The 72,089-nt window shown below is 48.3% G+C and overlaps 3 protein-coding genes across 3 annotated transcripts in view; 2 read left to right on the top strand and 1 right to left on the bottom strand.

Moving 5' to 3' along the window:
• LOC107194586 (nephrin-like) overlaps window positions 1–12,536 on the bottom strand; it is a 157,403-nt gene extending 144,867 nt beyond the window's left edge. The window contains exons 1-2 of the mRNA XM_015584228.1: window positions 12,464–12,536; window positions 8,564–8,693 (exon numbers count right to left, since the gene is read on the bottom strand). Coding sequence (XP_015439714.1) covers window positions 8,564–8,693; window positions 12,464–12,536 — 203 coding nt within the window. The remainder of the gene's footprint in view (window positions 1–8,563; window positions 8,694–12,463) is intronic.
• A 24,472-nt stretch (window positions 12,537–37,008) lies between these two features.
• On the top strand, window positions 37,009–46,504 carry LOC107194808 (glucose dehydrogenase [FAD, quinone]-like). The gene is made up of 9 exons (XM_015584511.1): window positions 37,009–37,216; window positions 43,724–43,856; window positions 44,050–44,242; window positions 44,471–44,830; window positions 45,136–45,283; window positions 45,374–45,691; window positions 45,784–46,154; window positions 46,237–46,331; window positions 46,423–46,504. Exons 1-9 carry the CDS (start codon window positions 37,009–37,011, stop codon window positions 46,502–46,504), a joined length of 1,908 nt encoding a protein of 635 aa, XP_015439997.1.
• Window positions 46,505–47,439: 935 nt separating this feature from the next.
• On the top strand, window positions 47,440–50,698 carry LOC107194585 (glucose dehydrogenase [FAD, quinone]-like). The gene is made up of 9 exons (XM_015584226.1): window positions 47,440–47,451; window positions 48,015–48,231; window positions 48,311–48,439; window positions 48,518–48,717; window positions 48,810–48,904; window positions 48,983–49,247; window positions 49,324–49,792; window positions 49,873–50,243; window positions 50,365–50,698. The coding sequence occupies exons 1-9, from the start codon at window positions 47,440–47,442 to the stop codon at window positions 50,452–50,454; spliced, it is 1,848 nt and encodes a 615-aa protein (XP_015439712.1). The 3' UTR covers window positions 50,455–50,698.
• The last annotated feature ends 21,391 nt before the right edge of the window (window positions 50,699–72,089 follow it).

The following is a 72,089-nucleotide window of genomic DNA, read 5'->3' as shown; positions in this document are numbered from 1 at the left end:
TGAAACGGTAACCGTCTAGCCTTGTTAAAATTTATGAATAGGGTAGCGGAGTAATGTAGTTTCTTGGTAGCTCGTCGAGAGCACGATCGCCATTGTCTTCCAGAAATTTCGGAGGAAATACGACCATCCCAAACGTTGGAAACTGGTAAGGCGATGCAATCGCGTACTCGGGGGTGATTGCGAGCATCGCGACGGAGACGACGCTCGAGGATAAATGGGTCGCGAGAACGTTGACGGAGAATCCGAAGCGATGAACCGTTTCTTTCTTCGACGATTAAGACGAACACCGATTATACGATATCGGCCAGCTGGTTGGAACGGTAAATCAGACGGTGTGTCGATGAGCCTGGCCAGACTTCCGATTTGTCGATAAAACGACACCGACGGTAAAATAAACGCGCTCGACACCGGTATACGATGCAACAAAGGGAAAATAATGCTTGGGGGCTTTGTCGAGAAACGGGCCAGAACAGTCCGGTTTACACAGTGTCAACGATCTTTCCCGTTGTTTCGCGGTTCCCGGGAAACAAGGAGCGCAGTAAAACGTTTTACGAGCGGCCCATACAAACTGCCCGACCACGTTAAAACAATCCACCGCGTTACAATTACAGGCACGACGGAATCGCTGTACCACGAAATCCACGGACACGCGGCTATTGTTGCATAGCTCGCTCGCTGGGCGACGCCGCGCCACGGATATCGCCGATTTGCGTCATTCCGACGATACGCGGCTGACGGTGGTCTGGCCCGGTTAAATTACGACCCGGCGACCGAACGCGTATTTCTGCGACGATGCCACGAATCCACGGAACTCTTCGCATCGATCGTTGGACGGCACGAGAAGAGAAGATCAGATTACGGGGGAAGATTTAAGGTCGGAGCTGGGTGAATTAAAGACCGGTCGTTGGTTTACGACCTTACCATTATTTCGCGCGATCGTCGGTCGACGTTATATTACATAAGTTGGCAATCTCGACGAAAATCTGGTGAACGGGGAAGAAAATCGGATGGCTAGGGGGTCGATCGCTTCGAGAGATACTGGGACGTATGATGTGGGGGTTCCCGGGGAGAGGTTTGCTTCTCGTGCCACAACGGGGCACGCGTGACGCGAAGGGGTGGGGATCGATTTCGAGAGAGCTTTCGCGGGCATTATGTGATTCGAATCTCGGTATTATTCTATAATCTATTCCGCGGGATGATAGTGTCGGCAACGACGGTTAAGGTAGGTTGCATGCGGACCGTAGCCTGGTTCGACTTGCACGCCACCACCCACCAATAAGCACCCTCCGGTATCGGGTTCGCGCAACCCTCTCCACTCGTATCGGGCCGGCACGGCGCGGCAGCGACTCAGCGCGCAGACAACGGCGCGTGAGCCGATACTCGCACGGTTTCTAACGTTCTTGATTACGGCTGCACGCGTTGTCGTTGATGCTGAGAGGCGGAGGAGTGTGCCTCCCTCCCTCCCTCCCTCCCTCACTCCTCCTCGTTAACGCTTATTTGCTTGCCGACGGAAACGGTGTCTTGGAAAAGAGGGTGGTTGGGAGGGAGATACTGGCGTGGCCCCGGGGTATCGCTGGTAGGAGGATAAGCGGCTAAGAGCAAAGGGAAGAGAAATAGACCACGGGGATGAACGACGACACGGCGCACCTGATTTATGGGGTTCGTAATATAGAGATGGGAAGCCTCGAGGAGATATTCGCGGCACCAACCGACGGGACACGACATTCGCGATTTGCGGCTGGCCGTCTCGCGTTACTTTCTCGATATCCACGGGTGAATCCAAAAACGGAAGGAAAACTAATTTTTTGCCCGTTAAATCAATGTTTCGATCGAACGAACTGAAATTTTTACAGCAACGAGATTCGGGTTAACCCCTTGCCTTATGATTTTCTTGATGTCTGCAGTCTTCAGAATTACCTTATCATCAATAATTCCCCAGACACAAAAGGAATTCGTGTATTTCTTGCAGTTGAATATTTGCTCTAGAAGTTAAACATTAGTACCAGCAAACTCGTATTTCACTTTGACTCAAAGGAAACGAATGATAATTTTGTTCGTTGAATCCATTTTGATATCGTCACCACGAGTCTGACTCGATGTTATATAAGGCAAGGGGTTAAATCGTGGGGTGTGAAAAATAGAAGAAGGAATTTTTTATTCGTTGATAATCTTGGTCGAATCGAGCGCAACATTGTGCCTCCGAGGCGACGTTCATTTTTCCACCGGGCCGCAGTCCCGAGGCAGTATTCGCGTTCTGTAACGCACGCGAGTGATTTATATGCGCATGAACCACGGAACACCGATAATTACAGTGATTACAATTAATCAGATTTATGCCTGTTAACTATAAATCTGATTAGATCTGGGTACATAGGTATAATAATGGTTAAATCTCTGTAAACGCGCTAACCCCGATTCTGGTCGAGTACAAATTATTGTGCGAACGCAGCGCAAACCTGCATTCCCCATTGTTGATCGAATTCAACCCGGATAACGTTTGTTACCGCGAGGACATTGAAATTTCCTGCTGTACGATCGCGAAAATGTTAGCGATCGTTATAAAATCTTTGCTTCGTCGCGTCTTTCGGCTATTTCCGCGAAGTCTGTTCTTATCGTTTCGACAGCTTGGACCAGACGACCGACGCGACGAAATAAAATTATGAACCACGATAACTCGACCTCGACCCTCGACCAACGGAGAACAGAACCCCGACACAGCCGGCGACGTCGCTCGGTCGTCGTAAAATTTTAAAAGGGGTCACTCTCGGGGATCTTCGCTCATGTCGGATATGAATATATTTACAACCAGCTACCAACTTCACAGGCTTCCACGCTTGTTCGTGATACTCGATTTAACGTGAATCGCGAGCAAAGAAATTTCGTGAGATAGGACAATCGTCGTTCGGACGGGCATTAAACGGAATACTGAAACCACAAGAAGTTGCGGGGAAAATGAAAAGGGATAACGGAGGAATGAAGTTTATGCCAGGTTTCGAGGTCGTTTCGCGCGACGTCGGATTCTCCTAGGTCCCGATCGAGATTTTGAAATGGTGTGCTCGGCGAAGCAATAGGTTCCGACCTAGGAATCCGGGGCCAAGACCGAGGCCAGAGATCCCTGGCCAGTTTCGACCCGGCACGTAATCCAGGACGAATCCTCAAGATCAACGGTCTGGTTTCACCGGAAGCTCTCCGTCGACCGTTCGACCTTTTCGAACTGATCCGTAGCCGTGGCTTGCCCTCTTCCCAGAACGATTCCGCCGCGCGGCGCCATCTCGAAATTTCACTCTGTTTGTCGTTTAACGATCGCGTCACGAAAATCGCGTGTGGTGTGACCAGCCTTCCTTGTTCCCGGTTACCTCTTTGTCCCCGAAGGAAAAACTTTTCCCTTTTCAACTTTTTTTGTTTCTCTCGATCCTTCTTGGACGACGGAAATCCCCCTCCCATCGAACCCGCAAATTTGTTATCCTTGCTATTCCACGGCCGATCGATATCGTGTCGTAGATCCGCGTCTGGTCGAGCGGCGAGGCGCAATTAGGGCAAATTTTATCGCGCGGAATCGAAGCGGTTCCCTTAAGGCTGATACACGAGCGGAAAAGACGATCGACCGACCGACCGACCGACCGTTTGGATTAACCTCGGAGATCGGTGGCTTCTCTGGAGTCTATACTTCAACGGGATCGAGAGTATGGTTAAACGCTTGGAGCAAACGGGGCCAGGAAGGTGTTACCGGGTCAAGATGTGGATTAGGATCTCGAGGGGTCACCTTGCGAAACCCGACCTAGGTCTATGTACCTACCCCATAAATTATGTCCGCCTAAACACATAGTTTCCCTACGATGTAGCTATTCCTACATCGATTAAAGTCACGGAAATACGAGGGAAAGCACTCGAGCTCGGTTGGGGAAGCGTTCAAAGATCGATCTGTGTTGCGAATACTGCGATTAAAAAGAAATTAAAAGACGGAAAGTCGACGATCGCTCGTAATACAGCTCGATGGAACGCTAATTAATCAAATACCAGCTACACGAGAGACTAATTGGTATACACATACCACTATTTACACGAATATACGGTGGTTTGAATTTTCTTTGGAACGAGTACTCTTCTCCAGTCTAAGTGGAAGCCATTCACCAAACTTAATTCACGTTAGGATCGTCGTCTCCTCACGTTCGCCGGGTTCCTTTTACAAACGCTAGACACCTTCGTGCCAGAGATCGGCCATAGAATACGTACGTGTATTGTTACTACGCGAAGTAACGAACGTTTTGTCGCTTGAACAAAACCTCCCTTGGGGAGAGCGGAAAGTAATCTAATATCGTGACGATAGGAAACGCATCCGACGTGGAATTTCATCGCCTCATGGATGTCGTTCGGAGAAATTATGGCGGATAAGCTACACCTCGAAATTTACGGTATCGTTCGATTACGCGCGACGCGTCCACGCTATTCGCTGCAGGTAATAACCGGTGTCGCTTTTATGGGACGCGTTGTCGATTCTTACCGCCATATTCTCCTCCGTCGGATGTGTCTCTTTTATAAATTCCACAGGTGAATGTGGATTAACGCGATCCCGTAAAACAACGCGCGTATGCGTTCTCCCATGTCGCGGGAACAATTCGTTTTTCATTTCTTCTTATTTCTTCGATCGATTTGGTGCACGTCACGATGCGACCATTGACGAAATCACGGAAAGATAACCGAACGGTTTACGGGTTCGTTGGAATCGATTGTTACACGATAGTGGCAACTATCCGCGCAACAACTGTTTCGTTCACGTCGCAGTTTACCGTCAGCGCTTTATTGCGGCCGGGGCATCAGGTTTCGGCACGTAAACCGACTCCTAAAGTGGTGGAGTAATCGTTGAACTATTTCGAGGGTCCCGTTACATTTATTCGGACAAAGGACCCCCGCGTTGTTGGCTAAGAGGGTACGCATAAATGTTTGATAACAAGACGCGATAGAGTGCTGCACACGGTGGTTGATGCGTGTGTCGTTTACCGAGACCTGGTTGCCAAGAGGGCAGGGTGTGTGTTTAGCAGCGCGCATAGTTCGCATACCGACCCTTCCTAGCATGGTATGTTATAATTAGTGCTTCAGCGAGCGCACGCAACATTGATATGTCCACGAGCTTCCGAATACTTCCTTAATGAGATGGCTTTGCAAACACCGGGTCAAGTGTTCCCGTGCACCTTCAATCCCCGGACTTTCTATCCCTGTACTTTACGTATCTTTGAGGCTCACGGAAAGCAGGCAGATATTTACCGACACCGACACGACCGTTCTCGTTAAAACTTCATTCGGAAGTTTTAGTCCGGCCGCGTACCGATCGGACCGACGCTGGGGAAATAAAGCGCGCAGAGTCGCGTTCGGGAAATTGTTCCGTTTGAAACAGACCGGTTAATATTCCGCAGGAAATTGCTTGTCCAGCTACCTCGCGACGGTTCGGGAGGTCCTTTGATCTCCCGCCGCATCGTAAGAAACGCGCGACGATGCAATTTGCATTTAGAAATCCGATTATTACGAGGCGATTCAAATTTTCATAAATAGACAATTAACGCGGGGGAAATGGAAACGGCACCACTTCCACCGGAGTACGGTTCACCTGTCCGCTTTTGAATTCAAATCCTGCGCGAGGACTATTAATTATGGTGTGGTTGACAAACCTGGCTCGAACTCTGCAACCCCTGCCGTCACAATATCAAATCGCAACTCCACCCGTCCCTCCGCTTCAACTGTCGCACTGGCACTGTTTTGCTCCCGTTTCTCGCGGCTAACGTCGATAATCCAACAACACAAGCAGCTGTGATACGCGGTGCAACGAAGGTGAGAACGACGATAATCTCACGGAAAGCACCGGGGGTTGAATAAAGAGCGAATTCGAGCGTCTACAGTTTGCCCAAGGGAGGTAGCAGTTTCTTTTAAGTATGCTTCTTCGATAATAATCGTTACTTCGTATCGTCCGCGAAGTGGTCACACGAGGAGGATGCTGTTCGACGTTTTTTCAACTATAAAACTTCTCTGCTAACGAGTTGTTTGTCGGAATATTTCGTTTTTAATGTACCAGGTAGACGTATCGAATTGGCAACAAATTAACGCCATTTGGTGGCTCTTTAGTTTTTCGATCGGAGTTAACCGGAGGAGTCAAGAAGGCAGATATTATCAATTAATCACGTGTCCTGTGGATACGCAGCGAGCTCGGTCGGATCGTCTGACGGTGCAGTTACGTCGCGTCGATGCCACGACAACGTGGTGGTACCGTCGCGTCGCGACGGTTATCAATTATTCGCCGATAAAGCTGCCATCCAGAACCTCGGAAGCAAGCGACACTCGCTCCCCGCCCTCCTACTCATCACGGTATCCCTTCAGCCGCCAATTGAAATTTATCGACACGCTATAATTACATGCCACGAACTCGATTATGCATTGCCGCGATCCTCATTAGGGGTGTACGCCTAACTGCTTTGGAGGAGAGCGTGACGGACACGGTGATCAAGTCGTCCCCGCTGACTTTCGGTGACAATGAACGCGTCACGACTGTCACGAGTACCGTACACTGCATGGACGGAACAAGGATAGTCGGAAACCAGGAAAAGGGTGCGAAGGTCAGTGGCGAGAGATTGATTGGAAAAACTTGCAAACGACTGTATCTTTTTTTCTTCTGCCGCAACGTTATTCACGCTCGGCTGCTTTGAACGCAACCACAACCTTCGAAATCGTAAAAATACTAAAACTGTGAGGGCAAGCTTTCGAGCGGACAGAGAGGAAAATGGAGTTTGCAAGATAAGAAAACGACAGGCACTACGACGTATTAATCGTTGCGGGTTCGGCGGCGCTGGCCCCTTGAAAAATGATTCGGCAAACGAGGCTGCGGCACCGAACTCTGGAACTGACTGCGCCGGCTAGTTCGCGAAGAACCGAACACCGGCGTAACCGTGCTAGTTTAATTGCGAAACTTCACGGGACTATCGCAGATTACGGAAAATATCGAAAAACGCCGGCAATATCGCGGTTGTCCTATTTTTATCCGTATTTCTGCTGTTTGTTCGACGAGCTACACTCGCGGAAAGGAAGGAGCGCGCAACGAAAAAGCACGGGAACAGGCCGGGGGAATAGCGAAGTGGTAAAGAGGTATCGGTACGAGTGAGTGGATGCGGGTGGGGGGGGGATAAGGGTTCTCAAGTTTTATTTGCGCTCCGTCGGGGAACGCAGTGTTTGTTTTCCGCGCACGGAACTCGTTGAAAGGGTTCGGATATCGAAGGGATTCGCAATAGGGATTAATCGTTGGTTACGTGGCAGGCTTATTTACCGATACGTTGCCTGTGACGGGAATGGAAATGGGGAAACGTTCTCGCGACGTCACGCGACCGACCGCGTCCGTTCGGGTTTTATTTTATCGGAGGGACCGTCGCGCTGCGCCGGAAAAGTCACGCGACACCGTTCCACAGCGACACGAGCTTTCATTCGTTTGCCGCTCGATCCAGAATTTGTATGGTGCTTCGAGCCTCGAGAGCCTCTCGAAAGACAGCGAGTTTTAATTGCACCGGCCGGAGAGAAATTATCGCGGGAAAGCCACCGAGTCCAATTTAAATCGAATGCGGCGACCTCTGAAGTTCCTCGAGAAAAATCATAACGAGTAATCGGCCGAGATAATTGTCAATTAAGAGGACTCTCGTTCCGTCGCGTTTCATTGTACTTTGGGAGAGAGAGGGAGAAGAAAGTTTTCAGCATTCGCTCTATCTTATTGCGCGATCCACAGTCATTGTTTCATCGTCTTGTCGATCGAAAAATTACTTCGAACGATGTAACAGCGTTTAAATTGAGACGGCCGATTTTCAGGCTCATTAAAGGAAATTATAGGGACGCGATCGGGCGAAATAATTGTCAATTGAAACCGTTTCGAGCCTCATCGAGCCCTGTCTGTCTGAAAGAAGCGTCACGGCGTGCCCTCGATTAATAATCGTTCCGATTGAGAGGCGTCGACGGTTGCCCACCTATTCACTGGCAGAAACGTTCATTCAGGAGAAAGACAAAAAAAAAAAAAAGGACGAATCTCTGCTCGGAGAATGCCTTTATGAGGGCCTTCCGCGCTGTTATTGCGGCCAACTCGGAAACAGAACATCGCGGGCCGCGTCCGCGTAACGGAATGCAGAAAGGAATTTGGAGTTCGAGTGGCAAGGGGCAACCGTGCAACGAACAGTGACGTACGTTTAATAACGCGAACCGTATCCTGAGCCATGTTGCGTCAGGAGGGGTCGACGATGTAACGGCGAAAGGGAGCGCGATGCAGTGGCCACGGTTCGCTGCATATTAGCCGTGGTAGCTACGGATTCTTGAAACGCCAGAGATCTTTTTTTTTTCGCCAAACCTAGGAATCAAACTGAACGAATACAACTGGTGAGACACGGCACGAATTCCTATGACGAATCCTTGATAATTAAATCGCGAACGCATTCCTCGCATTAATATACATAAATTAGCCGCTCGTAGCGAGAACGCAGTCGTCTAAATTGTCGAATCGAAGGAGACCACCTCGTAACTAAAAGAAAGACAACTTTTTACTCACGTGTACAGGGGTACTCCGGCCTCGTCCTTGAACCAAAAAACCATATGCAGGGTGTCCTCTCCAGGTGGACTGATGTCGCATGGTAATTCGGCTGGCTTTCCTTCCACAACGCTGATGTTTACCAACGGTACTGCAATCGAAACATCGGTCACGTCGTTACAAGAAGCCTTAAAGTTACAAAAACAAGGCGAATCGTGTTTACAATTAGGCAACTCGTTTCTTCGATAAGAATTTAAATAAAATGCGACGAACGTTTGTTTACCAATAAATTAGAGACCGTTTCGATCAGCTTTTTCAGCACCGAGGTTTTCTATTAAAATACTCGAAGGAACAATGGGCCTTGGCAAGAGTTTGGCTCGGTCCCCGTATGTCTACAGTCTGCACTGCTGAGATTCTACCAAAATCTACCAGGCAGAATCTCGGTCACTTGGATCGCTCGGGTCCCTCGCCCGGAAAATAACTGAAAATTTAAGGACGTACTTGCTCTTCTATACCTATTTGCGGGCTCCCCCCACTCCGTTGGTTTTTCTTATTCGATGGATTCTCGGTATATACCTGCGCCGGTCGTCCCTTCGTCTCGGTACACTCGCGAGTACAGAGGTGATATTTATTTATTTTTTTTCATGTTACAAGAGAATATTTTACCGGATCGGTATAAGGTATAGCTGGGGGTAAAGATAGGGTCGAATTCGCCGGAATATCTGGGCAACGTTCTTCGAAGGCGGAAATCCAGATATTCCGATGCGGACACAGTCGAACTAGGATGATCCTGGGTAGCGATATGTAAAGCGCAGTCGGTCCCGGATTAAGAGATCCGCTTATGAAATTCGGTTCCGGGAGGCTGCCGTAAACCAGCCGCAGCGTCCTACTTGCGGAAGACGATCCCTCGAGCAGGTAAGTGGGAAGCTCGAGGGTTTGATATCGCACGGAAAGGGCAATTGGGAATTTCCGTTAGGCTATTTCGAAGAAACGAGTTTCCATTCGATTCGGTCCGCTGCTTTCGTTTTCTCCACGGTGGACGACCGAAACAAGAATCGAGGCTTCGAGTACCAAGCGGCACGGTCCGCCTCGCCTCGTCTAGCCAAGACTATTTTTGCCGTCGACCAATCGAAACCGAACGGAACACAGGGATCGCCGTGCCGGGTCCCTGCATCGTCGAATCTGATTTGTCGCAGACGTGTAATCTTCTCATTCCTCTCCGTTGTTTATCGAGCGTGTCACGGGCGCGAGAATCCCGGAAAATATACCACGTTTATGAACCACGAATCCCCGGGCGTAGTCTACAAGATTCGCAGCGCGTAGTCGTTGGAAATCCGGCCAGCCATTCGAGCGGCGACCAAGCGACAAGCGGAAGGATTAGCATACGCTTCGTATTTATTTCGCGGTTGAGCCGTCCGCGTCGGATATAAATATCGCTTAAGGGGGACTCTTTATCATATAAACGCCCCGTGGTAACGGGGCTCATTTGAATTCGTGCTTTTTCCATGTCGTAACCGGGCTCGCGCGACGCGCAACAAGCAGTTACTTCCCGTTGGGCTGCTGCCACGGCTGTTGGACGCTTGTACGGCAACGGGTTCTTACTTTCCGCGGCGGAAAGCAGGAACCATCCCCTGGCTAGGTTTTTCCTAGATTCGTTATAATTTCATGCCGGTATTTTGTGGGCTATGCCGGCGATTTAATGTTTGCTTTTTGCCCGGGGACTAGCGCGCTCGATCCCGCCGCCTGGAATTTTTCATAACCGTCACGCTTCTTCCCTTGGAACTCGCGTAATCGGATTAGTCCCGCGCTGTTACCGCCGAGGCCGCCGCGTCCGCCATTTCCGTTTCCACGAAATTAACTGAAAAACAGCTCGGTAGTAGCCAAACGACCACGAAATTAATGGCGACCACGGGCTACCAGTAGGATCTCCGACGGCGGACAATGGGATTGCGTTAACGATTTTACAACTACAGAACATTTCGACGCTGCGCGAAGCGATATCGCGGCGAATCGGGACGGGAGCAATGGAGATCCGATTTATTCTGTCGATTTTACTTATTTACGCGGCGTTTCTACGTCGCTGGACACGAAAGCGAACGTTCCACGACCATCGATCAGCCGCGAATAGGGCGCGCGTGTCCGCGTGTAGTTTAAATACCAGAGAAGCCTTGAAAGCCGTTTCGATTAATGGAATTCCGCAACACGTCCGCAATTAACCCTCAAAGACCGGAGGCGCTGGTCGAACCGTCCAGCGGCGTGCTAATAGCGGACCGGGTCTCGTGTCGCATATTGGAAACGCATTTAATGTATTCGTTATCGACCTGAATCGACGCTCGAACTCGGCTCCGCGTCACCGATTTCTAAACGAAGACGACTCGCCGCTGTAAACCCTGGATTTACGTTCACGGGATTTTCGAGAGTCCTCGGTGCATCCGAGACACAGTGACCACTCGAAAATCGGTGGAAAATCGTCATGCGTACTTCGCCTCGTTCCGTTAAACGAGTTAATTAAGTATAGACGGAAATTCTGTGGCTTCTCGAAGGCTTTGAATGTTCGTCGACAGCCAACAAATTGTCCGATTGTCTTCTTCTCGTATGTATGTAAAAGAATCGCGGAAATCGCGAATCGAGCGCGTGGAGAACAAGGAGCCGTCGCGTCAGGGTCTTCTTTTCCATTAGGCTCGAGCAGCACACGTGGCACGAAGAAGATTGAACAAAAGTTTCCAAAGCCACGAAAAAGAAAAAAGAAAAAGCGGCGGTGGACGTCGAACTCCGTCGAGTTTCCCGTCGAACTTCCTAGCTGAACTCATCCGAAACTTACAGCTCTGTGTCGTGTCGTTGATCACCGCGACACGACAGCGTAACCAAGTATTTTCATAAATCTTCCACGATGACGCAGATCGATTGTCCGACGTTGCGTGGGATCGACGACACGTAACGATAACGTTTTAATCGTTGGCAAATGAACGGCCGATCGTTGCGTATCAATTTGTATTTGAACGTGCTGTACTTATCGATGCAAATTTCATTTCGAGCCTCCTAAGCGGTTGGACCCGAGCAAAATTACTTCGACCGATTTTTACGGCATGAAATCGACGACGCAACCGCAACTTTGCCTCGGAACCGTTTTTACGATATTTTCATCCTCGATGGGTAACGTCTGGCTTAACGGTAGCGATCGTCGCTGGCGAGCATAACCGTAGCGAAGATGAAGTTTCGAAAATGACCGTTTCGATTTTAATCAAATGAAATTGTAACTTTCGACTCGAGGAACGCAGCACATTTCCCAGACTTGACGCGTCCACGTAATAATATTCCTTCAATGCGCACGAAGATGAAAAGGAACGATCGAAAAGTTTCTCGAATTACTCGGTCTATATCGAGGTTGCTCCGAGGCAAAGGGAAGTTTGCAAGAAGCTGAAAAGGAAGGAGAAGTAATGGGAAGTTTACGAGAAACATTCGTCGTGAGCATTAACGGATGCGATGGATCGCGCCGCGCAAGATCGATGATTTCAACGCGACCCGAGCTCACCCGAGGACCATTCATCCTGCGATGTTTTCACGGGGGCGCGGGTGAGTCGAGTCGAGATGAGACGAGACAAGAGGCGCGAACGCAAGTAGGGGCGTCTCGACACGGCGGGGATAATGGGGTTCGTTGTAACAAAGCAAACGTCGCGATCGTCAAAGCCCGACGAGCTGCATTGCCGGGAAATTAACTCGAGCAGGAAGATCGGTTGTTAGTCGACATTATGGCGGCAATTCGCACGCTCGGATGAATCCGCGACAGAATGTGCGAACGGAGAGAGAGAGAGAGAGAGAGCCGGAAAAGAGGCGAGGATAAGATAGCGGAGTACGGTGAATCTGTTATTTACCGAGAGTTAAGTGTGCTCAGTGCCCCTCTGCCCGGTTCTGCTAACTTGCCAGGGTTGAGTATCTCCGAGTTGTCCGCTGGTGCTCGTACCGCGCGCGCTAAGCAGCGTATCAGCAGTGCCATTGTCTATGCTCATTGTCGCCCTCCTCCCTTTCTCGTTTACTCGGTGTAACGTTAACTCGAGGGGCATCGCCAGCGGACGCAGCAAATTAGAAGTCGCGTTAATCGGTTCCTTAGCTTCTTGCGCTCGCAGTTCTACGTAACACGAAATACGTAGACGGAACAGGGCTGGCGCAGCAAGATCGAATGTCTCGGAGGATACGTAAGGGAGTTTCGGAGTTTTATTTCACGAAGAGATTCGTTTTCCTCGACGATTCAACTTTACTTCTGGCGCAACGCAAGGAACGAGCGCGATTCGAATTTTTCCAAGCATAATTCCGTCGTACACTTGAGGGGGTAGGTACTCTACCATCGCAGCGGGTTCGATCGATTCGCTTCGTTGTGAAAACGGGACGAAGGAGAAGATGGGTGGAGCAACGTGTTCATAAACTGCGCCAGCGAGACGGTCTTTGTCGTCGATTTCGTGGGAGATTCAGCGGAATCAGACACGAAACAGGTCGGTCCGCGTGGAAAATTTCACGTTGTTCCGGGAGTCGGGCGCCGGGCGGCGCGAATCTTCGGGAGAGAGGAAGATTTCATGGCGGAGGCTCGGAAGGGAGGACAGGACCGACGTAGGCAGGCACCGAGGGCTTACGCTTTATTGCGTATTTACATATTTTCGCCGAATCCCCTCGACGTTTCATAAAATTCAACGTCTTTACAAGGGTCGGCGCGATGGCGCTCCCAGGACGCTTCGTCGACACTTTATGCCTTTGAATTTCCGCGACAAAGATTTCTCCCCTTTGCTGGCAGTTCGTCTCGTGAACGCGAGTCGTTCGCGTTCCCCTTATTTTTCGTGCGGATCGTTTGAACAGAGCGACGAAGCTGTTGGTACTTGAAAAAAGACAGGGTCTCTCCGAGATTTCGGTGAATTTCATTTCCTCTCTCATTAGCGTAAATCACGTTCCGTAATTGTAATTACACGTATGTAGTGTTTTCTGGCCGTTGTCGCTGACTCCACCAATCGTTTTCGAAAATTTCATCGGGCGTTCAAATATGACTCGTTCCTTTCTCATAATCGAATAGGATTTCCAGAATTGAAGAAGCACGAGGAGAAGGGGGCGAAAACAAAGCCGAACAAAAGCGGAGAGAACTCGTCGGCTCGAATCGTGCTTTGTCCCGATCGAACGGGACGAACCGGAGCATTTCTCGCGGCGGAAACGCCACGAGCAGAAGTTTTCGCGGGTTTCGCACCGCAGGGATTAAACTCGGAGCGATTCGAAAGATCCTAGAGCGAGGAACGAATCGGGATCGTAGAGAAGCTGCCGGCGAGAACTAGAAACGGAGTCTCGCGTGCCGTACCACCGTAAAGCCGAACCGCGTAAAATTAATTAGGACGTTTACGAGCGTTTCGATTCGAACCACCCGCCTCACTCCGTCGTGGCTGGATCCTCGTAAAGTTCGACGAAAGGCTAGATTAACTGGCCCCGTCTGCAATCGTCTCGAGTTCTCTCTCGCGGAGCGTGAGAAAAAATAAAAGGATAATAAGCACTTGCAGCTGGTGTCGCCGAATGAAACGTTAATCTGTTTCCGGAGGAATTTTCGAAGGACAGTAAAAAATTTATTTCTCGGATGGGGGCCGCCGGCGTTCGAATTCTCTCGTAATCGTTCGACAAAACGATCGCAGCTGCGATCGCAAATTCCACGTTGCCCGCGTAATCGTAGGAGTAATCGTAGTTGCAGGCAAGCAGGCTAATTGAGAGCTTGGTCCCTGGAGAGTAAAACGAATCGCTTAACTTACCCCACTTCCGTTTCCTCTCCTCTCCTCTCGAGATTCCCCCTCGGGCAACAGTGGCGCGCTTAAAGCGTAACGACGTCGCCTCGAAATTATTAATAGCGCCTTATCCCTCGGGAACTCCATTGTTGTCCGAGGTCTAGTCCCTCTCCGGCCCGTCTAGTGGGTGACGACCCGACGACTACCTGCGTCAATAGCGCGAAACTCTGCCGATGCCTGGATGATTTCCAAGGGGAAAACACGGGGAACGCGTATATGGGGGTAACGAACCCTCACGGGGGATACCCACGATTGCGTTCGCTCGCGCACACTCGTCAGCGAAATTACCATCTTTGGTTGAAAATATATCTTTTCGTTGCTAACCGTAGATCGAGAGAATCACCACGGAAATTTCGCGATAGGGTTGTACGGCAAGGACGTAAAAGCGTACACTTCAACGCCATCGCGTTCTCACGATGTCACGAAGTCCAACGTTAAACCGAAGCCTCTGTAATCGCGATGTAAACAAGTACGTCGTCGTCCACAGTCTGATATCGAGTCATTGTTTGAGCAGCGGATAAAGGTTCGAGTAAATTTCAAACTAAATTTCGCGAGCACTGTGCCTCCGAGGTTTCTTGGCTTGTTTGTGTTTCGTGGAAGCTTCCAGCAAGGGTCGTGCATAACGCGTCATTACGGGGCTCGCATCGTTTAACTTCGAGCACACATTTATTATCCTGTCTAGAGTTTCGAACGATCGATGCTCCGACTCGAAAGTTCTTCGCAGAGACTATTCTTGAAAATCGATCAACCAACGCACGTACGATTCGATGAATTTTGACTTAACTCTTTTATCTTACCGCAAGTCGCGAACCAAGAAGCTCGTCGATGTATCCACAACTGAGATCTTGGCCGGACTTTCTGGGTATTCCGTCGTCAGGACGTACAGCCTGTCTCGCCGCGACGCAACGCAAGGGGACTCAACGCGAGGCGACGTAACGTTACGTCGCGCTGTGCCGCAGCGTGGATGTCCGACGTCGGTGTTACAGCCTGTGCATTTGCCGTTGCATTGTGCAAAGCCGGCACCCGGCCGCGAGACACTGAGTTACGAGCCACGGAAGGGAGGTCGCGACCACTTCCGGTTGTAATGCAGTTTGCGCAACAATGGGAGCCACAATAGGCCAAGGGAACCGAGGTAACGCCGTTCTCCCCTCGGAGACGTTGCCCTTTGACCGAGGATCAAAGCGTTGCTCCCTCTCGACTCTGTATTATCCTTTAAAGGATGAATCTGATCGACCGGATTTCGCGTGTTACGAAATCTGTTATCGCCCGGAAAATTGTCCTCGATCGCTTCGCGTTCACCGTTGCCCGGCCGCCGAACCGACCCGAATCGCAGGTTTTACGGCGGTTTGAACATCCACCGAGATCTCCCTCGAATTCGGGGATTTTAACAGTATTTTTCGTTACCGTTTGGTATAGTTTACCTTTCCACCGAACCGTAACCGAGCCACGAGATCTCGCAAATGCCGCGAATGATTGCATTAAAACGGATACTGGCGAACGGTGTGTAACTAGGAGTAATATCGCTGCAGTATTCGTATCGCATCTGAACGCGATACGATCGATTCGCTGGCGTTGCCAGAACCTTATCAATGCCGCGTAAATCTGCCTGCAATTATGACGAGACCGTTCGACTAATATTTGGAAATGTTCGTTCCACTAATCAGAGTCGCTTTTAGGAAGAGGCGTCGTTGAATAAAAAAATAGACCGAACGACAGACTGCTGAACTTCGAGCGAACGATCCGTATACAGCAGGTAGGTATGCCTAATCTATGTACGAAAGTTTCGAGGAAAGTTCGATCGTTGCTGGTTAACGAACGCAGGAATGAGCTTTTTTACAGGCGCAGTTGTTTCGCTTATCGACAGGGATAGAGAAATTGTCATCGAATCGGTTCTACTCTTTTCTTCCGCGGGGAAAGGTGAACCGGAAGTAGACGGTGGATGGTAAGTTGGTTCATCGAAGCGCGCGACGAAAAAAGTCAATTCCAACAGACGGAATTCTCGAGCAGCTCGGGGCTGCGCATTCGTACTTTGTTTGCGACGCTCGCGTAAGTTCCAAGCGGAATCAATGGCGAAATAAACGTGGACGACGGACGACAGCGTGAAATTGAATTAATCCTGAATTAAGAAATGGCGCGCGGACCGGGGGGTAAGAGCGAAAGAACCGGGGACGAGGAAGAATTCCGGACGGAAGGCGAATCGCGAGGACGGGACGCGCGAACGAACGAATAGACTTCTTGCGAATGTTCTTCGAAAACTTTAAATATCGTTTGTAAACTCCGACGAAAGTAATTCGCCGGGAAAATAGATGGATTCGGGATTCGTGGTGAGCGGAGAATCGAGTTCTCAGACAGTGAAATAATACCGTATTTTCGCGGACGATTAACACGGGTCCAAAGTTATTCAACCGTTTGATTCGTCATTGGTAGCATTAGGAACGACGATTACCAGAGCGATAATACTCGTCTGGCAAAAGCAGCGACATCAGGGCGAAGAGTAGGCTTTGCAAGCACGTTGCTACGTTACGGACCGACGTTCATAAATTACAAGTTTGTTTCGAAAAGTTTCGACTCTTCTTGCGTCGATAAATAACGCGACGCTGTTAATTAACGACTTCTAATGAAAAACGCTGATCCGTCTTGTCGCCGGAATGGAGGGCGGTTAAGTACTTTGCGCGAACAAGCCGGATGTTAATTAACTTGTTAGCCCGTTAAATTGTATTTTAATTAATAAAGCCTGAAATGTTCCGCGATACAATTCACCGCAACGCAGTCGATCCACCCCTTCGTACTACGCGAACTTCGGTTCGCGTCCGAACGAAAGCAATTACCCGATCCACTCTCGATTAGTGGACGTACGTACGCCGGCCGACGACATATTGATATTTGCTTGTTGCACGCGTCAATACTGTCACTTAACAAGCAAATACCGAAGCTGAGGCGTGCTAGATAGGGGACCGAATCTGCCATCAATGGACGGACCACCACCACGAGCAAACCTTCCGCCTGACACTGCCGACAGCCGTGCTCGTGCGAATCCTATCTGTGGAATGTCTGCTTGTTCCCCAGTGACAACAAGGGCAACCGATTTAACGAACCGTATACAATTTCGGGCGATGTAAAGTTATTAGGGAATCGGCTCGAATCGAGCGAGTACGATAATACGAGGATGCCTATCGAATTAAATACTTACCAATTGCAAAAAGTTTCCGTGAATATTGCGTACATCCCGATATCAATTTATTCACTTACAGAAACTACGAATGGCCGATCGGTTGAGAAAAACGTGACCCATAATCAGCAATGCGAAAAATCTATTTCCAGATCGATCCAGAACAAAGACCGTTTCCGTGCGCGACACTATCGGACCCAGCACGGTTTCAACCTTTACCTCTCTCGTGCGAGCTTTTTCGCGGAGAAAAACGTCGAGCTCGAATCCGCGCCGTGGCGATCGTTGATCTCGCGTACGTTGAACGCTTCAGCGGAAATATCGCGTTCGGTTGCGACGTCAGCCACTTTTTTTTTTGGCCCCCGCGTGTTCGCGTACACGCACACAAGGACCGTTTCGCGCAGCTGCCGTTATCGTCCAGTTCTCGACGGAAGTCGCAGCGAAGCGAACACGCGGCTCGAATTTTTCCGCGCTAACGAAACGACGCGATCGAGGTTAAACGGAAAATAAGCGCAGGGGACGTGGAAACTCCATTTAAACGCGAGGAGCGCCGATTTCCGATGTCGATCGGGAGGAACGTTCCGCGATGTGACATTGTAGCGTTCTTGGAAACTGCATCGTTCGATCGGCCGACAGCGCAGTTCCGTTAGGCGCTGTGCTAATTAAAACCGTGAATAATTGACCGTTCGCGCTTTCCAATAATTAATTCCATCGCCGGTGATAACGTCACGATCCATTCTACGTAGGCATAACGCGAATGATCGGACAGGCTCGCACGGCGCGTCTATGTAGGCGGAAAACCGCGCGCGCATTCAACGACGCGACAGAATACGATCCCGCCCGCTTTAACCGCGCTCCGATATTCCTGACACGGCGTGACGTTGTACGCCGTTCGTACCGCGCGATTTCCCTACGTATCGACTCAGCTCCACGATTGTTATTTCCATAAACTAATACCGACGTTTAACGGTCTGTCAATCGGCATCCGGTTGCCACGCGGAAAATTGCCCGACGAGATCATTCGTACGTTGTCCCGATTTTATACGCGAAACTAGACGCCCATAAAATTGTTTCTTCCGCAACGTTTCCACGTCTGATCGTTCACGGAGTTTCATTCGAGACGAGTATTCGACCTCCCTCGTACTCGCTTCTCTCGATGCTGGTCGTTAATCCCGAATTCATTAGGGCTAATAAGGAAGAGTTGAGTATTGCATTTTCCGCGTTGGACTGATTTTCCGCGTCCAAAGCCATCGCACGGAAATAATGTCGCGAACGAGCCCGAGCAAAATGATAATGAATTTTGTATGAACGTGAAAGCCGCGTCGGTACGTTTATATGGAAATAGTTTTTCCCAGTGACACAATGTAATTGAAATACATTGTACATTTCGTGAGAACCCAGCCAGTCGTGTCTCTTGTATAAGTCATTGTACAGCGGATAGATGTCAATTTTAAATGACACAACGTACTTGCATAATACTCGTTACGTCAAGCATATGTCATGTCCCTCTGTCGTTCCATTCGAGACCGGCTGTCGTTCGCGAGCTTTTGCATGCGCGGTCGTTTCGCGAGTCTCAGTGTTCACGACATTCACGGTTCAATCCGACCAACCATGATATCGTATCTCGATCGAGTTTTTTTACGCAACGATGAGCTGAACGGACGAAAGTCAGACATGCGTCTGGTTCGCTGATGTAGAATCAGCGTCTAATAATGGCTAAATACTTATACAATCGAATCGTAAATTCGATGGTGCGTTAATGTAAAAATGTTTCGAGTGTTGGCACAAGTGCATCGACAGAACATACATAAAGAGATAATGAAAGTGAAATTTCATTATCTCTTCTATTGCATATGTAGGAAAAAACGTTCAATACAGACCGAGGATTTTTATGCAAGATGACATTTTTAAAAATAATTTTTGAAGACAACATCAAAGATAGGAATTTCAAAATAAACTAGAAAACACTTTACATCCGACGAAAGTTCTTTCTCTATTTTATTACACAAAGCCCTATTGGCTATAAATGCATAAAAAACGCAGTCTAGTAATAATTTATCTATGTTGTTAAACCCTAAAACAGAATGCAGCGTAGGGCCTTAAGTGCCGTTGTTCGATGCTTTCATTAACGACCTCGCTACAGTGACCGCTACTATACGTACACGTTTGCGGTTGCTTCCGCGGGAGGGGAGAGCAAAGAACGGGGGCGACTCGATAGAGTGGCAAACGCGGAGAGAAATAGAGCAACCAACAGTGGCGTCGATCGAGATAGCCGGCAGGTGAAAGGGAATGCGCACAGAAGAGGATAGCACAGATTGGTAGGCGCGGGCGTGCGTGGAGCCGCGAAGAGCAGAAATCGAATGACCGGGACACGTGGATACGATGCAGATAGAGAAGAGGAATGAAAAACGATGAGAATCCACTCTACCTAGGATCGACGAGGGAGAGAGGGGGGGGGGGATTAATAAATAAAAGGTTAAATGTACTATAAGGAATTATAATGAAAATATAGGTCTGGGGATTATGATCTCCAAGTACATTGTGTTTATTTCTATTTTCGTCGTTGCACTTCTCTATTGATTCTGTAAAGACTGACACCTTGTCCATAGGGTTCCATCCCTTGCACGGAATGACGTTGACAAAAATACTAAACGAAATCATGTAAAATTTAAGTCTTGAGAACCTCCGTGGGACTTTTGGGACGGACGTTTCTAGAACATCCGAAATTTAAGTCTTACGAACGTCCTAGGGATGTCCAAAATGGACATAGTACATTCGGATATAAACTGGACATGAAACGGACGTCCTTAGGATGTACGGTGCTATCTCGGGAACGTCTGTTGCGCATCGTTGAGAGGGCAGTTTGTCATTACATGAGATAACGTAAATTATCGTGCAACGTAATTACGTTCGTAACTAACTGTTCCCCGAGCAATCGCGACCCATCTTTCAGGTTTCGCGATTACGCACCGAGACGTTCCGATCGATTCCCAATGAGACGCGACAGACTCTAACCGCGCGTGGATACTTTATCGTTCGAGGACACGAGGCAACGTTGGAACGAAGACGCATATACATATACCTGTTTGAATTTGGTCGAGCACCGCCGAGCGGGAACCAGTCGCGACTCAAGTTAATATTCCATTGCGGTTAACCGGAACGTTATACATAGTTTGATCAACGGGAAGCTTAAGATGTTTGTAAAACCGCGTAGCTTGTTCCAAATACGGAACGCTCGGGACGTGCGGGGTAACAGGCGAAACAGTCTCTTCGAGTCTAACCGAAGTAGGAAACCATAAGGAAATGGGGTTTACGGGAATCGACTAGGCTCGCGTACTAACTCGTGAAATTCAGATAAATAAAGACGAATCACGGTGTACGCGACAACGTAGACGTACTTACTCAGCGGTTGGAACATCGTCGCGTCGTTTGAGTATTCGCTAGGCGTTTATAATTGAGTCGTGTAGAAAGCATCTTGGAGATATAATTTTATTCCAAACGCGATATTATCGGAATCGTTGGCGGTGGGAAAAACGTCGGGAATTCTGAGCCAGCTCGGGTATGGTTGCGATTGTTAGTCGACTTGAATCGTTGGGAATATTAGACGAATCATTGTAATTAAAAGTAAATACAGCCGTTGCCGCGCGCCGGAGAAAGAGGGAGAGAGAGAGAAGACGGTGGAAAAGGGACGAGCGGATCGGTTGAAACTCGGATAATAATTGCGAAACTCAACAGCGGAGGTATAATAGAATTCTAGACGCACCGAGAGGACGCGAGATCACCCGGGACGATTTCGTGGGGCAACGGAGCTCGGCAATTCCGGTAAAATGTTTAACGTAATTACGTACGTCCGCGAGAGATCGTTCGACGCGTCTCTGTAATTCGGTTAAAGCACGGGCGAAACTGCCACGCTCTTCGACTGTTCTTACGGGATGATTAAAAACTGCCGGGCCGTTTCGCGCTGGCAACGTTACGAGACGACGAATGGGTTCCCGTCCGGAGTTAACCCTCTTACGTTCGGAGAGAGCTAATCTCAAAAATGGATTCGGTATTTTCATTTGAAGATGAACAAAGGATCGTTTTCCTTGAACCTTCTTACGACAAACGTCTCGTGGAAAAAAAGAGAAAGAAAAAAAGAAACGAATTACTCGGATAATTTCGCAAAGTCCCTTCCGGCGACGAGCCAACAGTTTCGATCCGAAACAGCAACGTGAATTCGAAAGAGAATATAAACGGGCGAGTGTGGCTGCCCGTCACTCGACGGAAAGTACTAGTTCACCGCGCGTAATTGCGTCTTACGTAAGGTCTGCTTCGGTGACAAAATAGTTAATTTCATTTTCTCATTGAGTTAGCCGAGGAGAGCTGCTCACGGCGGATCGGATCTGATCGGCTTGGCTCGGCACGGCATGATTCGGCGCGAGCGAGTTGGCTCCGTGGCCAGAGTGGGAAGCACTTTACGATTAAATGGAAAGTACTTTCGCGCAGGAAAGCGATCTTTCACGCTTTCCAGGCTTCCCGGGCCAGTCGGCGAGGCTTCTATCGTTCCACGCCAGGCGATCCGCCTTGTCATAATCTACCTCACCGTCAGTGACGAGCTGTAACGTCCGGTCTTTATTTCCGACTCGTTCCTTCCGGTATCTTCCTCGTTACCTCAGCGTCCTGACGATGTTACGTTGGCAGAGCGCGTGCAACCCCGCATCGTGCTGCGTTTATCGAACCAGTTTCGGTCGTTAATAACCTTGTCGAGGAATACCGGTTGTAACCTTTGAATGTTTATACACTACTTAACATGCAACCACCACCACGCTGTTTGTCATTTCGTATCGCAGACACTGTCTTACGAACGACATTGCGTTCCGTTCGACTCGTCTACGATTACCAGACGAAACGAAGAAACATTCAAACGCGAATGTATGCATACATCCAGTGGAATTATCGATAACAGCGTTAACGACGGTATTGACGATGATCTCTTGAAGTCGGGTCGCGATCCATCTTCGGTGGTTTGCAGCCACGTAATGAGTTGGCTGGTGGTTCGATGGTTCGGCAGTTCGGCGAATCATCGATTTCGGCTTGGCGGTAAGCGGTTCCTCGGCGTTGCCGTTATTAGAAGGGTCGGGCCGTATAGCCCGTAGGGCGGGACCGAGGCAAAACCGTTCAAATCGTGCATCGGTTAAGCCGAGAATGATTGCCTCTAATTTCTCTCGGGCAAGCCAGCAAGAAACTTCCTAATGCTTTCAACATGTTCGCCGCTAGTCGGTATCAGAGCAGCTCGCGGCGCGGCGGACGCTTTTTGCGGGCGAGTAGCTAACGCGGGTGTCGGTTGTTCGCGTCGAATCTTCATCGGCGCGAAAACGGAACGGTCGGTCTCATTTTCCATATTAGAGCTCGCCGAATTCAAAAGCCACCGCTACGGGAGGGTTGCGACGATCCGAGCTTCATTACCGGCGACTTCAATGCAGGAGCACTGCGACCGGGATGTTTTGCCGGCGGAATCCGCGACGTTCGTACGGGAAGTTATCCTTTCCAAATTAACAACTCGACCCCGGCATATACCTCGATGCGCGCGGTACGAATTTCGATTCAGCGACTCAGACTTCGAGCGGACGTATTAGCGTTCGTTGTTAAGTACCTATATGTATAATGTTCGTCCGTGCTCCGTTCTCACGGCAAGGAATCGCGGGCCAACTACCGGAGGCTTCAAACTTCGTCCCAACAATACCCCGAGCAAAATAATAATACCGGGCTTGAAAGAAATTTATTTTTCGTTTAAACTTGCCCTCGTAACCTGCCCCGTTTTCCGCGTGCAACGGCGGCTTTATCGCCGCCTCGAAATTTCCTACAAGAACGGAGTCATATCCGACGCGCGATACGCCTCCGCGACTGCCGGTTCCTCCCTTCCGCGTGAGCCCGATTATTTACATAAAATATCAATGATAAAATCAACTCGCTCAAAGCGACGGATGCAAATACGGAGGAAGGCAATTTCGCGAGATAATCGTGAGCTCCCGCTTCTCCCCCACCCCCCGTGTCTTCCTCGTTTCCGAGTTATTCGTATTTAGAGATCCCCGCCGCGCCGTCTGATTGGATCGAATAACAGAGATCTTCCCTGGTTCGAAGAAAGTGTACGTTGGCGACTGTAAGCACGCGCACGTTTTGAACGTCGTCGATACAGGTGGTTCGCGTGTAGGACAACACGGAGTGAAATTATATGCGAGAGAATGCCATCTCGCGAGGCAATCACGTGTCGCGTCGCACAGAGTTTCCTTTCTGGGACAAGCTTCCGGACCGGCTAACAGTTTCGCGAGAATCAATTTCGAGGGCAAAATGCTGCTGCGGTGGCTTTTGTCTACGATCACGTGGCTGTGTGATTCGCGCCTCGTCATCGACGCGCACCAGATATGTGTATAGATACTCGTCGGACCGTGGGGAATGCCGTAACACGGCGGGGAGGGAGCGTTAAGGGACGAAAGGGCCCGAGAAATAGGGACACCGTTGCGAAGGAGCAAGAGTTGGAAATGGAACGGCGGGGGAGACGGCACGGAAGGGAACCCAGCCGGATACCAGTGCGCGACAAACTTCGAACAAGTCGAGCAATCTGGAATCGAATGGAGTTTCGGAGACTTAGCCGAGTGAAAAATTGCAGGAGCAACTTTCGCGATGCTCTCAGACCCATTAAGCGGCTCAACAAGTACGATTCCCGTAACCGTTTTGCCCGTGGACTTTGAATGGAACTACGGAGCAAGAGAGAGAGAGAGTGGCTACGCGTTCGTTCGTCGACGTTAGAGAGGGAAAGAACAACGAGGGTGGAGACAGGGTGGCATAGTCGGAGGGAAAATTGTTTGTCGGAATCGTGCAGTGGGACTCCCAAGGGGTGGGGGCCTGGGAGAAAACACGAACCAGGAAACACGCCGGTAAAGGAGCCAAATGCAGCGACATCGTCCAAGCCTTTTAACTGGTTCTCCGCGTCGCGTACTGCTTCGACCCATTCGCCGCCGTTCGCTTCGAAACTCGAACTCCGTTCTTCCTTTGAGTGGGGCTGGCTTAATGGAATGCGGACCAGCCGACCCTCTTTTGGTTGAATCTGCGTATCGACGAAGCGACTCCGACTCGTACGACAGTCGGTGAGGGTTAATTACTTTTCAGGATAAACTGCCAAACGTGTTTACGCCGCTGAGATACCGCTTTTTTATCGATCCAGGGAACTAGCCGTACACCTGTAACGGATCGATGCGTTCTTTCGCAGCAAAGCGATCGGTCGGATATGGTGAAAAGTTAAAGAGCACGCGTGACTTTTCTCGTTTGATATTCTTCCAATCCGTGTATTAATGGGATGGAAAAACCGTACAAGGAATTCGTTAACGGGTCTCTTCGTTTCTGTTCCGCGTTTCTTTTCGATCTTCCCTCCATTAGAAGTGCCAGTCAATTAACGCTCGTCTCGATTATTTTCCCTCCTCGTTTTCCTCTCCAACTTTTTCCGAGTACCATATTATTGTAGAAGTCTGGGAATTTTGCCCAGTCGTACCTTAACAACCGTAGTCTCCTTTCCCTACCCCTGTTCCCTGTCTCCTTAATAGGTTACCGAGTCCCGATCGCTGAACGGTTTTAATAGCTTTTCTCGAGCCGACTTTTTTCATCCTTTTTCTGCTCCGATGTACGAAGACTGAAAATCCCACTAATTTATATGTCGTCTGGTCGTACCGCTGCTAAGCACCGAGGTAAATAGGATTCATTTAATTGGCGATGTGCCCCTGCTCGGAAACGCAACTGAACGGAAGTGCCTGCACGGTGCTTGTATAGGGAAAGGCAAGGATGCAGAAGGAAGGCGACCTGGAGGGCTCGGGGAAAAAGCAGAGTCCTGTGAATGGATCAAAGAGTGAATGGAGACCCACGGGCAGCTGTGGAGCGACTTCCTACGGTAACGGAAACGTTCTAATTATAAGGGCCCAGAGTCTGCGTTCCGAATGCCGCGTTTCACCGTTAAAACATATTTTCTGCGAGATTGTTCGAGCTTCCTAGAGAGTCGAACGAGGCCAGTAACGAGCGAACCTCGAGTATAAACGAGGTTAGGCAGGAAGGGAAAAGACCGAGAAAAAGGTTGCGAAGTTTCCGTCGCAGACGGTAACCCACGGCTAGACTTTTTAATCAGAGAGCAATTTGAATGGGAAGACGAAGAATCTTTTGTGGGCGAGAAGCATGCTTATTCGTCAAACTCGAACGAAAGGAACCTCGGTCGTCTGTAATTTTTTCGTTGACCTCGTCCGTTCGGTTCTAGTAGTCTAATTCGGTTTGGCTCTTCCCCCTTTCCGCCGGACACTCTTTTTCCTTGGGCTTTCTTCGGGGGAAAAACTTTCGAGAGGTCTACTTTGCGAGGACGTGCCAGAAAGCTCCCGCATTATTTCGTTTCTTATAGAAGAAAGCCGAGCACTCGGGCCTCTTCGCTCCTCCAACTTCAATCTCGTCGAGTTTCTCTCCTTCGACGAGTGGCCCGTTTGAAACGGCGCCTTCGTGAACGTGTGCTCGCACAGACACACGCGCCATTCCTCCCTCCTCTTCAACCGTTCTTTGCGTACGTTTAATGGGAACAGCATTTTTCGGAGTTCCGGAAGCGCACGGATTAAGGAACGGATTTCCCATCGGCTGACTTTATCTCTGCTTTCCCTTCAATTCTCCTCCTCCCCCACTTTGTTTCACCCATCGTTCTTTCTTCATTCGAGATCCCGATCGAGCGACGTAGAGTGTTTTCCACGTTTCACGCTCTAATTGGTTCATTTTTGAACTTTTTTTTTCTTTCTCCTGCTCGCGTTCTCGTGCGAGTATTACCGCAGAGCCGAGAAATTTCGTAATAAACGCGTTGGCCCGGTTAGAGGGCGCACAGTCCAAGGTGCCGTAAATTTTCGACAGCTTTAAAGGCGAATATGCGGGGGCTAAAAGCAGACGTAGCCAAGCAAGCGCAAAGTGCACGCCGCGCTTTTCAGTCATCAACACTTTCGTGTTTCGTTGCTGGGGCGCGGCTACGAAGGGCGCAGAAACGACGTACTTTGGCCGGTCGCAGTCCAAGTTCCCTACGTAACAACGCCGTGCAGGAGACTATTCCCGCTTTATGGAAAGAGAGGGAAAGGTTGGGCCAGGTCGAAATGTTCTTGTCTCTAAGGATACTCGTCGCTCGTAAAGCTTCGCGTATCTTCTGGATGGAGGTCGCATCGATTTAAACGCGTGCCCGGCTTCGTTTACACTGGCCCGAATTTGACGGCGAACGGAGGAACAGAATTTGGAAAATAAGATACGTACATGCTGAAACCGATGCTCGTGTCAGAGAAATACGTGTCATTCGTAGAAATTAATTGATCTTTAGCTCGAAAAGGGCTCGGGCTGGTCGCGTCAACTTATTTTAATTAATATCCAACGTGATTGGAAATATAGATTAAATGCTTGCCGTGGGAACTGCCGAACAAGACGAAATTCCCCGCGAAAAGGGGCTAGGGTAAAATCAACGATTAGTTCCTCTCGTTCAATCTCGACATTCCTGAGAAAACGTTCAAGGCACGCGGGAGTTTCAGCAATGAAGGATACTTTAGACAATTCGAATTCGTCTGAAGTAATTGCGGCAATAATTATCCAGTACGTTCGATTGCATGAATGGGGTTGAAACGCCCGACATATTCAAAGCAGTATAAAATTAAGAAAGAGGAAAATCCAAATTGTCTCTTTCAGAATAGGAACAGGAAAAACGTGGACCACGCATCGAGTTTGAATCAGCTGCTTTCGGACTTTCATGCGGACGACCGTCGCCTGCATGTACGGTTCAATTCATCCATACGCGCAAATATTCGTGAAACTGAATGAATCTAACGAACTGCGAGAATAGGTTACAACGCCTTTACGGAACAGTACTCGTTTTATCCCTTTGAAAACGTCGAACAATGCGAAATTATTACGAAAAAGTACGACTTCGTGGAATCGTATCACACGAGTCAGCGTACCCCAATGCCCCGTTTTTGTTCGGTGTTACGAACGATTCCGATTCACGCAATTATCGTATCTCGTACGAACACGCAAGCCTTATATTCCTTGACATCGTGAAAACGCAACGAAGGATGTACATACAGCCATGTACGCTTGCGAAGGGTAAATATTACCTATTGGAACTAGCGAAGTGTGAACTTACCAGCGAGAGTCGGTACCGCGAGTCCGGCATCGAAATCACTTGTGCAAGCCCGATAAGGACAGCAAAGATAATATTTCCATGAAGCAAGTTTGCCATCAGTGTTCAAACGTCGGACAAAGGTCCTTCATACCTTCCCTCGTGGATTCGCATTTCGCCACGCTGCGATCGTTTCCGAAAATTTCGTCGAATGATCTAAAGTGACGGAACCGACACGCGCCCAATAACACCGCTAATAGTGCCAGCTTTGTTCCGTTCACCCGGCATTGACAGATGCACACGTTGAATAATTCAAAGTATCCCGAAAGCGTGATATTTCGTGTACGACGTTCACCGTGCACACGGTGTTTAATGAGTTCGTAATCCCTGGCAAAACGGGGCTTAGCGAGTGCCGAGAGCTTAAGTATCGTTGTCGTCACTTAAACGTAATTCCTCGGCAAGAGATCGATACGATACACAGCCGGCAAAGCGACAACATTGCGGTTCAAATAAATCGATGCGATTTCAATACTCGTAACAGCACTCCAACGAAATTCCGAATCGTAGCATGTTATCGTACAGCGGAATAGGTGGAATAGCGGAATAGCGGAATAGCGATCTACACGGTTGTCCGGAAGAATTTCCGTCGAAATCGGACTTTTTTTTCGGAATTTTAGATCGGTGAATATATTCGGAATCGAACCGACCAGTAGCAAAATAATCCGAGCACCGGTTGTTCGGTCAGGTCTACCCGCTCCGTGTAGCCGGAGGGATGTTCGCGCGAGCGTACAAAACGAGCTGATGCCGTCAGCTCAGCCCTACGGTGTACAAGGAAGTACACTTAGAGCCGAAGACCCGGTTGAAGTATCGTACAAATCTTACCGCAGGGGTCGAGCTTCCGATTTCGCGGGAACGCATCCACCGCAATGGCCGAACGATGTCGCTCGAGAGCTCTTCCACATCCCCTCGGGGGTCCGAAGAATTATAGGGTCGTGGGGTAACTTGCTCGTAGGATGCTTGCTTTCTTGATCATAGTCGGCCGTCGTCGGGCTTCCGGTTCGCGATCGACAATCGGGCCAGAACCGAAGCCAATCATCTTTCTCCCTCGATTCGCAAACACGACTATAACAATTTCTCTGAAACGGAGCGCAATTGGGGTTGGCGAGCTCCTCGAGTTCTTCTTTCGATTTATTCTAGCCGGGCGCGAGTTGACGTTTCGAGCAACACTCCTCGCCAACTCGACGACGCGACGTCGCGAAATTTCCTTCCAGCAAAATTATTAGGTATTTACAGTAGATGGAGATACGCATAGGCAGATGAATATTCCGAGGATCGTCGAGTCCTCTCGAGCCGCAAGATTAACAAACCCGGCGAACTAACTTACCGCCGCGCCGCTTTATTTTTACGGGAAATAGATGAAACGTTTCCCCGTCTACGTGGAAGTCGAGAATTCCAGGATTTCCCGGTGCGCCGCGCCGTTCCTCGTGATTTCAGCGGATGCCTGGTCGACTGCTAGAGAATTCACTCGGGGAAAAAGTTTCGCGGCGTAGACAGGCCGTAGCGAGCGAGAGAGTTCGGCGAACCAACGCTCGGAGCCTATAGCCGCGCGACAGTTTGCTTATTTAAGCTCGGCTTAAGCAAAGCTCTCGAACTTGCCGAAATGGGTAAAGGAAGACGGAAACGGAGAGCATGAGGAACGTTGCAGTTTGCCAATCGTAAGATCGAACTTTCCAACTTGGCTACGCCAAGCTGTAACCACCGCAATCTTCGGCTCATGTATACCCGTTGGTGTGTATCCATCGTGTAAACTGACCCCTCTTCGAACTTCAGTTACGCTACGGCCCACGCTACTTCGTAAATTGCATCGGCCTCCGACATCGATTGCAGTCGCTCGTGTTTCCATCGGACGCGAACTGACCGTTAGCGTTGACGTCTAATTGACGCTCGCACGGGACATCTGAGTCTGTACATTGTATCGAAAGTGATTTAAACACGAACGGTGAAATTTGCCACCCTTGACACCTGGGCGTTCTTACAACCTTTAGAACCACTAATTCGTTGGAATGATTCGAAACTTTATCGAATGAACGCGTTGGTCGTATCAAGAGTGTCAAAGGCGTCAACATTTTTGAAGATTTTAAAGTATTTCAGGATGTTAATGACAAACTTAGACCTTTCAATTGTATCGTGTTCTCTGCACGATACACGAGAGAATCGTCGCTCGAATGTAGACCGCTTTAGCGAGATGCAAGGATCGTTGAGGAATTTATTTGCGAACCGAAACCAAGTTTCAAAGTTATTAATGCTTTCCGGAAGGAAATTCCGAGTAGCCGGGGGGCGGAGGCGAGCAACACTTTCGGAATAAATTTCGTGCTCAAATTAAAAACTTGAAAAGAAGCAACATCACCTGTACGCGTTGTCTCGACGAAATTCCGTCTTTATCTTTCCTCTCGTTTCGAGTTCGGAGTAGGTACCCGACTGCAGAGTTTGCCGTTCGCGCTCACTCGAAACAAGAAAAGTTGCTCGAAATAAATATTATTGCGTCGTCTGATCATTTTAATGGACATTTTTCCAGGGAAGCTTTCCCGACCGTTCTACGACGATCGAACGGAACGCAAAACGAAACGCAAAATCCATGAATTCGGTTGGCCTCGTCTGCTACACCCAGCCAACCAAAGCGTTGCTTTTCTCGAGGGTGTAACGGCGTCGGACACGTTCTTCGTCTTTCTCGACGATTTCGCCGTGAATTTTCTTTCTTCCTCTACCTTATAACGTGGCTCCCTTTAAGAAGCGAGAATGGATTTCTGTAATTCTGTAGAGCTTCTCTTTCCATCCATTATCGCGAGCCGGCGAAGCCGTCGGAAAGATAAACGAAGCACGGTTAATATATCCGGGGACACGAAAATTACGGTCCCTTAGTTCGCTCAACCGCGAACGAGAGAAAAGTGTATTGTCTTTGCTTAACAGCAGTAGGTATATTCTTTTTACGATAACTGCGAGCGTTGGGAGGTTCTGTCGTATCGCGCTGGGTCGTTCGACGTCCATCCCCAACATATATGTATGTATGTACGTACTATACTACACCACCATTATTCTATAGTTACGTGGCGTTCAGCTACTCCGCGAATGCATAAACTTCGGATATTAGACGACGTCGGAACACTAACGTGAAAATTGATCTTTAATTACCGAGTCGTTGCGGCTGCGAAGCAATTGCGAGTCAGGGAACCATTAGCTATTGTCCGCTCGTCTTCGGCGGTCAATTTCCCACTCGCGCTTACGTTGAATTTAAATCAGTTATTTGTGGGTAATTACACGAACGATAGATTCCCGTCTCGTGTACCGCAAACGCGAGAGCAAAATTTTCAATGGTGAAGCTACGGCGGCACTGCTGTCCGGCAATTCCGTGCGCCCACGGCGACTGGGAGACAATAATTAACGATCGATCCATCCGTGGGATTTATTTAACGTTCCATTGGATAACGAAATGATATCTATCGGAGACGAAGCAGGGGAGCGGTTTACGTAATACCTGCGAAAACGAATAGCTGAAAGCGTCGTTTGCCGTGCGTATGACGGATTATCCGTGAATGAGATGCGATCGCAGACTCTCGGGTTAGCGGTTCCGAGTTTTTACATGATGTCATCACCATTTTCCATTATGGGGCCGGCACTAAAACCGAGCTCGCGAATAAAGATGGCGACCGTTGCACAGCACCAACGACGATATTCGGTAGGAAAAAATAACCGAGGGCTATTTGTAGTGGTCGCGACGCAACATTCGAGTAGCCTTAATGCTCGTAACGTGCTCCAATAAAGCGGACACGAGCACCGTGTAAAATACGAATGAGACGCGGATAGCGCGGAGGATATCCGTGTCTGTAGGTGTGCGCTTCGTACCTACCATACAGCGTTGTTCGCCGAGAACGCGGAATATCTTCCATGAAAGAACAATAAAAGTCGAAATTGGCGATATATGGAGGTATTACTACTCGTCGATCGAATATGTTTGCCGTGATCCTTCCAGGACAGTTCGAAAACAATCATTAAAATCTTGTCGCCGTTAAACGCATGGAGAGGCGACACTGACGAGTCGAATTTTATCAACATAAAGTTTCGTTTATACGAATGATTACAATACCGTTTGCTTTTGACGAAGTTTTACTAAATTGTGAAGCGCATTTACGCGCGGATTGTCGCGCAATGCACGTGAACCAGAGACGGTTCAAACGTTTGTCGTGCGCGGATAAAGCGAAAAGGATTTAGAGATAAAGCAACGGGGGCGTGGTATCGTTCAATCTTATAGAGGGATTTATAAAACGAGTAACTTCGAACATTTTGTTCGGGATCGTTCCCGAACGTGCGAATGTTATCGAGGTATTAAATAGCGAATTGTAATTCAATCGTGGGCTCGTAATTTGAAATCTCATCGAACCCCAACGTCGATCCTGGTGTAAAACGTTGTACTTCACTAGGGAGCCAGCGCTTAATCAACAGATAGGAATAATGAATCCCGTTTGATCTTCGCAGCCATTCGAGATTACCACGAAATTATGCTGATGTAAATTCACTGCCGGCTTTTTGCCGAGCTAATGCGTTTTAATTATCAGATGTCCGAACACACGGAGAAAAATTAACCCCCAATCGGGAAAATTTAATCAACGGATTGCTCGCAGTACCTATCGTTTCAATGAAAATATTCCGTTACGGATAATCCGCTCGTTTCGCGTGAATCGTTTTCGGAAATTTGCCCGTCGACGCGATGACGCGTCTCGTCGCGGAATCTTCACAGGCGACACCCAATACGGCTATTAATTGTTATCTCATTGCACCGCGGGGAATTGTTTATTCAGCGCAAGATGCTTTAATGCGTCATCGGCGAGGCATCGGGTGATCCTACGATCGTTATCGTTGAAATGAAAATGCAAAATCATACGATATCGATTCTCGCGAAGAGTCTCCTGTTTGTCGAGCGGAGAATCCAGAGATGCGAAACAATAGGGAGCGTATCCGTTGACAAAACGGAAAATACCTCGCGTAAACGCGTTCGTCATCGAACCGTGACGAGTCATCGAAGGTACATACTTACTCGTCGAGGCATTGTCGAAGATCCATCTTTCACGAGGACCGCGTGTACGGCAAAAATCAGAGAGGAGTGGGTACTTTCCGGTTGCCACGGAAACAACCGCCACGTTTATTGCATCTACTCGGAATCAAGGTTAATGAACGTATTAATGGCTCTCAGCTTGCGCGAAGTACTTCCGCTTCCGTTGTCGTAAAAACTTTTGCCTTCTTCCGAGGAATCTGCGCTCGGATATCGTTTTAAGAAACAATCGCCTAACTCGTTTAGATTCGTCACGTCGGGGGCATGAAAACTTGCCCGTGCGAACCACTTAAGATATACCGATGAAAAAGGACCATTTTGCATGCTGGTCAGGAAAAACTGTTGATCGACCGCGAGCGAGGATGAACGCGAAAATAATATTTTCAAAGGTCATGAACGAAGCCAGTAACGATCCGTTTCGAAAACAGCTTTGTTTCAAATAAGTGGATTATTAGCTTTCTTTTAGATCAACAGATTCGACGAAGGAAATAAATATTTGATTTGGCGCAATTACGATTTATGTCATTCGGGAGAAATCTTTTAGGATCAGGGTGCAATGCGGTTCAACTTATTAGCCTCGGAAAGGACCAATGTTATTCTTATTTCATTTTGGGATACGCTCTGTTTAGTTGCGAGTCGAGAGTTTCCCCTCGAACTTGCAAATGAAACTGCAATGTTTCGTGTCATCGGCTGCGTCGCCTTATTGGGCCGAGCTCTAGACTGTTGAAACAACCTCCGACGCGAATTACCGCGGCAACGACGAGCAATTGCAGCGACAACTACGAAACTTGTCTGTTTGTTTTCCTCTCTTACGTTCCGTTCTGTTGTTTTCGCTTGAACCATGTGCCTTGGTATGGACCCGACTTTGTTTCTCCCCGAAGACGCGTAAGGTTAAATTTTCGATTTGCTCGAGAAGTACGATAAATACGATTGTCCAGCGACGCTCCGAGTTTCGTGGGAATTATAATTTCTCTTCAACCGACTAGACTGTAACCTACGCGATTCACGTCGGAGCGATGCGAGTTCACGAATCCACGACGATTCTTTGTCTACTTAGCGTGGGAAATCGTTCGCCGATTGCTGCACCGAGCCCTCTTCGAAAGATGCCTTCAAGGGAACGTTCGAAGTCACGCCAAGACGATAAACCGTGACTAAAAATGTTCGCCCATCGCTTTGTTTTGTTCATTGCTAAATTTGTTCCATTATTTTACGGACAGAATGGTACACGCGAAGAAGCTTATGGACAATCATTTCCTTAGAAGAGATAACAGCATTCGATATGTACTGATTACGGATCCTATTGTAGGTAGAATCAGTTAGGAACTTGAGTTAAGTCTTCGATCTCGCGACTCCGTCGAATCGATGGACGCTGGATAGACGATAGATAATCGCGACAAAAATCGCCGACACGTTTCGAACGCTGTAATTTCGATGGTGGCCGTTTCCGCCGTTATGCTGACGAAACGCTGGTGCAAACGGTTTGCGGCGGAAGAGTTACCGATCCTGTATATCAGATGTCACGTATCCGTGGTCAATGAATTCGATTCAGAGGGACCGATAGTACGTGAGCGTACTCGTATCATTATATTCCAGGCGTGTTCGATACGAAATAACCAGTGAATCACGGTTTATTAACGCAACAAGCGCACGCAAGACCCGCGGAAAATGTTCCACCCGTTAGTAATTTCAACGGAAAGATCGAGTCGCGAAGACCCCCGAAATAAACGACGGTGATCGATATTTCACTACCGTTGATAATCTCGAGGTTCTAGGTGCGAATTGTGAACGTTCCGAACAGTTCTTTTCGCGAATGTTCGTTCCTTTGCACGTTGGGTCAGCGATTCTCTTTGAATACAAGGGAACGATCAGAGGCATCGTGATTAGTCAAATGCTATTAAATTGTCAGAGATCGATGGAAAGAAATAAATGAGAAAAACCGAAGGCCGTGTTAAGAATTGTTCGTAACGAACCGGGAAGAATCCTGTGGTGAGTCGCGGGACTACACTGTGGAAAATACGCGATGCGCGAATCAACGACAATCGAACGATCCTGACCTTCGATAAGACAATGGATTTTCAAATCGAAGGAGTCGCCGAAAAACTTCCGAAGATTTTCGCGGGAAGGAGAATAGCGTAACTACGACGGGGAATAGAAGAACGCGGTGGGAGATGAATTATAAAAAGACGTTCTACGGTGAGAGGTTTTACAGTTACACCTTGCGCGCTCGTAGCTACGAGGCTGTACCTCGCGTGCGATCTCCTGCCCTATCACGCGTTTATTGTGTTTATCCGTTGTGCACATCAATACGGAGAGTGTGGCAGTCGCTTATTGATCGAACGTTGGATAACAGTTTCTAGCCGTTGATTATTCGGTGACATTTTCAGGTAAGGTGAACGACCGGTCGATAGTGATTACAGGTTTAGAAAAATAGGACAGAAATCGTTAAGCTATCGCAATGTTCGATTGCTGCCCGCGGTGCGTTTCTCTTCGTAAGCGTAATTTCAAATTGAACGAGCGTGCTAGCAAAATGAACAGCATTTTCTGTTGTCGGTTAATCTGAGCCTCGGAAAAAGCGCGGCAGAAAATCCTCGCAGTTATACACTCTAGGTTCCCGCGGCGCAGCGTTGCACTCTCGAGAACGGCAAACAATGAAATATTACTAAATCGTGATTACCGTCGCGCGTCGCTTCTCACAGAGCAGTCGAATGATAAAATAATCGTTGCATTTTAGAAACATACGCCGGACTCGCATGTACGACGATAACGCTTGCGACAAAACGTCACGAAAACCTACCGTCGCAATACCAACCGTTGTAGAGAAACGATAAAATAAAATAACGTCTTTCTCATGAAGTAGAACAGTTCGCGATGTATGTCACAAGAAAATATTAAAGTCTGATGGATACGTCGCCGTCAGCAATGGCTTCACGAATGCCTTTCTGTGTCGTATTCGGCTTCTTTACCCCGACGCAGTTACCGGAAAAGCCTAATTTATTATACCCTCGAATGTCGATCGTTTTCCCCTCGCCAAGTCCCACGCGGATGACAGCTTGACGAATTTAGAACACCTTCCGAGAGACCGCGAAAAACTCAAATTCCTTACGTCTTACACCGCTTTTATGTCGCGTCTGGTGCGAGTTGATTTCTCACTACGGTAAAATAACAGATCCGCGAAACAACGATAACGATAAGCACCGCTCCCGCGAGAGGGCTTCGAACCTTACGCGGTTTCTCGCGGGTGATAATGATCAGTGAGTGGATTAAAAACCGCGACACGCAGCCATTTATTAGAATACTGACTACGAAGCAAGGTAAGGCTGTGATCAGGGTTTCTCAGTTCCTCGTAGACTTAAATCGGTGTGACCAAAAGCTCGATTAATACGGACCTTCATCTTGTGGGGATCATTCATGAACGGGGGTCATGTCACCAGCGGGAAATCAGCTTACGCTCGACTCGCCCTGATGGTGCGGGTGGTATTAACGCGTCGAGCCAGTTTTCTTGACGTTTCGTCGCACGCTTTGTCATTAATTACCGTCTTGTTTCTTCAAATATTAATTCCCGCGGCGCGCGCGTGCACGCCCGGGAAACGCGGCCGCGTTAATTAGAGGTAAATTAATTAACACGGCCGGTTAGTTAGACACGCATTAATTCGCTCGGCTTCCTAATGAATGCGAATATTTATTTCGGTGTGATTTCAAATAAAAATGGGCACTGAGAACGTCAGCCGTGGGCCGTTTCTTCAATACGGGGGAAACGAAACCGGAACGGAAATTGGAATCGACGTCCGGAACGCGACGAAGCTCGGAATCGAAGATCGGGGAACACTGGCCGCGAGGTTTTTCCGCGAGAAAGTCGGCGTAAGTCCGTGCACGCGATCCAGGCGATTTCAGCACGTCCCTGACTTGGATTGGCAAGCACCGGATATGGACATTAACTTGTAGCAAAAACTAGACTCCGAACGAAACGCAAATATTCGAATGCACGCGATTCGCTGTGAGCAGTTTGTCCGCCGCGAAGGAATAGATTTCCCGACGCGTCTATTCACGAGTCATTAACGAATCTTTCGCCGTTCGTATTGTGCTGCATCACGGTTCGTTCGTTCGTTCGTTCGGTTTCGCTTTTTATCCCCAGAGTCGCGTAACGTGTGGCAGCTTGATTCAAATCGGGCCAATTAAACGGCGACGTTCGATCGTTGCTTCCGAGAACGACGCGACGCCCAAAATAATTGCTCTTTTATCGGTCACAGAATGTCGTACAACATTTCCGCTGCACCGGCATGCCCGGAACCGTATCTCGGGCCCAGCCTCGCCTACTCCTGTCCGGGTCCGCAGTTTCTGACCTTTATGACACTCTTGGACACGTTCATCCGGGCGAAAGATGAAATATCACAGTTGTGCGAGAGGGTCAGGCCAGTGGATCCGCCGCAGTACACTTACGACTTCATCGTCGTCGGCGGTGAGTACTTGTCACCTTCCGTAACACGTCGCTATTACCTACAATCTAAGCAATATATTAACGAACGATACACGATTGTCTCTAGTTTCCACAGTTTTCCGGTTGAATACGTCCAATACTAATATTTGACGCTCGATTACTTGATATCAAAGAATTGTCGTCCCGATAATCGTCTCGTAACTTTGAATACTTCGAAAGAAGTCGGACGTATAACGTGCGTCAATGTCCGGTAACGCGTGCGTATATTCGGTAATGTCAATCGAAACGGGGCTGCAAATTTTCATCCGTTTCCCCCGAATAACCGTAACGAAAGCAAATGGTTTTCGCTGAATGATTTACGGTCGACGTTGCCGCCGGTGGTACGCGAGCTCAATTATTAACGACACTTTCTCGTCGATTGGTTGACAGCGGCTAATATAATAATAGACCTTAATGGAAAAAGATCTTCGGTCGTAGAAGCTGGAATGGGATGAACGTTATCCGCGTGCATTAATATAACGTTGCCGGGTGAAACAACGCGAGGTACCGATGTTTTACGAAGCATCGGTCGTTCCCACCGCGACGTTATTTATCATCCCGCGAATACCTGTCGACCGCGAGAGAAAACGCGAAAGAATGTTTTGCGCTACATTCTAACCTAACCGGCAACTCGCTGGAGCGTTTCGTGTCCGCGCGATTGATTATTCAGTTTACGAATTGCTCGAAAACTTGGCTAATAGAGCGCGTAAGCCGAATCGCGAATCGAGCTCGACTCAACGCACCGCCGTGCGTCCGAGCCATTTACATTTCATCGATGTAGTTCTAATAACCGTAGCTAAAATTATAGCCGACAAATCGTCGAATCGGTGGACATAATTTCCGCCTGTCGACTAAGAAAATGACTATATCCCGTGGATCGATTCTAGGGATATTCGTCGACTATGTGTAAATATACGTATACGTACACGCAACTACAAAACCTACGTGCAATATGCAGCCGTTTGCGGTAAAGTAATTAAACATTCAAATTAATCGGCTTTACGTTGGTAATCCGTTGCCTCGTTGATTTCAGCGTGAAGAATTTAAGGACAAATTGAAATAAATGAATTTGCCAAAGTATCGGTTTACCCGGTTACACGGAAAGAGAAGAGTCCAATCGGGGCTAAATATGATTCGTTAGATATTGCCCCCCCCCCTTTTCCCGGGGGAATCGTTAATGGAAACATCTTCTCCCGAACTGAAATATTCGTGGATTGTATTGACGCGATCGAATGTCGTACTCGGTCTGATCGAAACCATTCCTTATTCATTAGAGAACGGTAATTGGAAGAACGAGAAATTTCGTTGTATTAATTGCGTTAAACGCGATCGACTGAATGTAATTGAAAGGAGCGAAAGAAACAGGCTGTACAGTCTTGTCGGCTTTAGAACCGGTGGAATTAGTAAACTTCGGCGATGAGTTAACTCGGCAGCAGTGAAACAAACGACGATGCAACTCGTTTTGCTCGTCCAGTAAGTTAAGGTGGAGGGAAACGGGGGAGGAGGCAGGCCTTGAGAAAAAAGGAGCTCGTAATTGGATATTTTACGACACGATTGACGAAATCACCGCGTAAAATCGCAGTGGAAATTCGCAGCTTTATCTAGACCGTCCCGTCGGTTTGACGGTCGAAATTAATTCTGCTGGATTTCTCCTTCGCTGTTTATTGTTGGTGTAACCGCTAAGGCGGTTTTTATATGCTCACGCGACACGACGAGACGTTGTCGATTCCGCTTCGATCTGCTCTAAAACAAGTGAGTACGTATCGTGTTAAATGCTTACCGCGCAATCGTAGTAGGTACCCTCGCGAGCAAACTCGGCTTCCGCTAGGGAAAAAGCAGTGTAAGGAGACGGGGCCTTCTACCACGTGGTCTCGAGAATTATTGAAATTTATGTGAAATTAACATTCGATTTAGCATTTATTTCCATACTTGGCCTTTCTTTTACGCCACTTTTTCCTCTAGTGGAAGGCGAGTTTGCTCGTGGGTGTATATAGTACGTTGGGTGAAATATTTCTATATCTACGTTTCACCCGTTTTATTTCATATCCGCCTGGAAAAGACAAATTAATCCAGCTGAGCATATTTGCTCAATACTAGTGTCAATGTGTCGGGTAATCAGATTACGAACTGGAAAGTACATCTAACAGGTATACGCAGAACGCGATAACGAGAAATGAACTTAATCAATTAGGAGTTTCATTCCTCGGTCGGCTACCGATACATTAACGGGTTACACGTTTTTCTGAATTCTAATGATCCGCGGCGAAGTAGGGAAACATTTATTGTCAAGGATAACTTGTAGAAATGAAAAACCGACACGAGATACCGGGAATGACGGTTGCAGAGAACTGTTGCGTGCGCGATACGCCCTCCGAAATGAGTACACGGAATCGGTTAAATAAATTCATTTGCTCGTTACACGTAGCGCGGTGATTGAATATGGGCGCGCGCATTATTCTTCCGCGAATGTTTGTGGATGAATGGAAACCACGATAACGATCGAGTCTCGTCGAATGGAACGAGAAACATTTGCAACGTCCTGTAAACGGCGTTTACGCGTACACGGAGGTCAAACGGAATTATCGTGAATTCGCTCGAGCCGGTAGCGCAAATCCGATCGTCATTCGACGATTATCGCGACACAGACAGCGACGAAAATGCGATACGACCGACGACGCAACGAGATCGTTCCCTGTTTAGGTGCGATATTAATACGAACTGTTATTCATTCAGTGGGTTAGCGTGATTATTGCGTCATTAATTTCATTTCGAGTTCGCGGTTCATCGCTGTCCTGCCCAAACGACCACCCTTCCAGCCACCCTTCCGGCGCAGCGTCGCCTTGCTTCGCCTCGCCTCGCTTCGCTACGGTTCGTTGCATTATTACGTACGCCCGCGTTTCGCCGCCGGGAGATAAATTCTCGAAGGTGACAAAAACCACCAGCAGATAGCGTTACGACGCGGGGAATTTCGATAGGAACGTCCCTAACGAGCCAACGATGACGATCACAACCGGCGGAATCGGTTCCCCCGAAACTTTCGCGATCACAATCGGATTATCGCGACGACAAAGGTCTTGAAAACCGATTAATCTTCTTTAAACGGTGCTCGAAGCAGACGGTGCGTGGCTAACGATTGCCGATTGTCCGATTAATTGAATAACGGAATACCGAACGAGATCGGTTGCATCGAAAGTATCGTAAGAAACCGCGCAACTTTCGTAGACGCTGGTTGGTTTTAAAAACATTTCTGGTCTCGTCGACCGCAAACGGAAAGGACGCTGTAAAAATGTACGAGAAAGGAAGGTTTTGCCTAAGGCCAATGGAAAGTACCGAGGCGACAGTCTGGGCTTGCGAACAATCGTCTCGAACGCGATTCGATCGTTTCTTTTTGCCGATGGGTATCGCTGAGAACTCGAAGACGAAGCACAAAGAACTGTGCTTCGTCGGTCGGATCTACCAGCGGCGGAAGTTGCCTACCGCGGAAACGACCGATACTCGCGTTACATAAATCATCGAAGGGAACCGGGTTCGTCCGAAAGGCCCAGTAATTGGGGATTCGCGGACGCCACTGCGCCGCAACGTTCGATCGTTACCAAAGAAGCCTAGGCGGCGGAATCGCGGCGGGCGTCCGTATCGCGAGCGTACGCGTGCCGGTAAAGACGATAAAATATGAAATTCGCTGAGGCGCGTACCACGGAATAGTTTACGGTTCGCCGAGCCCCTATTTGCATAATCTCGCCGAATATTCAGCGTATCGCCGCGATGAAAACGTTATTTGCCCGGCGACACTTTGCCCGATTATACCCGATTTTTCGCGTTTTTCTTTCCCCCGCCGGGCAATCGGTGCACGGCGACCCGCGAATCAATGCAAAATTTCATCGTTTCCAGCATAGTTCCGCGCGATTTGTTTTCCACGGGCTTTATTGAAATTCCATTGATCGACCGCGTCTAACTCAATGCTTAATGTTCCGACATGAAGTATCGATCCTGAAATGTTTAATTGAAAAACCGTGTACTTTTTTGGGGCAGATGCAGGGCGGAACGCGTGGCACTCGAGGCTGATACAACTCGCGTAACGTACCACGATAATTGAACGTTCTATACGCACCCACTTAAGAAGATTAAGGCTTCCCTGTCACGATCGCGAATAACTTATTTTAGATACCGTCGGACATTTATCGACACGTTTATCCGCCCAATTCAAACAATTTTCTCGATGCACGCGAAACCGTGGCTACGATGCCGTTGGGACAATCGTGTCCGACAATGGAACGCGCGCGACAACGACGGAAGAGATGAATTTTATGTCGGGTGACGGGATCTCGATAAATATACACCGTAGTGTAGAAATGAGAGCGCTGGCCGTAAAGATACAAATCGACGAGCGGAATATGCGACGAGCGAGTCGGGCCGAGCTGCTTTATGCGCGGATAGACTCGGTGCTGCCGGCGGAACAACGTAAATAACGTGGCTCCGTTAGCTTGTGGAGAACCTGCGCGTTTCGTCGTGCTCGCGTCGACGAAACGGAAACGGAGTATACGCCGGACGCGTATCGAAATATGTTTCCCAGGGAATAGGTATAACTCGACGCGGAGTGGGTGTTCGGGGCCGGGTTGGATCGTGTCGATCCGGAAAGGGTTGTCGAGGCGGGTATGAAACTAATGGGAAATCGTGGAAAATCGAAGAAAATGGATCCACGTTCTTTTCGGCCGTTCGGTCGCGTTTAATGGCTCACCTTGGTTAGTTGCCGCACCGACCAATTATGCAACCGTCGGGATCGTCTTTTTGCCAAGACAAACTGTTTTCTCCCGATCTAATGCTGCTGTAACGGCACTGCGCTCGTGTTCGCGAAAAATGACAGAGAACGCCCGTCCGGCAGCAGAAAAACAGTCCGGCGAGATCGATCGATTCATTCGTGAACGGTGGCAAACGGCAAGATCAATACGCGGATTTACTTTCCCGTTCGGTCACGTTCTGAAAATGGGAAACGCGAACTCGAGATTTGTAACGGTCGTTTTTTCCATCGCTGAACGATTTTGTTATAAAGGAAAGAATTGTGAAAAGTCTTGGCACCGCCAACGCTGAATAACCGGACGAACGCACACGGTTGCGTTTCTTTCGCTATTCACTGGTCACGACCGGCTTTGTCTGGAAGGATCGTAGCGAGTACACCCGATTCCAAGCGAATCGTTTCCTTGCTGATCGATGATTCGACGTTTTAACGTGTACGCGACGACCAGGTTTAACGTTCGGGTGGATCGATTGAAACCTTGTATATTGCCACTCCGAATGATGTATGTACATATGTAATAACTAATTTGTTTGGTTATATAAAACTGTGAGTTTATAAAGCACAACGGCGAAGCGATATAGCACGCTTGAAGTAACATTAACACGAATTTCAAGAGGAATCCCGGAAAATGCGAAGCGTATGTAATTCGAAATTTCACGATATTTCGTCCAACTCATTATTTACTTTTAAGAGAAGTGATAGCAACGCGATGTAATTGCACGGCAACATAAAGCTGACGTATTAATCTTATGAAACACGGGCATATAGTTAGGCCTCGTAAATTTCTTGCTGGCGACACAAGCCTAGGATGTTTAGGCTCTGCATATTTTTGATGCGGAGAAAGATAAAAGTCGTGCATTTGCATATTATACGGCACAAGATATTTACGTGTATTTTCACGTCTTCAGTTTTCTTCAAATTCCTACTTTCTTTTATCTGAAAATATTCATATGCGATCCCGAGGAATGCGCAGTGTCCTCTAGACTTTCAGGAAATACTTGCAATGTTTGCATATGTAATAACCTATATTTCCTACCAATTCGTTTCACGACCACCGATTGTTACGCAAAGAAAAAATAACACGGTCGTTAATTATTTAAAAGCTACGTTAGCTTTCTTGCATGAATCACTAACATTATACACACACTGTGTACCTATTTGATAACGTCACGCAGTTTCTGTACGAGACGAATAACAATTTTCGGATGCATAATCATTAAGCGAGGTTGTCGCGTGTCTAGGGAATACCCTTCGGCTGCTTTTGATGACACGTGCGTCAACATGGCCATGAGATATATTTTGTTTACAACGAACTGATAAACATAAACGGTGTATTGTAGAGGTAAGCCTTATCGTGTATCGCGTACGAGGGTATCGCGGAAGCGGAACGTTTCCGAAGAAGAAAGCACGATTTCGAGCGTGATTTCCACTTTCATCGGCGTGCGAATACGCAGAGAATGTGGCCGTGCATCACGTATAAACGTAAGGTGAAACACGTTTCTCGTGGTGTACGCATGGTGTGCGAAACTACTTTTACCTCTTGACACACCATGGCCAAGGCCTTGTCGAATCGCCCGCATTCCAATGCAATCTGTACCAGACTTCTTCACGGCCTTTACGTTGCATCCGACGTGATGCACGTCAAGTACCGATGTTTAATACCACCATGCTGTAATACTATCTGTGATTTGACACAGGGGGAACAGCTGGTTCCGTGGTGGCATCTAGACTGAGTGACCAACCAGAATGGAAAGTTCTATTGCTCGAAGCTGGTCCCGACGAGCCACCGGGTGCAGAGGTTCCGAGTATGGTGGCAATGTTTCTAGGTACGTTTTTCATTCTGTCGCGTATGATATATGACGCGTCCCTTCGAGGAAGGAATCGCTGTCTCGATGGAAATAGGAGAGACAGTTTGCGTATCGCGAAAGCTTCTTCCGTGGATGAACGGAGAAGTTCTCGTCCCAGGCGACACGACACGATGGGTCGCGCTCGATAATCAATTCCGTCTGGTTCGTGCAGGCAGCGAGATCGATTGGCAGTACCGTACAGTGAACGAGATGAACGCGTGCCTCGCGATGGGAGGATCGTGCAGCTGGCCGCGAGGTAAGAATCTAGGCGGAACCTCGGCGCACAATGGCATGATGTATACTCGGGGACACGCAAAGGATTACAACAATTGGGCAGCCATGGGCAACGTGGGATGGAGTTGGGAAGAGGTAAAGCAAAACGGAGAGAAACACAATGTGTATCGTACATAATCGAGTTGTAGTGAAATCGGACTGCATGGCTGGAGCACTCACGCACCACCCTCGAGCACCAGTTGCGAAAACACCGAATTGCGTGTAATTAACGGAGAGCGGTTTGCCAATCCCTCAGTCTGATTCACGACAATAAACCGCTGGAACATTTTGCACGACACAGTTCTTTTTGTCCCGGTGACGCAGGTATTGCCGTATTTCATGTGCTCCGAAAACAACACCGAGATCAATCGGGTTGGTCGTAAATATCATTCCACCGACGGGTTGCTCAACATCGGGAGGTTCCCGTGGAGACCCGACATTTCCAAGGATCTCCTCGCAGCGGCTGCCGAGAGAGGATACCCGATCACGGAGGACCTTAATGGCGATAGGCCCACCGGGTTCACGGTCGCCCAAATGATGAACAAAAACGGGGTTAGGCAGAGCGCCGCATCAGCCTTCTTGCGACCATTTCGTTACAGGCGGAATCTTCAGATTGCGCTCAACGCCACCGTCACCAAGATCATTATCGAAAACATGAAAGCGGTCGGCGTGCAATACTATCAAGTTAGTATAATGTTCGAGAAGGTTAAAATAGACGTAAACAGTAGGTGTTGTTATCTTTGAAACAATGCTACACGGAGTTACTATGTATCGTAACCGCCGCAGGAAGTCGACGTCGTATCAGTGACTAATTGCTTCGGTATACCGTATCTAATTACCAGTCTACAGTCACGCATAAATCTTTCATTTAAACATATTTAAATGCATTTTCACGCGTGCACGTTTCATTGTTCCCGTTCTATGAAATATTTAATAACGCGATACGATCGACCGAAGCGCGGATTAAAATTTCCATGAGCGTATTTCAGGACGGAAAGCTTCGGATCGCTCGTGCGAATCGCGAGGTAATCGTTTCTGGTGGAGCTGTCAATTCTCCGCAACTGTTGTTACTCTCCGGAATCGGGCCAAAGGAACACTTGAAGGCCGTGAACGTCAGCGTTGTCAAAGATCTTCCGGGTAAGCGATAAGTACGCGCGCTTCATCGCGTCCTCGGAATGTCCGACTTTCGTCGCGTGTCAATCGTATTTCTATATCGTTTATCCGTAGGTGTTGGCGAGAATGTACAAAATCATGTGTCCTACACGGTATCGTGGACCATCAACGAGCCGAACGAAGTCGACCTGAACTGGGCATCGGCTCTGGAGTACATTTCGTTTCAGAGAGGACCGATGGCGTCCACGGGTCTGTCCCAAATTACAGGAATTATTCCCTCGATATACACCACTCCCGATCACCCTGATCTTCAGTTCTTCTTCGGTGGGTATCAAGCGGCGTGTAGCACTAATGGCGAGATAGGAGCCACTATGGGCAGCGAAGGTCGCAGCATAAGCATGTCACCGACGAATCTTCAACCTCGGAGTAGAGGTAACTACTATCTTAGTATCGTAATATCAATTAAACGTTACCGAAGACTATAAAGGATGCACCGCGAGTGAATCCCGTGTTTGTGTTGTCAGGAACCCTTCGTTTGGCCAGCAACGATCCATTTGCGAAGCCCATAATCCACGGAAACTACTTGAGCGATCCTTTGGACGTGGCTATTCTAATAGAGGGAATTCAGATAGCCTTGTCATTCGCCAACACCACCGCCATGGCGAAATACAATATGACGCTTAGTAATACACCGCTGCCAGCTTGTTCACAGTATCCATTTCTAAGCAATGATTACTGGAGCTGTGCCGTACGACAGGACACTGGTCCGGAGAACCATCAAGCGGGTTCCTGTAAAATGGGCCCTGCCAGCGATTACATGGCTGTCGTTGATCCAGAGTTGAGGGTTCACGGTATCAGAGGACTACGAGTTGCCGACACGTCTATCATGCCACAAGTAATTAATTTTATTTTCTCTTCTTTTTTCCTTTTTGCTTGTTTAATTAAATCGAACTAACGAGTACATTTTATTGGTAAAGGTAACGTCCAGTAACACGGCGGCTCCGGCGATAATGATCGGCGAAAGGGCAGCCGCGTTTATCAAGTCGGCCTGGGGTGCTGGTGGAACGCAATGGTACGGGCACCATACCCATACTCCTCCATGGATAATGTCAGCTCCACGGAAACGCTATTACTAGTCACTAGCAATTTGCCATGTTTCGTAGTTCCCGTTCTACGATTGACAGCTCGCTGGATCTATTGCTTTGGGGGATCAAATACGTCGATTGGGACCAGAGTGTCTGGTAGTCAAGATCCTCGACGAGTCTAGTCCAAGATTCAGCCGAGTTTCACTCGAAGCGATGCCAAGATGGCGGCGAAGTCACCAAAGAGGCGAGTTTTAAAGGACACGAGTCATCGCCGCGCAGTGATCGAGTGCCGATCGACGCACGTGGAACAGAAACTTAACGAACTCTTGTACACACGGCGTTCAACCGTCGAATACATGTACAATTACGATATTTTTCCTATCCTGGTTTTCTACTTCCCTTAACGTGCTACCGAGTCAAATATGGTACCATGTTCTGGCGGAAGTTGAGTTCGACCAACTGCTCGTTACGACAACGAGTGACATTGTCTAGAGACCTCGTTGAAATCCAGCACGTTTGCGAAAGCTTGAAACTTTATATGTATATTATTTCGCTTAGCGCTTCATTTCCTATGTAAATATAGCAGAATTTACGAACGATGTTTCAAAAACGGGCGATCCTTCTCTTCCTCGGGTCTATTTCCGAAATTCTCGGTACAATGTACACGAATTAACGTTACGCGATAGTTATTTGAGTTAATAACGTTCAAAAATCTAGTTACACGCAGAGATATTCCGTTGCCTCTACGATTCCAAAATCATACTGTCGATATATCTACTAAAAATTAATCGTGAAACGCTTATAACTTTGAACAAACGATCGATTCGTGGCATTCTCAATTATTATGTTATTAATACCTTAAATTTAGGCTCTAATGTCCGTTTGCAATGTTCGATTCGCAAGAAGTATAATTCCGCATACGTGGGGCGTTAGCCGTGTAATAGATTCGAATAATTCATTGCGAAGAATTGTTGATACCGTTTGCACACTTATTGTCTTAATCGGATTACGACATGTTTGGCCGGGACACTAAATAACGTATTGACATCGCCTCTATCAACTACATACATGCAATCTAACATAGTTTCCTACGTGATGACCAAAGAGGTTTAATACCGTGCATATTCCGGATGCCAACTAATAAATATAAATAAGTTACGTAGGTGACGAACGAGCATCACAGAGGAAAAGTAACGACGGCAACGCGCTGGTCGTTAACGTGGTGCGCGATTGTAAATCAAAATGTTGTAAATAAATAATTTTTACGGCAAAATATATCGGTGCGTAGCTGTCCATCACTCAGCCATCGGTCAACCTTGCACCCTTGTGATGCGTTCGCTACCGTTTCCACGGTTGCCTGACATGCATAATTTGTCAATACTGCTAAACGGTAGATAGCGAGTGGCGGTTTGCACAAAGTGTAAATGATGTGCTTATCGGTTCCATGCATGTCGTCCACGGGCACCTTCGACTATAAAAGGTAGCAACAATACCAGTAGGTAGTCAGTCGAGAAATTCGTCGTACGGACTTGTTACACGACGGCTTCTTGAACCACCGCCAGTATGGTACGTCAGAAAATGTGTCTTGACAGTTTCATCGGAACAATATGTTTTTGTCGTTGCTGTACAGTCGGAAAGCGAAACAGCGTGTGTAATCGTAATCGTTTCAGAGTTTCGGTTTGGACACCGCCGTGCCACAGCCACTGTGTGTCCATCCTTACGCGGGAGGACCACAGTTGACCGATCTTTGCGCCGGGGGCAATGCTTCGTTGTTCCTGACGATGTTGAATGCCCTCCTGATTACAAATCCAAAGATCGGAGATCCATGCGGCCGCATCGAGACGATCAGTAAGCCAGCTACCTCGTACGATTTCATCGTCGTCGGTGGTAAGTCTTCGACGCGACACGACTTCGTTGTTTCGTTGCGTTCCATTAAATTCGCACATTTTACCATTACGCCACACAGCTGGAGCTGCCGGTGCGGTTGTCGCCTCAAGATTGAGCGAAAACCCGAAATGGAATGTTCTCCTAGTCGAAGCGGGCCCTGATGAGCCAGCAGGAGCCGAAGTGCCTAGTTTCTACCAACTCTATCTCGGTAACGAATTCGATTTTCTTTCACAACGACCATGAAATAAACCGTAGAAAAGTAACAATCTTCCATTCCGCGGAGCAGGAAGTTCCGAGTTGAATTGGAACTATGTAACATCCAACGAATCGTATGCCTGTCTGAATAATAACGGCCATTGTTCTTGGCCACGTGGTAAGAATCTCGGTGGAAATACGCTTCACCATGGTATGGCTTACCATCGAGGACACCGGAAAGATTACGAACGTTGGGTTGAAGAGGGAAGCACGGGTTGGTCGTGGGATGAGGTATAACATTTATGTAATTGGTACCTATAGTCCGATCGGCGTAAAGTGTGGAGCCTCCTGTTAAAATGTTCATGCGTGACCGTACTTTTTAGGTAATCCCGTATTTCAAGAAATCGGAGGATAACAGAGAAATCGGTCGAGTTAGCGCCAAGTATCACGGCACTGGAGGGCTGATGACGGTCGAAAGGTTCGTGAAAATTTGAACGCGATGGTTTTCTCCTTCCTCGAAAAAACTACGAGTCTATGGAAATGATTTGTCCAACAGATTCCCATGGCAACCTCCGTTCACTAAAAGTATTATGGAGGCAGCGGATGAATGTGGGTATGGCACTACCGAAGATATGACCGGTGATCAGATCACTGGGTTTACGGTCGCTCAGGCCATCAGCAAGGATGGCGTGAGACTGACCAGCGTCGCATCGTTCATAAGGCCATTCAGACATCGCAAGAACCTTGCGGTAGCGACGAACACGTTGGCTTCAAAAATTCTGTTCCGTAAGAAAAAGGTGACCGGCGTGGAAATAATAATGGTAAGTGCCGCGATATATCCAGCCGTCGGGTTCCGCTGCGCGGTTTACATTATGGTTTTATTATGTTTACGCGCAGAATGGAAAGAAACACATCGTTAAAGCAAAACACGAAGTGATCGTTTCCGGGGGCACGATAAACTCGCCTCAGCTGTTGCTCCTGTCTGGAGTCGGGCCGAAAGAACACCTGAAATCCGTCAAAGTCCCTGTCGTTCATCATCTGCCGGGCGTCGGCGAGAACTGCCACAACCATCAGTCGTATGCGCTGGACTTCACCTTGGACAGTCCTAACTTCAACGAACTGAATACAGATAGCGTGGACCAGTATCTGGCGACTCAAACCGGGCCAATGTCGGGCTCAGGCTTGGCTCAAGTAACAGGAATCGTAGCATCCAAATATACGACTCCCGACGATCCGGATATCCAAATATTCCATGCCGGCTATCAGGCCGTATGCAACAGCAGTTCACAGGTCGGCGACTTGGGCAGCGGCGGTGCCAAAATAAGAATCAGATTCTCGGCCGTCAATCTACACCCGTCTAGCAGAGGTGAGTTCACGGTGTAACACCTAGAAACATTTCGACCACTGGTCATGCTCGAAGGGTTCTGTTTAAATCGCTGTTCGCAGGACGTATTACGCTCAGGGACAATAATCCGCAGAGTGCACCGTTTATCTGGAGCAACGACCTGGCTACCGAGCACGATGTTAGCGTCGTAATGGAAGGAGTTCGCGTTATACTTAACATGACAAATTCCAATACCATGAAGAAGCTCGGCATAGAAATGGTTAAGATCGATATAAAACAATGTAGTGACTTCGAAGAAGGCAGCGATGATTATTGGAAGTGCATCATTCGTTACGACACAAGACCGGAAAACCATCAGGCCGGTACTTGTAAAATGGGCCAAGCTTCCGATCCTATGGCAGTAGTCGACCCACGATTGAAGGTGCACGGAATGGAAGGACTGAGGGTGGCCGACGCCTCCATCATGCCACGGGTAAGATAATACCACGTTCTAGATACATTTGTACGTAAATATGTATACGCATACACGCGTGCTTCTGAAACTCTATGAAACGGAACAGATTTAATGTTCGTTACGATTCTCTGAATAACAGGTGGTATCGGGTAATCCAGTCGCAGCCATAAACATGATCGGAGAAAGGGCAGCTGAGTTTATCAAGGAAGACTGGGGATTCAAAGCGTGAGATGCTTGGGTTCCGCATCTCTGATACGTGGCGCGCGAAATATTTGAAATAAAGAGTCGATTTTTATTGACACTCGTGGACGCAAATGCTTGACGCTCTGCCAAGCGCGAACACGAACGCGCGGCCGCACATTTAAACGACTGCATAAAGTTATATCCGCCTATATAATAATAATTATCTGTACTTTATCTTTGATTTTATGCTTACTAACACTTGTGCAAGTGTTTACAGATGAATCTTGTTCAAAGCGTAAATAGAAAAATAAAAACATGTGTGAATATTTAAAAATTGGCCCTTATGTTTCGTCTTATTTGCTTGGGTCAGTCCTTGAAAAGAAAATTCGTAGGGAAAGACGTACTGTTTTCAATTTAGGAGACCGTATTAATAAGTTATTTGCGGTTTGCATAGAGAAATCTGAGACTGTGCCTTAGCTATCACGTTCCAAAGTTGAACGGAGAACCTCGTTACAAACACGTAGGCGGTGTACACCGGGTCCCGGTGTAATCCCTTTGATCCTTCGTGACGAAGTATTCCGCACTGTAGATTGAGTTTATTTTAAATTCCGAGATTCGTCTCGCACGGACCGCGAAGCTTTGCAGAGGCTGAATCACTGAATCGATCGTGCCGGTGCGTAATACTTGTCGAAACTGCAGATAATCTAACGTAAGTCGAGTCAGTTTCAAAGTAAGGTCGAACATTCTAAGCGGGATCATTACCAGTACGTCCGAGTGTCTTAAGTTATTCTGTAAACAGTGGCAACCTATTCGGTTATACATACATACAGCGAGACTTCTGCTGCTTCGGTGACGACGAACGACGACGAACGACGGCGTACTCTTCGTCAAACACTGAAACTCGAAGACTTTAAGCCCTTCTCCCCGAGAGATTTCCCGGGGAATCTCGAACTCCTAACTCTTGCGTTTGAAAACGAATACATATTTGCCCGGAGACGAAGGAGACACCAAGGGCTCGGTCGATGGGCGCGGCGGATTTGGAAGATAGATAGTCCTGGCGATCCACCAAAGAAACTAATTTCGTTCACCCTTTTCGAGGATTAATTAAAATTAATAACGATTCCGTTGGATACATCCGCGATTGAAGAATGCCCTCTCGCGGGGTATTGTCTGGTAGGATTATTAAGGCGAAAAGGAAATAAAGAAACGGCCGACAGTAGAGGCCAGGACTGTGGAACGAAGCGGTCTCCGGAACCGCGAGAGCGATGGCAGCTAGAAAAGCATGCAGAGGTGCACTTGACCACCTTGGAGATGCGGACGCACACGCTTACACGCTTACACGTTCACCCGTTTGCATGTTTACACGCGTATACGCTTGGGAAACTGCACGTTGCAAACCGGAAAGGCGATTTTGCGACCCTTGACTTCGGTAGCTATTCAACCATCTAAACTTTTCCGCGGTTAGATACATTGTGTCGTCTTTGAGTACGCATTATACCAAAAATCATATACCAAAGTTTAACGTTCATTTAAGTTAACTATTATTGTTAACAATATTGTTAACTAACCTGGAACGCTTAAACGATATTTGTTACGGCGGAAAGTGTTGTCAGCTAGAAGAAACTAGCGCATCGAGATGTACGCGCAGTCGGCCGAGAATGCGTTGATTCGTTTAAAGTTTATGGATTCGGGGCAACGAATAAATTAGTCCTTGATTTCTGCTCACCTTACGGCGAACCGCGTGCTTTTACATTCACTCTGAAAACGGCAGCTGGAGTCGGTGTAACAGTCCCGGAATATCGCGTACCCGTGCCGCGCATTTGCCAAGGCAGTCCCAATGTCACCGTAGCTGTTCGACACGGTACCGTTCTATCGATATTTGTTGCGAAACTATTCCCAGGATCATAATCGCTGTTTGCGCTCTCCGCGAGTACCAGTCATTGCCGCGTCTATCGTCGATATTGGCGACAGTATGCTCGAGTCTCCGTGTAACAGCATTCCAGGGACATTTACATGTATTTAATTCAATTCAATTCTTACGGGTGAATTAATCTTTTTTACACTATATTAAAATAAGCAATGAAAGTATTCGTAACTATCTAGCATAGTAAACTCCGTGACGATCATAATAGAAAAGTAAGCACCATATCTTCAGGTGTATTATTATATCGTTGCACGATGAACGTGTTTGATCGAACGTAAAGAGGTGTTTTCATCGACACGAATCAACGAATATTCTCGGGATATTTCCCTCCTGTTCCCTCGCCGCGCTTTCGCGATCCTTTTCTAGCCATGTCGAGTCGCAAAATCATTTCACCGCGCGACCTGACCGGCCGATGCTTGTTTTCGGTACGCAACGCGGATTAATAGAGGCTTAATCGAATCGCAGCGCGAGAATCGGGAGTGGTTTAAGTGCTGAATACTTGACGCAGATTTCGTCCAATTTGAAGCAAATTTAGCGGGCGCATTTAATTACCTGCACGCGCGTTACGGTAAGCGACACTTAATCCCTCGACGATCTATTAACTCGAAACTGTGGAATTATTAAAGCGGATCCTCTCGCGAGGCATTGCTTTCGCGACGATTCGCGACACGTGTGATCTTCCTTTTGAGGGGCGCGCTGTTACCGTGGCAACGCGGAAACACTATTGTTCATTAATTATCGTGGATTCACTGCACCGTAAAATTCCGTACGTTCGAATCGTTCGGCGTGACTGCAGCCACGGTATTTGCCCGGGATTTAATTGAATCGTAACGCGTCGATCGAACGGCTATGGAACGCTTCGCTGATTCGATCTTCATTCAGGGGTTAGCCGCATTCAATGAAATCGGCTCGATGGAGTAGTCGTCGTTCGCGATCGGGGGACGAAAAATGGTCCCTCGTCGCGACAAATTGGGAGAGGCGCGATCGTGGAACCGGACACAAATCGCGGAAGAGGGTGGGACAGAAAGTGTGTGTGAGAGAGAGAGAGAGAGCGCGGACATAAACAAATTATAAATAAAACATCGAAGATCTCGGAGACGAGAGTAACAGCTAGACCGTGGTGTACACCATCCGCTGCGTCGCGTCGCATCGCGTCGTTCTCGTCGTTCTCTTGGTCGTCGTACTCGTTGTCGTCGTGCCAGGAGCGTAACGACTGCTTTGAATTTCATGAGGGTGCGAATGAATTCATGGTGGGATGGCGCGGGCGGTTTACCCCAGAGTCTCAACGACTTCAAACGCCTCCCGTGACCCTGCCCTCTGAGCTCTCGAAAATTTACACAAGTCCGAGTCTAATTCGGAAAAGAAACAAGAACTATTTCTCCGTTCTCGTGTTCCGGGCGGGCACAATAAGGCGTTGTCTCGATAACGCGAGTCGAGAAATAATGCTAGGGTACAATATCGAGTTGCTCGTTCGTTACAGACGAAAATTCGTCCACGAGGACAGTTGGAATCGAAGTTTAGCCTCCGCTGTGTTGAATTGTACGTGTACCGATGGGAAAAATCGGCGAACGCTAGCGAAATAAAATTTTGCAGTTGACCGGTCGAGTGGAACCATCGATTACGTAAAGTAGCCAACGAAAGAGAGCATTTAATTGCCGAACGAATGAAACCAATCTGTTCAACGACGCGTATGTTTCGGCTCCGATAAAAACAGCATCGGCTGCTAAGCATCGATCGGAACGCCAGCGTTGATCTATTCGCAAACGTTAACGGGTCACGGAACGTCGATACCATTTTACGAAATTGGCTAAATTGCGACAACAATATTCGACTTAGAAAGGACGAAACAGATGAGGACGACGCGACGCGATGGTGAATCCTTTCCGAACCGCTGACGTCACGAGCCTCGTTAATCCATCGAATCCCGACGTCGCGTAATGTGCGTAATGCGCGTGAGACGTGTTTCCGGGCAGAGACACGTGCAGCTGTATTGTTTACCGAGGCTTTTTGATGGATCTGCGCCTCACGGCCGATCTAAAGACCGTGGCTTGTTATTCTCGCGCGAACAGGAACGGCACCAAAGAAGCGACAAGGGAGGACTGGAAAACCCGGTTAAATGGAAACCTCGCAGCGCAACAAACGCGAACGCTTGTTTCTTCTTCCTCCTCCTGTCCCCGTATACCTTCCCTCGTCGTCCGACTCTTGCTTTTCACAGACGGGTCCAGGCCTCCGGGAGCAGTTGTCTTCGTTCCTACGTCATCCGGAGTAATTGCGGTTCCACAGAACCTCGGCGTAACGCGTAAATGCGCTTTGCAATTCGAACGAGAGCTTCGACGCCGAGATTTAAATACCGTTTGTCGTCCCGATTCGCGTTCGCTCTCCTTTACGGAAGCTTCCAGAATGATTACCATATTTCTTCGTCAATTAGCCGGGCGATCGTTGGAACTGCGCGAGACGATGTGATATTCTTTCGTGCTCGATGTATCGTCCGGAGCACCTCGGATTGGAGAATGAAAGCCGATAGCCATTCGATGATTGACTTGAATATCGGCGTCGTTCGAATGGTAATCGCTACGGAACTGAACTCAATTTAGTTCTCGGTGGCGTGGCCGAAGAACCACGGCGCGGCTGGATGTACAGAACCGGTAATTACCGAAACTGTACGCCCCGGGAAGAGATGGGAGGCACGCGATAATGCGAGGGAATTATTAAAAGGGAGACCTGAGCAGGAATACAAAAGCTTCTGAAAAACTAGGGTCGAATGCGGGGTTGGCTGCTTTAAATTCCAAAGCAGAGCGGCGGGAACGCGATAGGTAATTAACCTGGTTACTGACAGGCAGAACGTGCGTGAGTTCTTCTTGATTTTCTTGCTCAACCGGCCGCAGGTAAACGCGTGCAAATACGACGTTGTACTATCTCGAAATTGTTCGGGCCAGGTAACAACAGAGAACCAGATTTAAACGCGTGCAAATACGACGTTGTACTATCTCGAAATTGTTCGGGCCAGGTAACAACAGAGAAACAGATAGAGAGAGGGAGGGAGAGAGAGAGAGAGAGAGAGAGAGAGAGAGAGAGAGAGAGCAATCATTACCGACGATGGCTGGGCTCGAGGGAACGGGTTCTTACCGACCGCGTCAATAATGCAAACGCGTTGCAAGCCGTCGGGTATAAGCAAGGCCGTAAATATTGCGCCAGGACGCCAATGGCCGCAGAAACCTCGGTAGTAAAATGCGCGGAAAGAGGAAGTGGAATAAGAAGTAAACGAATCTAGCCGGAGACGCGCAATGGCAATTTCGGTCGTCGTCCTACGAATCTCGGCGCTGGATGTGTGGAGCGCGTAAATTCTTCGTGATTCTAAAGTTTTCTAGGCTATCGAAAATTTATCGTGACTCGCGATCTCTGACTATGATTATTCGATTCAATTCCCCGCCGTGTCGCGGCGGCCCCGGGTGTTTTTTTTTTTGTTTCGTCATTCTGCCTCGACTATTTCTTCTCAGGTGAAAGTAAGGTTCCCGTGCGTCCGGCGTGATTCTACCGTCCCGTAATTTTATTATCGTCGTTTTGCACCGTCACGCCGCATCCGAACGTTGAAAAATCCTCTCAGCACGCCGCCAGTAATACCGGTTATTAAGAATAATGATTGCAGAGCGGAAGGCTAGAGACTGGCACGTGAATACATATTCATGAGAATAAGTGAATCGACCAATATCTCGGCGGCCGTCGTTTCTCTCCCTTTCTTCGAAAATGTACACGGACGGCAATTTATCGAGTGCACGGGGCACCGTCGACCGTCGTGACCCGTCACGGACCCCGTCGCGGATCGTATCAGCTCTCGCACAGTCGATAAAGAAAAGGGGTTATAATAAACAAACGGGCGAGGATTTTTGTTTGTTCTCGTCCGTGTTCCGGACAAGTTTATTCGTTGTTCCCGCAGATGGTAGTCGCGAGTCGTAGCTTCATCCGAATTGAAAAGAAGCGATTCGTACTCCGCTGGTGGGTGCATTGTTCGGGGATGTAAAAATAAATCGATTCGAACGCGAGATGGGGCAGAGGATTCGTCTGGAATGCGAGCGGCGTGGAGTCGGCAATCGCGGGTGGATCCCTTCCACTCGATTAAGCTGCGCGATGATCGTGATTGGATCTAGCAGGAAGTCGGGAAGAATCAATTATCCTTACGAGATTCAGGATGCTCGTCGGGGGGTTCGAAGATTCGCGCTGGCAGTAAAAGCGAATTCGGCCGTCTTCTCTGAATAAACGCTGCGAACCTCGACGATTACGATCTCGACGACAACAACGACCACGACGACCACGAGCCCTCCGCGACACGGTTTATTGTTTTTTCGCAACGCACCCCCTTCGTCTGGGTTGGAGCACTCGCGCGCTTTCTCTCTCTCATTCTCTCTTTTTCTTCGTCTTCATTCAGCGGTTTGGAGTTTTTTATGCCGCGAGATTTACGCCCGCAGTTTTATTTATTCACGCTTTAATTACCGTCCCGCGGCTCTCCCTTGGCATGGGGCGTCCGGGCACGTGGATGCACTCCGAAACGAGAAACTTCAGGGTGGTACCGAGATTAATGGGCTTGGTTAACGTTCTTCGCCGACCCCCTCCCTTCGTCACGCGTGAGAAATTTTGCGTTGTATGTGCGACCGTGTATACACATATTTAAAAAGGTAAAAAGAACAGGAGTGGAAGAAGAAGGGTGGAGAGTGGAGAGCGGGGCAGCGAAGAGAGAAACCATGAAAGTAACAGAAACGTAGCAATGTCGTTATACATCGGGAGCCCGGGTGCTTCCTACGTTGTCCCGCAGTGACGTTGGCCAGGGCTTTTCAGGACCTTTTTTTTGTTCCAGAAACAAACGGTCGACCCGTGAAATACTTGACTCCATTTCATCCCTCTTTACGATCCCGATTTCAACCTCTGTACAAGTCGGTTTGAGAAATTCTTTCGGAAAATTGTATCGTTCAACGAAATTGCTTTCCTCGGACTGAACCCTTAGGTCGTGCGGCTCCCTAGAATTCTGCGCGACCGATTCGACGTGTCTTTCGTTGCTCTTCGCCTGTATTTTGTCGCGAATCAGACCGACGTGAAACGACGCGCCAGTCAGCCGGCCGTTCGATCAATCGTTCCGTTCTACGTCGGAGCGTTCCACCTCGCACGCTCGATTTTTGGTCGCACCGAGCTGCTTCCTCTTTCCCACGAGAACACGCCAAATTAAACGGTCCCATGGTGCGTGCAATTTTACCGTTGAAACCGACCGTTCGGAAAACGGTTCGTTTCTAGAAAAACCTCTCTACGTTTCCAGCCGGTTTCTCTCCCAACGACCTGCATCGTTCTCTGCGTGAAAACACGTTTCTTTGAAGAGGAGAATCCCGAGAAAGCCGTGTTCTCGCGTTTGTTGCCCGTGGAGATTTCTGGCGAAGCAAGTAGCCCCGGAAGATAGGGTCGAGTCGAGCCCAGCCGAGTCGAGTCGAGTTTAAGGCCGGTCGAAGAGGGCAAGGGGCGGTCGGCATTCATCCGAGCAGATAACATCGCTTGTTAAATCCACCCTTGCCACCGGTGTAGCCACCCGCTTACCTGGAAGCCTCCGTTGCTACCAACATCCTACTGACACGAGATAGCGAGTCGAGGCACTAGCTCGTTCAACCCCTTTCGGCCCTCGATCGTTCGCAGTTGCTCCGTCGACAATGCTACATCATCCCCACGATCGCCCTCACCACTCGGCTCCTATCACCTATTTCGTCGATCGAGCCATCTGTCGCCGAACACATCTCGCACCTCGGGATTATAATCATCGAGAACATTCAATCGTTCCATTTACTCCGCGTGTGGACCGTTCTCGATTAAAATATGTTCAACGGTTACTATTTTATAGGCTAGATCGCGCGCACATTCGACCTGTTTCCGCGTAAATACCAATTTCCTTGTTCCCATCGGAAAGGGGAGCCGATAACAAGCTGTCTGTCGATACGCGAACACGTATCCTACGTCGGTGGCTATTAGTTTGAAGCATCGACGGGACGTTTGGCCGGCCTTGGTTCACCAGGAAAAAGCGGTTACCCTCCCTGTTTTAATCCGACCAGCGATTCCGTTCTTTTCGTTACGAGAGGGACCATCGATGCCAGAATTGTCGTCGATTGTTCCAGGCTGGCTACGAAGCGCGAGTATCGATCCTTGTCACGTTCGAGTAGCGGCGAAAAGCTCTGTCCAATCGAGGCAACTGTTACGCGTAACGCGGTTAACTGTCGCGCCTCGACGTCGCTATTCGTTTACCGTTTTTCTTTATTCTTTTTTTTTTTTTTTTTTTTTTTTTTACATACGACGAGAGTTACCGATGACGAGCTGCTCGTTACTCGTTGTCATTCGTATGGAAATTAAGTGTCGGAGATTGTTGCTTTCTGTGACCGCACCCCGATTCGCCGTACGATGATCGACTGTTTGTGGCGATTATTCGATGGCAAGGACAGAGAACTCCTGATCGTTAATTTCTTGTCCCGCGTGTTCACGTAAACTGTAATTTTTCTTGACGTCAAATATTTTTCACAACGTCGAACGCTGTATGCCACGGGGAAATATTTTGAAAATACAGGTAAACATTTATAATCATGTAAATCATCTTTATAGAGGGTTAAAAGAAAAAGCCGTGAAATAGATATGGTCTCGTTATCGACGTTAGAAACAAGCTGAACGAATCAGATCGTCACTAGATGGTTCGATGATTAAGTTGGTTTCGTAAGCACGAGGGCCATCCGATCGATATCGCGAAGCTTAAAACGAATAAACGGGTACTCGAGAAGAAATCGGTCGATGCATTTACCCGATGCTGTTTTTGTACTCGAACTGCTCACGCTGGTTGAACGCTCTCCGTTTTTCGCGGGGTAGCGCGCGTGATTTTCCATGTTTTCCAAACAATTGGTTCGAGCACACGCCAGCCGCCCGAGTAGCTCGTTCCACGGCCAGATTCCGATGGCAATACACACGGGGCGGAAACGTAAGGAAAGTAAAGAATTCAAATGCGCGGTTAACGTTCGATTGGTCGGAAGAAGGATAAGTGGAAGGAATGGCACGGTTTAGGAAACAATCGTGTTGCCCTAATGGCCTCGGGCTCGTCGAACGACAAGGACGGTTCGCCCCAATTCGAGATCGAGACTACTCGCTAGGACCCTTCTCGCTCTTCGTTTCCGCGAGGGGGCATAAAATGTTGGCAAAATAAATAAAGCGTGCCGCTACTCTATTCGGGCAACCCTTGAGGGATTCTAGTGAAAGAGGTCCCTAACCTACTCGACGAGGGCCAAGGGTTCGTGGCAGAAACCTCGGTGAAATTAAGCGAGCGGCAAAATTCGTGAAAAGCCCCCTTTTCAAGAGACCCGACCCGACCCGACCCGACCTAACCCTAGCTGCCTCGAGATCCTCGAAAATCCTCGTTGTAATAATTTCAACAAACTTGCTGCTTTGTTCAAATATATTATCCCATAAATAACGACGATTTTAGGTTTGACGTGTACCGAGTGATCCAATAAATCCTGGCATAGTATAGCCGACAAACGTTAGCCTGAGCAGAATAATTGAAGAAATGGATGTATTTATGAATTCGCGTATTGTACTTTGCGGTTTCATTCGTTTTATTGTTAAGTACATTCGAATCAGCTAATCGAGACAATGGCATCGGTCTAGCACCAGAGGAAATTTGTGAAAAGCTTCATGTGAAAAGAACTTTGAATGTCCCATAGGATTCGCGAAAATCCGTCATTCATTGAATATTCACAAGGGATCTACTCGAAACCATTCATAATTTTAGTTCCCTCCGATAGATTTCGGTGGTTCATGAATTTTGCTTGTCGCGGAACCCTTTTATCGAAACGATTGACCCGTGCAGCGTTTTTCCGGTCTCTTATTCGGATTACAAGCAACCTTTGAAATTTTTCTATTTACCGTGAATTCAAACGGAATGCAAAAAAAAACGACATAGCAACGCTAGAAGACGGGTTCACTTCCCAGTGAAGAATAACAGATCCGTAGCGATGAAGGGAATGATTTCGAGCGTTCCGCGACAGAGTTTCGACGTGGAATTAATAGACCACCGGTGTACACCGCATATTTGCTCGAGCAGAATCGCGGGATTTTTTGCCGGACAAAATTGCAGCTTAACGCCGGCTCGCAGGCGAAGGCGCGAACACGCGAATTGGTAGCTTCCTGTCCAGGCTGTGTCCAACCGAGTGGAGGTCTTCGTGCGCGGAACAGGCGAGGCTGAGGGAGGATGGCCGAGAACGAGGCGATTGGAGTAAACTGTAGGGCGGGGGAGAAAGAGAGTAGGAAGATCCCGCACATGTGCATCTACGCGAAACCGGAAGCGGATACGGCGGAAACAGGATGGAAAGGGCTGCTGACCGGGGGTGATGGTAGGGCGTTGGGGTGGGGGAAGGGGTAACGGTCGCACGGTTGGTCACAGCGACGGAACCACCATGCATAAATCCCCCGCTTGACGAGACCCGTTGTTTTTGCGATATACGAAGCGCGACAATATTTGCACATTTGTCCTGCGCGATCGGTGTCACTGACCGTTTCGACGCGCGACACCCCACAGAAATACGTACTCGAGGATAATTATTCAAGAACCCCTAGCTAGTACGGCTCTCGGGGATGCATACGCGCGACACGCTGCCTCCCCTTTGTTCGGAAAATAGCGGGTACGATAGTTGCCGCTTCAAGGACCTCGGTTCGCGAGCCGATTAAAGACGACGACGCACCGCACATTCGACGCGCAACATTCGACATCGTTAACGACCGAACTTTGCGGTCGGTCAAATTTTTAGAAACTCCAACGGTACACGCGCTTTATTTAATTTCCCGAGCTAGTAATCGAGCTTCGGAAAATCGCGGCAACCGCGAAGAATGCCCGATAACCGATCCCGGATGCCCTGGCCACTAATTGCTAGCCATAAACTCGCGCTGCAGGTTTATGTAATGAGCGCGTATATTCGTTCTGCCATTGTTCCGGGTCGCTCATTATTTTCCGAGCAAACTTTTGTAATAACGATGACCTCCGTGAACCAGTCGCGGAACGGGGTAACGTTAATCAATTTTATAAAACATCGAAACCATCGGCGTTCTATAGGACACGTATGTACGTATAGTATGTACGTACCTATGCCCGGCAAACCTGACGGTCCGCGAAACTGTTTGCTGTTAAACATAATTGGACTGGCGGAACCGCATTCGGAAAAGGTATTGGCGGAAAAAAAAAAAACGCTGCACCGTTTCCAAGTCACTAACTCCGAACGATAAGCGGCGCTGCAAACGACCCACTTTTCTCGGCGTTCCATATACATATAGGTACCGAAAGGCGTACGCCCCTCGGTAACTTTACTTTTCTTCCGCTCGGCGTAACCTCCGCCTCGTACCCCTTTTCTCGCCCCAAACGGGCCGTTCTCTTCGTCATTAACGTGTCAATTTCTTTTTTTTTTTACTTCTTCTTTCCTCCGTTTGCACCCCCAATGGCTGCGCGTCCGTTAGACACCGATCGACTTTGATTATCCATGCGACCAGCAACACACGTTTGTAGGGTAAGTCCAGAAGAGATGGACTAGTTTGGAAGAAAGTCGGTATTTTAATTTGTGGTAAGGGCGAGAATTTTCTTACCTACTCATAAAAAATAGAATCGCTCTGTTGTTTGAATAGATGATTGCGTCATCTTCATAAACTACGTTTCAACAACATGTACGTCCATTATTTCCAAAATATTCGATTTTCGGACATTTTAAAAAAGGTGGCCCATCTCGCCCGGACTTACCCTATATAATTTTTCGAAGTCGTTGTCGCGTCGCATCGGTTCTACGGTTTCACCGTCGATCAATCTCCGGCTACACTAGCGAATATAAACCATCGCGAAGCATTTCGAAACAGCGCTTTCCATGATTACGAGGAGGGATCTACTGTATAACTCACGCCATGCAGGCAGCGAGCAAACGTGTACACGCGCGGACTGTTGAACCATTATCATTATTATTATTATCAATTGAAACACGTTCTGAGATCGGTATCGGCGTAATTACGGCCGGTAATGACTTGTAGGCTAATTGGCTACTGTGCAAATCGATTTTCGATAATCCGTCAAAGAGGGGTAGGTATCCGATCGTGCCTACGATGCCGCTCGAGAATGCGCAATCAAAATAGTTCCTATTCCCTGTATTCCAGTACTCTTCCACCGTTCGTCCGATCTTTCGCCAAAATGTTGACGGTACTGGCTTGAAAAGTGTTGCGAAACGATCCCCGGAGAACACCGACGCACGCGAAACTCCGTGAACGGCGCGCAGCGTTGGTTTTTAATTGTTTTTCAGAGGAAGGAGAGCTATCGATATATTGGTGGTCGATAGACGTGCACGCGCATTTTTCTGGAAACTAACACACATATCGATTAACAAATTCCTCGAATCACCGACGATCCACTGCGATCGTATTTAACCACCCCTGATGATTCTCGCCTTGAACGAAAAGTATGGAAGTGCGCAAATAAAGGCACCAGGGAACGAAGGTTTCTTGCTCGATTACGATCAAATTGCAATTTCGTCTCGTAATGAACGTAATTCCCACGTGGAAGACGCAATAACGTATACATATATGTATACTCGCCCGTTCTCCACTCTTCTCCTCCCACTCTCTCGTCTCCTTTCACTTGCTCCGACTGTTGCGCTTCGCTCCTATGTTTTAACTGGCCCCACAGGTGCATCGAAAAGAATTATCTTTCATTCGACCGAGAGTACTCGCGTCGGGGCACGTAACAACTACGCATATTGCACATTGTTCCTATTTCCTCGCTGGCGTTACGTCGCGCGGTTCGAATAAGACGATTCAGCGAGTATACCGTAACTTTTCTCGGCGTTCCGATTTTCGATCTTGTTCCTCTTATCTTGCTTGCAAACTGAACTCTTGCCTGGCGATTAATGTTAGCCGATTGTTCCGTCCTTTTCGTTCCACGCAATGAATAATCCTGGCCACGTTCAGATTTGCGCAGAATAAAAACGCGCACGACGAAAGAAACTTACTTATTTCCTATCGGATCGTATGAACATACATACATGCATATATCATTGTGCTCGCGCCGTGCTTAAATCCGACAGCAAGAAAGAAAGTTCCGGGCAGGTGATTTTGCGCGATACAGCTGTGGTAATATCATACGAACTATGCTGTCGTTGATTGGAAGTTTGAAATCTTCTCGCAGCAGCGATCTCCGCGATCTAGAGAATAAAAACGCGGTCACGCGATCGCGTTTCCCCTCGTTCTGTTCCTCTCGTCTCACTGTCGCCGCTATACACCGTGGGTAATTTTAATAGCTGAAAGGCGTCGTGCTCTCGCGTCTCCCCAACTCACTTCGCAGAAACGAGAATCGTGGCGTAAGCAGGGTCTCGTGCTTTGCTTTGAAACGTCTTTGTTCGAGCACCCCTCTTCAGGGATGGGAGAAGCAGTGACCGGGAGCGGGAGTAACGAGGCGAGGAGATTCCTACGGAGTATTTACTCCGGGAGCGTTGCCGTTGTTCGCGGCAAACCGAATTGTGTATTACTTAAATACATACATATACGGGGAGAAACACGAGGCACTACAGACCGACACGCGTAATTGCAGTTAATGATTCCTGTTGCGAATAATTAGTCGCTACTGGGAACGAAGTTACCAAGGGAGGGGAATGGGAAGTGGCGAGAGGGGTAGAGTTAATGCAAATTTCTTGTTGAAAGGAGCTTTGTCTAAGTACATTGAGAAGCTACTTTTCACGCTCATTGCACTTTACAGCGGTAGCCTTCCGATGGAATTCCAAAATCGAAGATATCCGCGCGAAGAAACAGCGGATAATAAAGATTGCGATGTAAATGATGGGTAGACAAAGGATTCGTGTAAGTACTTTGTAAGAAGCTTTAATGTAAACGGACAGACACGCGGAGAAGGGGCCGCGCGAAAAGGCTCTTTGTGAATCGATCATAAACCCGGCTCCTCGCCCTTTGTCGATCCCATTCCCCATTATGCTTCCATTGTGTTCTTCTATCGTGCGGGACTCACGGGTGTCACGCGGAGAGGCTTTATTGCTCGATGCAACCCCGACGCCCAGGTATCATTAATTAAGTTTAAACGATTCCATCGGATTGGCCCATTCTTCTCCCCCGATCTCGATCGTTATTCAACGCTGCGAGAGAGCCTCGCCGCGTCACGTTAACTCGACCGCCAGTGTATCGACCGTCCGCGAATCTCCCTCGCGAAGAGGAGTGATTGATAAGCCAGGGAACGTTATACCGAAGACGGGTTTCGTTCGTGCCGAAGAATTTATCGGCCGTGAATCCGTCTTTCGGTGGTATGTCTACGTGTCTCGAAAGGCGAGCGTCCAGTGAAAATTTTATTCGGCTTAGGCGCAGCCCTTGAATCCTAGAAGAAATCGATTCGTCTCGCGCGAGTGAGAGTGGAAGCAAAGCCCGTTGATACGAAAACGGAGAACAGATCTATATGTATGTATCCGAGCAAATCCGTGATGTCGCGAGCGTATCAAACTCGGCTAATGGACGCTAGAACTAATTATGGGGGGCCGTATTAATCAGCTATCGCATTACTTTCGAGTGGAATTAACGTGGAACATCCCTTTGGGGGAACGATGGAGACTAATTATGATGGAGTGACTCGCAACTCTCCGTGACGCACGCGTTTGCGTCTGGCATCTTCCGGACACTGCTACCGCTATTCGAGGTGTTCCATGGACCCGATGTGCTCCGCATCGAATTACACGACTGCTTCATCGAACTCGTCCCGTTTGCTCGTAAACTACCGCTCAATCGAGATTCTTTACAGTGCCCGTACAGTTACGAATTCGACAGTGACGCTGTCGCGAGCGATCGGAGAATCGAGAAATCGGATTCGTGGTTGCGTTTGAAAATCTATACATACACGCTACGAATGGAACGGGCCGAACGCCCAGTATCGTGAAAAAAAACTCCTTGGACCTTTATAGTCGGCGTATCTCGGTGGCATGCTGATCGACTCGATTTCTGTCACGTGTTTCCTTTCCCGATATTTGCTCCGCCGCCCACGCCGTTATAAGGCATTCGCGTGTACGAAACCGCAAATAAGAAGAAGGCGAACGCACGGAACACCGGGGCATAGCCAATTACCCGACTGCCGGCCGGCTCTCGTTTTTGTATAAACTTTCGCTAAACAAACTTTCCCACTTAACGCCGTCACGTGAATCGAACGGATACGATACGGATACTCGAGCATATTTTGCAGAAACACTGTTGCCGAACGCGTCGACATTCAGCACGTACGCGTACGGCTGAAATTAGCCGCGATACATCATACTTTGCGTCGTTATTATGAAACTGTCGTACGGTTAAATTCTTTTAAAACGAGTTATCCGATGTCCTGGGGGTGGAAACTTTCGTGCAATAAACTTATCCCCGGCTCTTCGTGAATAAAACGAAGCAAACGCTTCCGTCTCGTTCGTCGAATTTCATGTCCGTAGGATAAATATCGTAGAAAATTACATAAAAATATTAATATAACGTGGTACAGCATTGTTTAAACAGCGATACTGCCCGCAGGCGATTAATATCGAGAAGGCGCTTACATCTACATACTTGGAACGATTCGACGGGGCGTACATACTTAGCAGTTTCGATCCGTCGTTTCAAGCTTGTCTCCAAGCTTCCGAGTATTTTCGAGCGGCGGAGAAACCTATCCATCGCGTTTCGACTGTTCAACCGGCGATTCTTCTATCGCGTTAGAGGAACAATCGCGTTTAACGCGCGGACAATCGCCGATGCAGACGCGGGCAAATGTAAAAGCAGGCACGCATAATACGCGTGAAACGGTCGGCCCGCACAAAACGGAGATTAATATCGCCGTAATTCGCTGGCCAAATATTTATTTCGTGTTTAATTAATCGTTAGCTTTTAATGGCTCCGCTATATTTCCTGGCTTGTTTGGCCGTCTGGCCGTGGGCCGTGGGTCGTGGCTATTCTATTATAAATTACAGCAGAATACTATTAGGTGCCTCTGGCGTTTGCCGGTTTTATCGGCAACTGCCATGAATCATCGATTCTAACCTTACACGTCTAGAGAATCGTCCTTCCGATAAAAACAGAGCTGCGGTTTCAGTAAATTGAATTGTTTTACGTTAGCACGCATCGGTTGATTGGCATCTTGTATGTTTAGTCAGTCACAAATACCAAAGAAGAGACGGAGAGAGAGGAAGGAAATCGTAAAACGGGGAAGACGAATCGCGCGAGTCGAAGAAATCTCGAGGCTCGGTTGGCTCGCGAAAGGAGGTCGAGACAGTATCGTGGCCGAGCTGTATGCGATTCCTCCCTCGCGCCATTCCCATGTGGAGTACGCTACCGGCTGCCGGTCCGTAGTCACGCTAGCACTACTAATTGCATGTTCGACCAAAGTATATCACTACTACTGCCACCCCTTATTCCCGGCCGGAGCACCGAATCCGCTCGTTTCACCTCGTCTCGCATACACTTTGCTATTCTCTTCTATCCCGTCGCCCTCGCTTTTCTCCCCCTCCTCCCCCATCACGTTCTCTTCACCTTCTCTCTTCAATCCGCCGTATCCTTGCTCTCCGATGCTCTCACGCTCTTAAACTACACCTGTGTGTTTTGTTGCGCGTGGAAGTTTAAGCGTGCGCTACATTCGTTCTCTCATACTTTGACTTTCTCTCCGTTCTCGTGGTCGTGATTCTCCCCGTCTCACCTCCTATAACTTTCCGTTTTTTATTTTCATGCGTGCAACGAGCTCATAAGCCATTCGACCGTGTGATTCGTGGTTGCTTGCTGTCTCGTCGTCGTCGTCGCGTCCACCGATTCTCCGGCAGCCTCCAGTTCGTCGCCACTGTCGAAAATCGACCTTCGTGTTCTCGCTTTCGCGTATCACAGACAGGATAGGCTCGCGTCGAATTTCACGGAAGTCACGATTTACCTCCGGATAACTGACACACGTTATCTTCCCCGGCGCTTCACCCGTTTCTACCCCCGAGACAGCTTTCCTCGTCCGCCTTCTCTTCGCGATTAATCCGACGGGTTTGCCCTATATTCTCTATGGCTGTCTCTTCGTTATCCCCGAATTTATGATACCGTTCGTACAACTAATTCGTTAAAGGCATCCTCGTTCTCCTATTTCACCGGATCCACCGATATCTCTCGCTCTCCCGTTATCCCTTTCGACGAGCAAGGTATGCAACGATCTTTCGAAACCGTCGAAATAACTCTCCGAACGCATCCAACGATGTCTATCCCCGTTTTGAAATTTTCCATTGCGAATCCATACAGAGCTTTCCGAATGTTATTTCACGCCTCGTTCTTCCTCCCTTGGTCGTTTTCCTGCCTCTTTCCAGCCCCGTTTCAACCTTTTCTCTCCCCCGTTGGCGCTTCATTCACCCGACGACGTACATCGCGATTATTCCACCAGTCGAGCGCGAACAATCGATTAATGTATTCATCTTCGCTTAGTCGTTATTATGACACACATCTCCGAGAATATAACGAACGGTGTTCCGTCTGCTTAACTCCTCTTGCGAGCATCGACCCGACAAATTGCCGATCGATGCTTTTTTCGTTCTATTTAGTTAATTAACGGCCACGGAAGAAAGTCACCGGTTTTCTTCTTAATCGCTGATCCAACGGCGAGAGCTGTGTGCATACAGTTTTGCGACTGGGCGACAGGCAACATCTCTCTTCTCTTCCACGACCCTTCGTTATCCGTCAAATTATCCAATTTTCATACATCGCAGACGGATGCCTTCTTGCGATAACTTTCTCGATTTAAGCTTCAATGTTGTCCGGCTTTCCGTTTCCCATCGCCCGAACGAACGTTGACTCGCTGTCCTTGTATCGCGAGTAATCCGATCGATGCTCTCCACCAACACCTTCTCTTTCCTTTCGCGACCAACTTTTTCCATCGTTCGGACTAAAAGAAGAAATTCCCGTTCGGTGACACGGTTTTGCAACAATTTCGCTCCTCGTTCGCCGAGAGTTTCGCGAAAGTTTCGTTTTAACTCGGCAAATAAGCTTGACGGTACGGTCCCTCCATATTTAGCTCCTTCCACGCGATACATATTCCAGTTTCCTCGGAATCTCATTAGCACTCGCGGTTTTTATTCTCGTCTCATTTTTAGCTTCAACGTAAGCGCCGTATCCTTCCGTTGCGTCGGTTCTCTCGCGTTCCCTCGATCGCGACGAGCTTTCCTTTCCATTTTCGCGAGGTGACGAAGGATTCGCGAGACAATAATGCCGCGCTGCCACTTGAATCGACACGGATATCGCGTAATCATGTTACGTTGGCGTTTGTTACGAGGTGTTCACGAAAAATGGTGAATTTGGAATATTTCACGAACGTCGGTTCCCGAAGAATAAATTAATATTATCGGAATAGTTGGAACGAATGATTGTATAATTTTTTCGAGCGAATTTCGATAGATCGAAAGCGTAATTCGATTTGTCCTTTGTCCTGTCCACCAGCAGCACGGGTGTACCGCGTCAGACCTGCTTCGTGTAAGAGCGGAACCGTGTCGAATTCCATAGATGCTACGATCCGCCAATGCGAAACACGCCTGAAACACGAAACGCGTCCGCACAAACCAGCCGACAACCGAGGTCACGACAGTGGCGAAGGTTCTCCTGGGTCAGTGTGCCCGAGAGGAAAAGGGAGAAGAAAAGCAAGCGATCCGTGTGTCTTCCTGTGTTTCCGAGCGGTTCTTATTCCAGCAACGAGCACGGCCATTTTCCCCAACTCTGTGATCGAAGCTCGATCAAAGATCCGAAGAACAGAATTGTTACTTTTGTCCACGAGCGTTCGAACAATCGAACTTTCTACACTCCGGACGATTCGCTGCGAGATTCGACCGAATTTACTCTAGACGAATATTTAATGCAAAGTCTCGTGTCCACGCACCGACTGCGGACGTATAATCGGATAACCTGTCAAGTGGTAGTTTACGGGAAATATTTACGAGCCGTTGAACACGCGTAGAGCGTCATCGACCGAAAAACCCATTGCGACTAACGAGCCACGTTCAAATTTCAAATAACTCTGCCATCGATCTGTCGATGCACGGACTCGCCAAGGGTAAATCGTGCGAACATTTGTCAGGATTCGCGAGTTCGCGGGGGGACAACTCCGTGACAGCCGTTCTCCCTTGTTTGTCTGGTTGACAGTAGCATGTTGGGGTAGTTTTTATCTTTCGATAAAAACAGGGAAAAGTGAAACACGTATTGTATCGGAAAGGTGGGGATGCGTTCGGTAGCGCGGTGATTACACTCGACCAACTAGTATTAACCTTTATTATATGTTAAATACAGTTATATTTAAAATTATCAATGACTCGGTTAATAGTCCCGAAAGGGTGGTCCTTCGAGAAGCACAGTTATAGACGGCACTCTCCGTGCAATATTCCGGGCAAGTTGATTGACGCCCAAACAGGTAACCTATCGCGAAACTCCCTTAAAGAACCGATCTTGCTTGCCTCGATGAAATAATACCGATGTTTTCGTCGGTGTACGGGCGTCTCGAGCATTACTGATCTGTGCGCCTTTCTGTCGCGGTTAGGTGTACTCGTACGGTTGCACCGGGGTTCTCGAAAAGCGACGCGAACACGTGAGTTAGCAACGAGTGGTAGTAGATATACATACTCGAGAGCGCAACGCTTTATTAATGGTCCGCAAAGGGCCGAGTTTCACGAATTTCTCCCCCGAAGTCCGTTATTTCGAGCAGTAGCCGTTAAAGCCGACTCGCGGAAACGCGGCGGAGCGTTAAATAAAAACAGAGAGGTAAGAGAAAAAGCCAATAAAACGTATCCCGCGTGGGCGAGACGTGAATTAGACGGTGGAATTATCGAGACGCACCGATGTGAACGCCGATTAACGAGATAGGTGTATAGGTACAGGGATTTAATGATTGCTTAACCGTGAGCCTGAACGTTTCCCGTGTCGATCGCGACGATTACATTTATGTCGTGTCAGGCCGATGGCTGTCGCGTGTCTCAATTACACTTCATTACCGGTATATACGAGATAACGATCTTGATACGTATCGAGAAAGAAACGAAAGTTCAACGTTGGTTGCGCGACTCTCGGGTACCCCTCGATTTCAACCCCAACGAATGGTACTTTCGGTGGAACGCCGTCGCGCCGACGTAACGTTGTAAGACAATGTCGATGCTGCATCCAGACCGAAACTATTGGCAAGTAACGATGATTAATTACCGTGCCATGGCGCAGTTCTCGAATGGTGATATCCTGGGAATAAGTCGCTTCGATACTTAGTCGAAGTGTAATTTGCGCGACGATTATTGGTCGACTTTGAAACTTGTCCAGATCGACGACTTTCTTGGCAACGTGGTAAAATATCGATCCAGCCGTATCCTTTGATCGTTTGACCGAACTAAACGTCGACCAGTTTCGGGACAGTTCAATGCGCGGTCGAACCGGTTTAACAGATTTTTCGATAGTAATTTGTCGATGAATCACAGTGGTCTGCCTTTCGATTGCCTCCACCCCCTTTCTGCACTTCGACCGAAACGTCTACGATCAACAGACCGTTCGTTTGCATGGCTCGAGGTAACGATCGATAATGTCCAACCCGACACAAATATTAGACTTCGATATTACTAGATTACGAGTCTAGTTTCCAAACACGCGTGGCTCCCGTGTGCGGCGTGGCCTGCGCGTTGATTGAAATTGACTACGACACAACGTTCCTAGATTAAACGCTCGCGATTGAATATGCTGCAAAACCACTGGCGCAGATCGAAACATAATTAGAAGCGAGGGAGTTAGTCAGTGGTGCCGGTATAGGACGCAGTTACGTTTAAAAGTGTTTCGCTTTCGTGACCGGTTTCGAAGTGTTGCGCCGAATACGAGCGGGTTTCGTGTCAACGTCCAAGGGGTTGCGAAGAAAAAATGGCACCGTTCACCGTCACGCCACCGTTACGATTACCACACCGATCTCGATTCGGCAATGGTTCATTATACCTATATCAGAGGTCGATCGTGAGATCGGAACGACGATTTTCCGGGTCTTTCTGCGGTTTAGCAATCGGTCGGACGGTCAGAATATTGGCGACGTTCGACAACGCGAGTCGTCTTACAGAACTGGACAGCGTTCAATGTGGTTAATCACGCGTTTGATTTACACTGATTTACGATTGTTCGCCAACGCTGACACCATAGACCGACCAATTTCAGGGATTCATACGTGATACCTGTACACCGGGGTAAGTGAACGAGCAGATGAGAGAAACAACAGGAGAGGAGAGGGGAAGAGGGTCAGAAAGAGAGAGACACAGAGAGAGAGAGGCAGAGACAGAATGGATTTATTGCGAGGTTACCGAACCGTGAATGCAGCCGGACGAACGGAGAAAACCGCAGGAAACTCTGTCATTGACCGTCGGTAATTTCTCTTTCTCTCTCTTCCTCTCATCCCCTCGGCTGGAAACATTCGTTCCTCGTTCTCCATGGAATTGCGTTCGTTTTGAAACATTATCAACTCGTAGGCAAAGCCGTACGATGGCTCAGCTTTCAGCCGAAGCGAATTTCATTCGGCCGAATCCTCTCGTTTCGGAGCGACCGCGATAGTGAAAAAGGTTTATCCGGCTGATATCTACATCACCCATAAAATATTCCTTGTGAACGAGGGAATCTTTGAAGCTTGCGCTACCTCCCTCGTCCTCGTCGTCGTCGTTCGCGTTTACCCGCTCGGAATGATATGAAAGAAAATTGAAATCTCG

Source organism: Dufourea novaeangliae, unplaced genomic scaffold, assembly GCF_001272555.1.
Source record: "Dufourea novaeangliae isolate 0120121106 unplaced genomic scaffold, ASM127255v1 scaffold8, whole genome shotgun sequence".
NCBI classification, from domain to species: domain Eukaryota; kingdom Metazoa; phylum Arthropoda; class Insecta; order Hymenoptera; family Halictidae; genus Dufourea; species Dufourea novaeangliae.
Note: the sequence above shows the minus strand (reverse complement) of the source record. Positions and strands in the feature narration are given on the sequence as shown.

What these genes read in the sequence shown, in the direction of transcription:
- LOC107194585 (XM_015584226.1), top strand. An exon ending in CGATTTCATCGTCGTCGGTG is followed by an intron (nt 48,232 to 48,310) that starts GTAAGTCTTCGA and finishes TACGCCACACAG; the next exon opens with CTGGAGCTGCCGGTGCGGTT. An exon ending in GGGCTGATGACGGTCGAAAG is followed by an intron (nt 48,905 to 48,982) that starts GTTCGTGAAAAT and finishes TTTGTCCAACAG; the next exon opens with ATTCCCATGGCAACCTCCGT.
- LOC107194808 (XM_015584511.1), top strand. Translation starts at nt 37,009, where the DNA reads ATGTCGTACAACATTTCCGCTGCACCGGCATGCCCGGAACCGTATCTC. An exon ending in TGGGATGGAGTTGGGAAGAG is followed by an intron (nt 44,243 to 44,470) that starts GTAAAGCAAAAC and finishes CCGGTGACGCAG; the next exon opens with GTATTGCCGTATTTCATGTG. An exon ending in TCTTCAACCTCGGAGTAGAG is followed by an intron (nt 45,692 to 45,783) that starts GTAACTACTATC and finishes TTGTGTTGTCAG; the next exon opens with GAACCCTTCGTTTGGCCAGC.